Here is a 72,089-nt window from a genome sequence, read left to right as displayed (position 1 = left end):
GAATTTATAGTATACTTTTGAATATGCCCCATTACTTTCCTTGGTGACTACAGATGGAATTGAGCTAGATTTATAACTCAACACACAAGTTATGCAAATAAAACACCAAATAAAATACATGTATTAACAGACGATTTACAATAAGGGACAAAAAAGGTATTGTGCATGCAATTTCTGGACCACAAAATGTTAATGAGAATTCCCCTGGTGTATTGTTGGTCCTCAAATGCTCTATACAGTCAGCCCTTGAAATCCAGAGCTCCCACCCAGACCCTGTACAAGCTGATGTGCAGATGTCCTGAGTCATGACTACTAATTGTTACTTAGCGTTGGAGTGCCCTTCCTATGATGCTCTGAGAGGAAGGGTGGGAAAGGCTATGGCTGAAAATGGAGAACAGTGTTCTGCAGGATATTTTATATTCTGGATTTGGCAACAAGGAACATCGACGTGATCAGTCAAAGGGTTCCAGCATGTCAATATTAGCTTACTTCATGTAAATATTGTCAATATTCTCTCACACCTTACATTATCACCTGTAAAGACATGATTTACATATGTTGAAACCAACTGTGGGTGCAAAATGGTTTTATTACAGTCACTGGTCATTTTCCACAGTCACTGTTAATTTTCCCTTTGCTGTCCAGTAACCTCTTCATACACCCCACAAAGGAGTGATTTGTTATTTGTTCTTATCGGTGGGCACTAAAAGCCAGCCAGGTTGAATTCTTCTCCTGTCTGTTTAGGCTCTAAAGATCTTATCACTCCCCTATCTTAGACACATAGGTTGTGAGAACTGGTTAGAACCTGCTTTTATTTGTTTTAATGCTTTAAGGGAGTAGAGCTAAATACCCCTTATCTCTCATGCAAGCTTGCCTCCCTCTTTGAGTGGTAAGCAGCTCTTTGTGTATGTGGAGTATATAAAGACTGAGTGACTTGTAATTAACCGAGATCCTCTCCGGTATATCCTGAGAGTTCCTTTCTGGTATATCCTGAGAATTCCTTTCCGGTGTGTCGTGAAGGTTACTCTCCGGGTTCATCCTGAAAGAGTGATCTTCCTTGCAATTGCTTGAATAAACCTCTTATTGCTGATAAATGAGTTCTGCCTGATTCCTCAAATGAGTTTTCCTCAACACAATAATAACCAATCAACCAACCATCCAATCAATCAAATAATCAAAGAAAACATAAATGTCCTGTATACATGCAACTTATTGAATTAATTAATTATTTGGATTTTAGAAACAATGCTACATTCCCTTTTCTTTAATCTTACCCCACAAAAAAAAACAATAGAATGTCTGTGCGTGGCCTATAATGAACGGTGGATGAAGCCGGAGGCAGAGGAAGTCTGTCTGTGCCCAGGCCTGCCTGCTGCCTGCCAGCCAGCCAGCCAGCCAGCCTGCCAGCCAGCCAGCCAGCCAGCCACCACAGGAGGTTTCAGGCTCTGATGTTGCCTGGAGAAGACTTTCTGTATGTGAAATTAACCTGGCTCAGGTCTGCAGCTGGTTGCCTTGGAAACCAAGAATGGCCTTGCTGAATCACGTGAGACTTATGTAAAGATGAAAGGGGCCATATGATCTGGCTTTTTTTTTTTTACATTTAACTGTACGACAGTATTTGTGGGCCTACTGATAATGTACCCTTGTTCACCTCTGTTTCCTGCTGTCACTGCAGTCCAGAATGACATAGGGGAAACATCACCAGGCTGTGTTATCATTACATAATCATAGAGGAAGAAGGCTGCTGGATAAGTGTAGTAAGTGTTAACCTACCCAGGTGAAGGTGTGGACTAACTCATATTCAATAGAATTTGAGTTAGTCCACACTTTCACCGGGGTAGGTTTACACTTTAATCTGTTAAAAAGTAGCCTAGATCTAAAGATGGCGCTGATGTTCAACATAGAGCAATAATCATGTAGGTGGTAGGACTATATGGCCCATTAAAAGGCATATATTTTGTCTGAAAATGTTAGCCTATCATTTAAGTGTGGGGGAAAACAGCAGAAAACCAAATCCAGTCTGGTAAAATAGTCCCAACTGTTAGGTATGTTTTACTTTACAAAAAAGGCCTACCTCTGTCTCCAGTGAGTCATTCGACCGAGCCCACAGTGTCGTGGATTGGCTGGTGTTTATGACTTCTTGCAAACGCTGGTGGAGGCATATCAGGTTTCCACTAGCTTCTATATCCACAAAGTCAGATTCCACAGCCACAAAGTCAGATTCCACAGCCACAAAGTCAGATTCCACAGCCACAAAGTCAGATTCCACAGCCACAAAGTCAGATTCCACAGCCACAAAGTCAGATTCCACAGCCACAAAGTCAGATCCCACAGCCACAAAGTCAGATCCCACAGCCACAAAGTCAAAATTGCCCATACGGAAAAGTAATATATGGCAATACATATATACTACGTATATGTTTTATATGGTCATGTATGGTGGAAACATACATGTATCCACGCATATAAGAACATATAAGTATATACAGTGCCTTCAGAAAGTACTCATACTCCTTGACTTATTCCACATTTTGTTGTGTTACAGCCTGAAAACAAAATGGATTAAATATATGTTTTTCTCTCACCCATCTACACACAATACCCTATAATGACAAAGTGAAAACATGTTTTTAGAAAGGTTTGCACATTTATTGAAAATGAAATACAGAAATCACTACATGTTAGAATCACCTTTGGCCGTGATTACAGCTGTGAGTCTTTCTGGATAAGTCTCTAAGAGCTTTCCACACCTGGATTGTACAATATTTGCCCATTATTATTTTCAAAATTCTTCAAGCTCTGTCAAATTGGTTGTTGATCAAATTGGTTGTAGATTTTCAAGCAGATTTAAGTCAAAACTGTAATTTGGCCACTCAGGAACATTCACTGTCTTCTTGGTAAGAAAATCCAGTGTAGATTTTGCCTTGTATTTTAGGTTATTGTGCTGCTGAAAGGTGAATTCATCTCCCAGTGTCTGTTGGAAAGCAGTCTGTACCAAGTGTTCCTCTAGGATTTTGCCTGTGCTTAGCTCCATTCAGTTTCTTTTTTATCCTGAAAAATTCACGATTAAAAGCATACATTTTACATTTACATTTTAGTCATTTAGCAGACGCTCTTATCCAGAGCGACTTACAGTTAGCGCATACATTATTTTATCGAACCCACAACCCTGGCGTTGCAAACGCCATGCTCTACCAACTGAGCTACATCCCCTGCCGGCCATTCCCTCCCCTACCCTGGACGACGCTGGGCCAATTGTGCGCCGCCCCATGGGTCTCCCGGTCGCGGCAGGCTACGACAGAGCTCTAGTGGCACAGCTAGCACTGCGATGCAGTGCCTTAGACCACTGCGCCACTTGGGAGTTAGCATACCATAACATGCAGCCACCACTATGCTTGAAAATATGGAGAGTGGTACTCAGTAATGTGTTGTATTGGATTCGCCACAAACGTAACACTTTGTATTCAGGACAAAATGTTAATGACTTTGCAACATTTTTTGCAGTATTACTTTAGTGCCTTATTGCAAACAGGATGCATGTTTTGGAATATTTTTATTCTGTACAGGCTTCCTTGTTTTCACACTGTCAATTAGGTTAGTATTGTGTGTAACTACAATGTTGTTGATCCATCCTCAGTTTTCTCGTATCACAGCCATTAAACTAACTATTTTAAAATCACCATTGGCCTCATGTTGAAATCCCTAAGTGGTTTCCTTCCTCTCCGGCAACTGAGTTAGGAAGGACGCCTGTATCTTTGTAGTGACTGGGTGTATTGATACACCATCCAAAGTGTAATTTATAACTTCACCATGCTCGAAGGGATATTCAATATCTGCTTTTTTTATTTTTTACCAATCTACCAGTAGGTGCCCTTCTTTGCAAGGCATTGGAAAACCTCCTGGTCTTTGTGGTTGAATCTGTGTTTGAAATTCACTGCTCGACTGAGAGACCTTGCAGATAATTGTATGTGTGGGGTACAGATATGAGGTAGTCATTCAGAAATCATGTAAAACAGAGTGAGTCCATGCAACTTGTGACTTGTTAAGCACATTTTATGACTCCTGAAATTATTTAGGTTTGACATAACAAAGGGATTGAATACTTATTGACTCAAGACATTTCAGCTTTTCATTCTTTATTAATTTGTAAAAGTTTTGAAAAACATTATTCCACTTTGACATTACGGAGTATTGTGTGTAGGCCAGTGACAGAAATTCTCAATTTAATTCATTTTAAAATTCAGACTGTAACACAACAAAATGTGGAAAAAGTCAAGGGTATGAATACCTTCTGAAGGCACTGTATATGTCGCATATATGTTGAAATATACAAGAATTGGCCGTTTTCATATGTGACATATATTTCTGCCTTATACAGTGCCTTGCAAAAGTATTCATCCCCCTTGGCGTCTTTCCTATTTTGTTGCATTACAACCTGTAATTTAAATGGATTTTTATTTGGATTTCATGTAATGGACATATACAAAGTAGTCCAAATTGGTGAAGTGAAATGAAAATAATATATTTTTTTTAAAATTCTAAAAAATAAATAATGGAAAAGTTGTGCGTGCATACAGTCAGGGAAAAAAGTATTTGATCCCCTGCTGATTTTGTACGTTTTCCCACTGACAAAGACATGATCAGTCTATAATTTTAATGGTAGGTTTATTTGAACAGTGAGAGACAGAATAACAACAAAACAAATCCAGAAAACGCATGTCAGAAATGTTATGAATTGATTTGCATTTTAATGAGGGAAATAAGTATTTGACCCCCTCTCAATCAGAAAGATTTCTTGCTCCTATGTGTCGTTTATACAGGTAATGAGCTGAGATTAGGAGCACACTCTTAAAGCGAGTGCTCCTAATCTCAGCTTGTTACCTGTATAGAAGACACCTGTCCACAGAAGCAATCAATCAATCAGATTCCAAACTCTCCACCATGGCCAAGATCAAAGAGCTCTCCAAGGATGTCAGGGACAAGATTGTAGACCTACACAAGGCTGGAATGGGCTACAAGACCATCGCCAAGCAGCTTGGTGAGAAGGTGACAACAGTTGGTGCGATTATTCGCAAATGGAAGAATCACAAAATAACTGTCAATCTCCCTCGGCCTGGGGCTCCATGCAAGATCTCACCTCGTGGAGTTGCAATGAGCAGGGGATAAAATACTTTTTTCCCTCACTGTATTTATTCACCCCCTTTGCTATGAAGCCCCTAAATAAGATCTGGTGCAACCAATTACCTTCAGAAGTCACATAATTAGTTTTAAAAAAGTCCACCTGTGTGCAATCTAAGTGTCACATGATCTCAGTAATATACACCTGTTCTGAAAGGCCCCAGAGTCTGCAACACCACTAAGCAAGGGGCACCACCAAGCAAGCGGCACCATGAAGACCAAGGAGCTCTCCAAACAGGTTAGGGACAAAGTTGTGGAGAAGTACAGATCAAAAACTTCCCACGGAGCACCATTATATCCATTATAAAAAAAATGGAAAGGATATGGCACCACAACAAACCTGCCAAGAGAGGGCCGCCTACCAAAACTCACAGACCAGGCAAGGAGCGCATTAATCAGAGTGGCAACAAAGAGTCGAAAGATAACCCTGAAGGAGCTGCAAAGCTCCACAGCGGAGATTGGAGTATCTGTCCATAGGACCACTTTAAGCCGTACACTCCACAGAGATGGACTTTACGGAAGAGTGGCCAGAAAAAAAGCCATTGCTTAAAGAAATAAATAAGCAAACACGTTTGGTGTTCGCCAAAAGGCATGTGGGAGACTCCCCAAACATATGGAAGAAGGTACTCTGGTCAGATGAGACTAAAATTGAGCTTTTTGGCCATCAAGGAAAACGCTATGTCTGGCGCAAACCCAACACCTCTTATCACCCCGGCAGGGACTGGGAAATTGGTCAGAATTGAAGGAATGATGGATGGCGCTAAATACAGGGAAATTCTTGAGGGAAACCTGTTTCAGTCTTCCAGAGATTTGAGACTGGGACGGAGGTTCACCTTCCAGCAGGACAATGACCCTTAGCATACTACTAAAGAAACACTCGAGTGGTTTAAGGGGAAACATTTAAATGTCTTGGAATGGCCTAGTCAAAGCCCAGACCTGAATCCAATTGAGAATCTGTGGTATGACTTAAAGATTGCTGTACACCAGCGGAACCCATCCAACTTGAAGGAGCTGGAGCAGTTTTGCCTTGAAAATTGGGCAGAAATCCCAGTGGCTAGATGTGCCAAGCTTATAGAGACATACCCCAAGAGACTTGCAGCTGTAATTGCTGCAAAAGGTGGCTCTACAAAGTATTGACTTTGGGGGGGTGAATAGTTATGCACGCTCAAGTTCTGTTTTTTTTTGTCTTATTTCTTGTCTGTTCCACACACAAAAAAATGTGCATCTTCAAAGTGGTAGGCATGTTGTGTAAGTCAAATTATACAACCCCCCCAAAAATCAATTTTAATTCCAGGTTGTAAGGCAACAAAATAGGAAAAATGCCAAGGGGGGTGAAAACTTTCGCAAGCCAATGTATACACATATATGAGCATATATGTGTAATACTTATATGCTCATATATGTGTGACATGTAGTATTAAAATGTTTATTACATATATGTCACAATACATGTTAACAATATGTGTTAACATATACACTATATATAAAAAAGTATGTGGACACCCCTTCATATTAGTGGATTTGGTTATTTCAGCCACACCCATTAATGACAGGTGTCTAAAATCGAGCACACAGCCATGCAATCTCCATAGAGAAACATTGGCAGTAGAATGGCCTTTTTGAAGCGCTCAGTGACTTTCAACGTGGCACCATCATAGGATGCCACCTTTCCAACAAGTCAGTTCGTCAAATTTCTGCCCTGCTAGAGCAGCCCCGGTCAACCGTAACTGCTGTTATTGTGAAGTGGAAACATCTAGGAGCAACAACGGCTCAGCCGTGAAGTGGTAGGCCACACAAGCTCACAGAACGGGACCACCCAGTGCTGAAGCGCGTAGCGCGTAAAAATCATCTGTTACAACACTCACTACCGAGTTCCAAACTGCTTCTGGAAGCAACATCAGCACAATAACTGTTTGTCGGGAGCTTCATGAAATGGGTTTCCATGGCCGAGCAGCCGCACACAAGCCTAAGATCACCATGCTCAATGCCAAGCGTCGGCTGGAGAGGTGTAAAGCTCGCCGCCATTGGACTCTGGAGCAGTGGAAACGCGTTCTCCGGAGTGATGAATCACGCTTCACCATCTGGCAGTCCGACGGCTGAATCTGGGTTAGGCAGATGCCAGGAGAACGCTACCTGCCCGAATGCATAGTGCCAACTGTAAAGTTTGGCGGAGGAGGAATAATGGTCTGGGGCTGTTTTTCATGGATGGGCAAGGCCCCTTAGTTCCAGTGAAGGGAAATCTTAACGCTACAGCATACAATGACATTCTAGATGATTCTGTGCTTCCAACTTTGTGGCAACAGTTTGGGAAAGGCCCTTTCCTGTTTCAGCATGACAATGCCCCCGTGCACAAAGCGAGGTCCATACAGAAATTGTTTGTTGAGATTGGTGTGGAATAACTTGACTGGCCTGCACATAGCCCTGACCGCAACACCATCAAAACACCTTTGGGATGAATTGGAACGCTGACTGCGAGCCAGGCCTAATCGCCCAACATCAGTGCCCGACCTCACGAATGCTCTTGTGGCTGAATGGAAGCAAGTCTCCGCAGCAATGTTCCAACATCTATTGGAATGCCTTCCCAGACGAGTGGGGCTGTTGTATCAGCAAAGGGGGGATCAACTCCATATTAATGCCCATGATTTTGGAATGAGAAGTTCGACGAACATGTGTCCACATACTTTTGGCCATGTAGTGTGTGTCATATATATATATTAATTTTCCGTATTGGTGGCAAAAAAAACTATTGGTCTGCAAGGTTCGGGTTAGTCATAACGTTAGCAATGTGGTTAAGGTTAGGGATAAGTTTAGGTTTAAAATAAAATGTATGAGTAACTTTCATGAAAAACAAAAGTTAATCAAAAAACGTGTTTTAAACTTTGTTATAGTGAAACACGTCAATTCTGGTCTTCATTTTGACAGTTCGTTGCAAAAGTGATATACACTTAGTGTACAAAACATTAGGAACACCTTCCTAATATTGAGTTGCATAGGATGCCACCTATGCACCCCCTTTTGCCTTCAGAACAGCCTAAATTTGTCGGGGCATGGACTCTACAAGGTGTCGAAAGCATTCCACGGGGATGCTGGCCTATGTTGACTCCAATGCTTCCCACAGTTGTGTGAAGTTGGCCGGATGTCCTTTGGGTGGTGGCCCATTCTTGATACACACAGAAAATGTTGAGTGTGCAAAACCCAGCAGCGTTGCAGTTCTTGACACACTCAAATCGGTGCGCCTGGCACCTACTACCATACCTACCCTTTCAAAGGCACTTAAATACACTGCTCAAAAAAATAAAGGGAACACTTAAACAACACAATGTAACTCCAAGTCAATCACACTTCTGTGAAATCAAACTGTCCACTTAGGAAGCAACACTGATTGACAATAAATGTCACATGTTGTTGTGCAAATGGAATAGACAACAGGTGGAAATTATAGGCAATTAGCAAGACACCCCCAATAAAGGACTGGTTTTGCAGGTGGTGACCACAGACCACTACTCAGTTCCTATGCTTCCTGGCTGATGTTTTGGTCACTTTTGAATGCTGGCGGTGCTTTCACTCTAGTGGTAGCATGAGACGGAGTCTACAACCCACACAAGTGGCTCAGGTAGTGCAGCTCATCCAGGATGGCACATCAATGCGAGCTGTGGCAAAAAGGTTTGCTGTGTCTGTCAGCGTAGTGTCCAGAGCATGGAGGCGCTACCAGGAGACAGGCCAGTACATCAGGAGACATGGAGGAGGCCGTAGGAGGGCAACAACCCAGCAGCAGGACTGCTACCTCCGCCTTTGTGCAAGGAGGAGCAGGAGCACTGCCAGAGCCCTGCAAAATGACCTCCAGCAGGCCACAAATGTGCATGTGTCTGCTCAAACGGTCAGAAACAGACTCCATGAGGGTGGTATGAGGGCCCGACGTCCACAGGTGGGGGTTGTGCTTACAGCCCAACACCGTGCAGGACGTTTGGCATTTGCCAGAGAACACCAAGATTGGCAAATTCGCCACTGGCGCCCTGTGCTCTTCACAGATGAAAGCAGGTTCACACTGAGCACGTGACAGACGTGACAGAGTCTGGAGACGCCGTGGAGAACGTTCTGCTGCCTGCAACATCCTCCAGCATGACCGGTTTGGCGGTGGGTCAGTCATGTGTGGGGTGGCATTTCTTTGGGGGGCCGCACAGCCCTCCATGTGCTCGCCAGAGGTAGCCTGACTGCCATTAGGTACCGAGATGAGATCCTCAGACCCCTTGTGAGACCATATGCTGGTGCGGTTGGCCCTGGGTTCCTCCTAATGCAAGACAATGCTAGACCTCATGTGGCTGGAGTGTGTCAGCAGTTCCTGCAAGAGGAAGGCATTGATGCTATGGACTGGCCCGCCCGTTCCCCAGACCTGAATCCAATTGAGCACATCTGGGACATCATGTCTCGCTCCATCCACCAACGCCACGTTGCACCACAGACTGTTCAGGAGTTGGCGGATGCTTTAGTCCAGGTCTGGGAGGAGATCCCTCAGGAGACCATCCGCCACCTCATCAGGAGCATGCCCAGGCGTTGTAGGGAGGTCATACAGGCACGTGGAGGCCACATACACTACTGAGCCTCATTTTGACTTGTTTTAAGGACATTACATCAAAGTTGGATCAGCCTGTAGTGTGGTTTTCCACTTTAATTTTGAGGGTGACTCCAAATCCAGACCTCCATGGGTTGATAAATTTGATTTCCATTGATAATTTTTGTGTGATTTTGTTGTCAGCACATTCAACTATGTAAAGAAAAAAGTATTTAATAAGATTATTTCATTCATTCAGATCTAGGATGTGTTATTTTAGTGTTCCCTTTATTTTTTTGAGCAGTGTATTTTCTTGCACATTCACCGTCTGAATGGCACACATACACAATCTCTGTCTCAAGGATTAAAAATCCTTATTTAACCTGTCTCCTACCTTTCATCTACACTGATTGAAGTGGATTTAACAGGTGACATCAATAAGGGATCATAGCTTTCACCTGGGTAGTTTATGTATGTCATGGAAAGAGCAGGTGTTCCTAATGATTTGTATACTCAGTGTATTTTGGTCTTTTAGTAGTAAATCTAGCTCTTTTTGCCCCTAGTGGTTCAACTCTACCATTGAAATCGTGATGTAGAGACACCTTAAGAAGGTGCCTGTACGTCATCTCAAGGGAGGGGTTCGGTATGAAATACACTCCCTTCTAGATGTGCTGGGTGGTACCACCTCAAGGCCTTCCCACAGAGTTTCTAAACCCAGAGGCGCAACATCGCAAGACTTCCGGGAACGTTTGCGAAACAGACTAAACAAACCAGGCCGGGTTTGAGAAGTCAATGAGAGAAGTGAAAAATGCGTCCCTAGATGTTAATTTTCTCTCAATCTAAAGGCACAACCTAGATTTGAGCGAATGTCTTAAGTAGTTGAACATGTTATTACTTCAACCTCGTGAAAGTGACAAACTGACACGTTTTCATTTTAGTCAAAAACAACGTTATATCGATGGAGTGCCTTTGATTTGACGGCCTGCACGTGCACAGTTTGGCTCGAGACGACCGATAGACCCAAGGACGTGTTTCTACGCATGACCTTAGCTAGCTAACGTCGCCATGACATCACCTACAAGTGTGATCGGGGATTTCTATTGGAGAAGCAGTTTTAGCCTATCTTCATACTGTACAGTCTTTGGTCTTACCACAGATAGAACAGTGAGCCAGATATTTCACCGGATTTATAAATGTGAAGCATCCGGTTGGAGTTTTCACTCACTACCAAATATGGTGATGAGAGGTAGCCCAGTGGCCGGCATGTGGGAGAAGATTGAGCGAGATCGATTTTGGCCGACATTCTGCACATTTTCTCATACATTAAACATTTGATCTCCATAATGTGTTTTGTAGACTTCATCCTTTGCCAAAGTTCCTAAAAATTATGTTGTTTAGAAGGAGTGCAAGTGCGAATTGAGTTATTTCACACCCGCACTTCACAGAGTAGGCGTTCGCTAATGGACATATGCAAATAAATGCTAGAATGCACCAATAGGATCTCACTAGCTCGTGCTTGGCTCTGCCCACCTCCTTGCTTGTTCTGCCCACTATGATTAATTTGCTCCCATTGGAAAGACATGCTCTGGTCTATCTTGGGTTAGTTATAAAAATATTTTTCCTTACTATCCACCTAATTTTCTAACGTTGCTATAGGAACAGCCAAACAACAGAAGTGATGGATTCGACTTCCGCTTTACTTCCTTACTGTAGTGTGCCGGTGGCAAACTTGCCAGAGTAAATTATTTGAAGGAATCAATTTATAGAGTATAAAAGTAAAGTAAACAAGTATAAGTGTAATTTTATATTTAGTTCATTCAAGTTCGCTAACGTTAGCTAGACCTACTAGTAGGCTAGTTCTGTTGTGATAATAATGTTAGTTGTGTTGTGTCAGTGTTAAGGGTCCTCCACCAAGCCAATAACTATAAAACGTTGGTGAACATCCACACTAGAGGGACGTTTATCGTTCTGCAGTCCTACACCTGTCAATGAACTGATCAACAACACATCCTACTGCATGCTGCCTATTAATAAGGTGGTAACACAAGACCATTCATGAGGTCTCTAATGCACAGATACTTGTTCAGACCATTCAGCAGAGGTGGGACCAAGTCACTATTATTCGAGTCACAAGCAAGTCTCAGGTCACAATGTCCGAGTCTCAAGTCGAGTCCCAAGTAGAACGGGTCGAGTCTCGAGTCAAGTCTGCTAAATGACTAAAATGTAAAATGTAACTGTAGTCCAAATCGTGCATTCTAAGAGCAAGTCAAGTCACAAATTTTTTCAAGTCAAGTAAAAAAAAAATCTATACATGCAATGACTTGTTCAACTACAAATCTTGGTTTATTGAGGATACCAGACAGCCCTTTTTATTTTTTACTATAACACATTTTGATTATGTAATAATGAATTTTAACAACAAATTCCAAATGCAAGTTTCATAAATACATTATCAATTTCAAGCAATTTTGACACCAAAAGACCAGTAGCTAGGCCTATGCAAGTAATTGTTGATTGAAGCCCCATTGCTTGTGAGCTTGCAAAGTTAACAGTTAATATTCTTGATCACACTAATTTTTTGGGACCTACATATTTATTTATGGCAATCCTCTCTCCCTACAATTTGACGTTACGCTGCATCAGATCCTATAGCTGTACAGCAAATCAGCAATCTGTTTGCTAGCTCAGTGGTTCTCAAACTTTTTGACCCGCATCCCCCCAAAAGCAGTATTTCAAAGCTCGCGATCCCTGACGCAAGCACATGCACACATGCGCGCACAATCGCTGCGCAAATGTAGCTGTCATTACAGCCATAAACGCTGTAACAGAAATAAACTGCGTTTTACACCTGCATTTGTAGCTGGAAGTCATTCGTGTTAGCTTAGGGATATAATGTCACATCTCTGGACTCCAGAGCAAGCAGATCATACGGCCTACCTGTATGCAGCGGAGATTGCAGGATCGGCTGGAAAGCGTGGTCTGGTGGCACAGCGCTATCACTTTGGAGGGCCACCTGTCCGCAGAATGCTCGTTGGCAACTGAACTGGGTAGCCATTTTCTTCCTCACAAATACCGTAATTAATTCGCCACAATATGTTACATCTTCATGCCATAAGCCTAATATTGAAGGCAGTGCGATGTTACAGCTATCTTTAGACATCTAACCAGTAGCCACCCAAACTAGGCCTATCTGAAATATGAAAATGATCAATGAAATCGCCAGGTATAATTGTTCTGGTAAAGATGCCTCTGTAGCAGGCTAGATTTTTTAACAGTATTTTATATGGATAATTTAAATGTAGGCCTACTCTATTTTCGTCCGGCAAAACCAGAGAAAATGAAGCAAGTCCTTTCTGGTCATTAATCTTTGGATATGCTTGCTTGCCTTTGCGCGCCAATGCTGATGACTGGTCATTGGTCAACAATCTTGCAACTTTTTGGTTCTGAAGCACAGATTAGATGTTTTTGAGACAATGGTATATAGATAAAATACAAATGGTAGGCTATATGTAGCCTATTAAAATATGTACGTTTAGCTATCGTCGCGTTCAAAACAACTGGGAACTCGGAAAGATATGAGGTCAAATCATGACATCAGTGATCTTCAGGTCGGAAAGTCGGAACTCTAGAAAGAGGAAAGAGTTCTTGAGTTGGAATTCCGAGTTGGTTGGCAGTTCAAATCGATTTTTCCCAGTCAGAGCTAGTTTTTTTCCGAGTCCCCAGTTGTTTGAACGCTCGGAAGTCGGAGATTTCAGAGTTCCCAGTTGTTTTGAACATGGCATGTGTCGCAAGCTAGGTGATAAAAACGTTAACAAATTGTTAGGACCAATGAGAGTAGAGCTACTGGGAAGAAACTGGACGTCACACACACAGCTTTTTTTCTTTTTCTTTCCGGTGATGTCCCTGAACCCGGGACCAAGTTATATTTGATTGAACCCACTATGCGACTACCGTCTACTCCCGCCTCCTGTAGTTGATCTAGAAGTGCTGGAGAGACTACAGAAAGATAGGGAGGGTGTTGATCCATCTGATTTCTTTAAGAGACGTCTGGAAACTGTATCAGGATTTTGTGGTTCAAAAGATCCAAGGACAGGACGTACTGGGTCAGCATTTGTAGTGCAGGAATGTGGGGTGGAAGTCAGGAAACGTATTGCAGATCATCTGGCTGTATATACAGCGGAGCTGATGGCCAAACTGTTGGCCTTGCAGTGGGTGGAGGAAGTCAAACAAGACAGAGTAGTTATTTGCTCTGATTCATGTGCAGTGTTATAATAATAATATGCCATTTAGCAGACGCTTTTATCCAAAGCGACTTACAGTCATGCGTGCATACATTTTTGTGTATGGGTGGTCCCGGGGATCGAACCCACTACCTTGGCGTTACAAGCGCCGTGCTCTACCAGCTGAGCTACAGAGGACCACAGAGTGTTAATGAGTCTCCAGTCCTTTAGCTCACGTAGCAGACAAGACCTGCTTTATGAGGTGCTACAAACCCATGGCAGGTTTAAACAGATGGGTATTCCGATAAGATTTACTTGGGTCCCAGCCCATGTGGGGGTGGAGGGGAACGAGGCAGTAGATGAACAGGCTAAACAACCACTTAGTAGTGGGGATGTTGATGTTGAATTTTCAATGAGCAAGGTAGAGGCAAAAATACTGATATATACAGTGATGGTGCAGAGATGGCAGGAGCAGTGGAATAGAGATAATCAGGGAAGGCATGTATTTCAAGTACAGAGGAAAGTCGGGGAGGGGAGGACGGCAGGAAGGGACAGAAGAGGGGAGGCTATTTTTACAAGATTAGGGGTGGGACATAGCCAGTTGAATAATACATTAAATGTGATAGGAAAGCATTGTCAAAGTTGCGTCAATTCAAATCTGGCATTAGGAACAAAAGAGGTCAACACGACTTCTAAGGTATACTAGTTATTTTAATTAATGCAAAAACCTTCAATGGTAAATATGATGTTTCGTATATACGGGCTCTTTGAAATACCTCGCAGGGCACTTCAGAGAACTAAAACATTGTTTCAGATCCAATACTCAAATACTCTGACAGAGAAAGTTTCCCACTTCTCTGCTGGCCAATCAGAGTAAAGGACTGAGTGTGGTTTAAACTTTACTCAGCCAATCCGTTGATGCACCCCTGTTGCCAGCCTCTTCTGTTACCAGGCATACGTTCATCATAACAACCTGTCATAGTGAGAAGAACCAGCTCCCTTAGACACCATTCCTATGTCCAAGGAAGGTTCACAGATCACAAAGAACCAGTATAGTCTAGCATTTGGAGACACAATCCTTATCTCATTTTACCCCCTAAAACAGCTCTTCACATCAATCACAGCCTGCCAGGTGTCACAACCTACATTAGCCCAGTCAAGAATGTATTCTTTCTAAGTTAGTCATCCCATCAATTTAGGAGAATAATAAATCCCCAATAGCATCCATCAGGAAAGTGTGATTATTGTCAGGAAACAGAGACCGTGGAGCATGTATTGCTACAGTGTGGGCAGTATCAGAGGGAAAGAGAGAGGATGAGATCTGGTATGAGGGAGAAGGGGATACAGGAAATTAGTTTAAAGAGAATATTGAGTAGAACGTCATTAGATATAGTCTGGAATATTTTGTTATCTTTTTTAAGAGCAATGGGGCTGGCAGGTTGGATTTAGTTTATCCTGTCTCTGGCCCACACTCCAGTACAGTAGGTGGCGTAAAGCACCATAACGTTGGATGCCAACCGCCGATCAGCCCCACTGAAGAAGAAGAAGATGCAACTACCGTACCGCGAGAGTTTGGACTTCTGCTTTTAAAGAGGATGAGTCTGAGTCGTATTTCACTGTTAGTTTTACACAACTAATTGTACATCTTCAGGTATTTTATTTAAGGTTTTGATGATGGGTGTACGGTTCCTTCATGCGTGTGCTTACTGTGACGCTGATATTGGCTACTTCCCACTCCATTGCTGGACAGCAGTGCTTGTCACGCGGGTTCGAAGGGCACTTTGTCCCGGTGTAGTTGCCGTTCATGCCCTCCCCATTGAGTAGTAGACTGTATGTATGTATCAAGGTTACATCTAGATGGTTATCAATATTTGTTATTTCTTGTGTAGGCTGCTATCCTACTTGAAATAAAATCATGTGTGAGAAAAAAAAAAGCCCATGATACCAAGTAGGATGCACTTCCAAGTCCGCAGGCACAACACCGGAGCACTGGTTTACTATGGACTCATAGTGACGCCCAATCAGTCACGCAAAACGGTATTGAGTGGCAAGAATCCTGCCCAATTAGCTGATTCACTTTCCATACACCCACTCCTTTCGACACACCCACTCGCCCATTATCCGGTCGCCATTGGGCTATAGTTATCCATACTTGAGCTAGCGCGAGCCAAACAACACTAAATTAAAATGGAGCCAGGACTGAACGTGGCCGGTACAAGAACATAACGTCGAGGTTTACAAGTGGGTTGAATTGTACGTTATTATCTACCCAAACGATACTTGTGTAGCATTATTTGTAAATGACTAGCTACATTTCAATACTGTTTCTGTTTGTATTAGCTAGCTAGCTAGGCGAAGCGCATGGTTGTGGCCTAGCTTGTTAGCTAACGTTACGCGTTATGCAATGACATCAGTTGCGGTTGATACAGCACGCTAATAAGCTAACTATGTTCCTAAACGTAAATTATTTAGCTTTAAACGAGTCCTTGTTTGTGCGTGCATTAATAATGCATGTTGTCTTTTGGTGATAGTTAGCTAACGTTAGTTAATCCCAGCAAGCTTCTAGTAACGGTAGTTAGCTAGGTTAATTTGCAGTGTCGTCGGTGTGTGATTCTTATAGAACTTCTGCGCTCAGTGCTGCTAGCTAGCAAGTTTGCTACAGTAAACACCAAGTGTTTAACTAAACTAGTTAGTCGATTTTTTTTCCCAATATTTGATTTATAATAATTAGCCATCAGACATGTCTCGTCGTTAGCTAGCATGGTACAATGCTGTTTAATTTGGCCCCCGCGACCCACCTAGCTAGCACGCAATCTATCGTGTCGGATTTCTCAATGTACGCGGACTTCTTGCGACTTGTATTGGCGCTTTTTCCGTGTGGCAGCCACCTTAATGCGACTGTCGGGATTTGTATGATCCGAATGCAAAGTCGAGCACGTGGTGCGATGTGTAGCTATAAAATCGGTTGTCAAGAGTTAAGTAGTTCGTTGTGTTCTGTGAGGCCTGAAGAGCTACTCGGCATCGAGTTAGCACAGTCAGGGTGAAATTACGTTAGGTATTTGTTTATCCGTATCGTTGCAGCTAATTTAACGCTAGCTAGCTAACAATGTTGCATTGACCACCCCTCCCCCACGCGCCAACTGGGGTGGGTCTGGGAGTGTTTCTCCCCCCCTTCTCACGTGGCTGTGTGCTGTGACCATGGTAAGGGAACAATCCGTGGTGGAGCTCTCATCCCAGCATCGTAGTTCTTAAGTAGTTTCTGTTGAGTCACTGCGTCTTCAAATCCAGACATTTCAAATTCCATCCATTCTGTGGGTGATTTTTTTAAAAGTTTATTACGATATTTCCAAATTATATGGAGGGTAGGAATTATCTATAGGCCTGAAGTTACCACTCTGGCTTTTGTTTGCGCTCCATCTATTGTTGAGTTGTAATAATGTGGTTGGTCATTTTGCATTGCATTTGCTAACTATTAATGTGGTCCTTTGGAGCACAAGATACCGTTTCTATTCTGTGGTGTACCCTCTCCAACATTAAGTCAGATGAGCCACGCATATGAAAATGATCAGACCAATGAATGGGTTATTGAATGTTATGTGAAAGTTAATGTAATGTATGTTTGTCTGTCATTGAAACATGGGTCAGGGTGCACATTTAAAACTGAAGAACGGTTGTGTATCAGGCTACTTCTATTAAACCAAAGCTGTCCCCAGAGTTGTACCAATGTAATCAAGTAGATTTTGACCTGACGTTTTTGGTGTGGACAGAGTTCAGGAGGATTTTACAACCCAGTTCAGTGTGTCATCATGAAGATTATGATGCAGAAGATTTTGACCTGACGTTTTTGGTGTGGACAGAGTTCAGGAGGATTTTACAACCCAGTTCAGTGTGTCATCATGAAGATTATGATGCAGATGTTTGTTAGTTAATGCACGAGATAAATATGACCTACTGTATCCCAGACGAACCCAACAATAACTGCAGAAATGATGATTTATTTGAGTCACTCATGCTGTTGGAGGATAGTACCCATGTTTTTAATATGTTTGTTAAAATCAATTATCTTCTCACCACCATTATACAATTGCAACTTGGTTGGTTCTGTTTATTCTCAGACATGTTTTGAAGTTTGTGGTTGAAATTAGGTCCTCATGCTTGTGGTGGTGTCAGTGGAATTCAGGCCAGACTGATCATCTGAAACTTATTGAACATATCTAGCAAGCTGCTTTGATTGTGGGGAATATGTTCCACTATCATAAACTTTTTTTGTTGACCGACTAGGTCAAAAAAAAATGTAACAATTTAGAATATGTAGTAACAAATGACCAATTAGGAATATTTTATTGAGCAATCTGTGGTTTGTCACTTTAGCTGGTGATATTGTTTATCATGCTACAAAGAGGGAGGGCTCAGGTGCTCAAAATAATAATTGAAATGCTACCTTTACCTGTCCAGTAAGTTAGCTGTTTTCAGTTCAAGGCTAGAATTATCATATTTTTGGGCAACAGTTGTCACAAATACTACATTATGTTACTCAGGGGAAAGAGCAGGCGTTGTTTGTAACATGTAGGGCTACTTGTGTTTTGACAAGTGTGATTTGATCATGTAAACTACAACGTGGGATTTAGGTTTGTTTAGATTAGTCGTTAGTTGGGAATGGGACACACATATTTTGTTAATCTGAATGAAGTAGGGTGGGGCTGATAATGATTATCTAGCCTCTTTCTTGAGTACTCCCAAAATATTTAGTAACAAGTTGACTGTCTGTACCTTACACTGAACTTTATTAGCAGCTGTCACTATTTTGCCAACTTTATATATCTATAGCTCTGGATTAAGTGAACTATCATCATGATGCTATTTAACTAGGCAAGTCAGTTAAGAACAAATTCTTATTTACAATGACGGCCAAACCCGGACAACGCAATGTGTTGTGATGTATTGTGCTTTTCAAGACTGCATACTGTTGTCATTGCCGTACCCTCAAATACTTAAGTTTTATTCTGACTTCTTATCTACAGGTCCAAGATCCCACTACCAGGCCTGTGATGATTACTGATCAGAACCTGCTGTGAGTGGGAACTGAACACTTTCATCATCAGATAAGCCCCCAATCAGTGCCCCACCACTACAGAGCAGCAGGTAGGCTCATGTTTTATTCTGCGAAAGGACAAATGCCATGCACTCATTTGGTGCGTAATTTACGGCAGTTCCATTGCTTTTGTAAACAGTATTATTAGTTGTGTAAATTTAGGCATTTCAACAGAATAGGTTTGTCCCAGTAGTGGTGTTCTATTTTGTTCTTGTAAGAATTTGATGTCATTGCAGTATTTTTCCCAATTAGTGAAGTTCCTCAGATTTTCTGTGCTTCCAATATAATTTCCAATAGCAAATATTTTGTTATTGAGTTAAGAGCTGTCAATGAGCAGCAAGGTGTGATAATATGGCATTGTAAAACCTGTGAATTTACAAATATTGTTCTGTGGGGTGGGGGGTTTAGAATGTTCATAACTTAGTTAAATGAAAATTCTGCTTCTGTAGTTTAGTAATCTTACCATGGTTTGCGGTTTAACAGGATCTAGGCCAGGGGTGGGCAAACTACGGGCCGCATCATGCACGCCAGCCAATTTTTTTTCTTTTTTACTTTTATTTTATAAATGTGTCCTGCAAGGGATATATATACATGTTTTACCCTATTGTGTATAAAACTAAACTAAATAGAAAGTATGTAGAAATTGTAATGGACCCATTTTTTAAGACCTTCCCTATCTCCGACCTGCAAATTGATTTTGACGAACAAATCGGTAAAAAAAATTCTGGCCAACCCTCTGAATTTCAAAATCCCGATTGTGGCCCTCGAGACAAAATGTATTGCCCACCCTGATCTAGGCTAACAACTGTAGAGTTATCATAACTACAGCAGCCAGCCTGCTGTAGCCAGTTTGTGGAAAGGAGGAAAATTGATGGTATCAAAAGACTGCACTCGCTGACACAAACAAATCTGGATATAACATTTTTATCCATAAAAAGAAAGTAGTTGAACATGACAAAGTGCTGCTCCTACCACCCTCCCCAAAACAACCACACACTTCAGTTAAATGGAGTTGAAGAGTAGCTGTCTCACAGTTCGTCTCTTGTGCTCTTCTCTTAACTGTAGATATTCTGTTTGAAAGTAGTGAGTGACTCCATCTATGGAGGAGAATGTGAGTCCTGAGCTCTCTCTAGCTCCTGAGCCAGAGCAGAGCCAGGACCCTGTGGATAGCAGCTCTCAAGGTACCTTGGACTAGCTTCTTTTCCCTTGTCAATGAGGGGGATGTCATGATTGTCTCACTTTAATGGGCACTGCACTGCTGGATCCTCTGCAAATCTTTTGTAGGTTGTTATTTGGGGTGTAGGGTCAGGATTACTAGAATCATGATCAGCACAAGGGATTTCACTATTCCCTCATGCTTTGAATACCTAATCAGCTTACTATTCCATAAGTCTTTTGATTGGCAAAATCTGCTACTGTCCCTTAATGTGTGTCTTCCATCAACAGCTATTCTAGAGGACTATAAAGTTGAGAAGGAGGACGGAGAAGATAAGGAAGACCAAGAGCATGGTGACAATGATACTGAGGAAAATCTAGAGGACACAGAGCAATCTGCTAAAACCACAAGCAAGTTCAAGAAGACCTGGGGATTCCGTCTGACCACCATAGCCAAGAGAGAAATGCCTGGAGACACGGCTGCTGAGAGCCAGGATAGCCATGTAGGGCCTGTACGTCGCAGTGGGAGGCAGGCAAAACGCACTGACAAGCTAGAGGAGTTCCTGCTCACCACCAAGAGAGCGCGCACAGTAGGGAGGAGGAGTGCACCTGGCAGCATAGAGGGTGGGGACCCTCCCTCCCAGACCCCTACAGATGCGGAGACGGCCTCTGAAGCCAGCTTTGACGGCAACGCAGAGGCCAAGTCTGTGGACGATAAACCAGATTCCCCAGTGAGGAAGACGAGGAGCAGGAAGAGGACAACTCAGAAGGCTAAAGGCCGTGGCAGAAGCAGAGTTGGCTCGGTCAGTGATGATGGAAGCTCTGATAATGAGAAGTGTAGTGGAGATGCATCCAAAGAGCCCCGGGAGGAGGAGGAGAAGGGTAGTGGAGATGCACCCAGAGAGCCCCAGGAGGAGGAGGAGAAGGGTAGTGGAGATGCATCCAAAGAGCCCCGGGAGGAGGAGGAGAAGGGTAGTGGAGATGCATCCAAAGAGCCCCGGGAGGAGGAGGAGAAGGGTAGTGGAGATGCATCCAAAGAGCCCCGGGAGGAGGAGGAGAAGGGTAGTGGAGATGCACCCAGAGAGCCCCAGGAGGAGGAGGAGAAGGGTAGTGGAGATGCACCCAGAGAGCCCCAGGAGGAGGAGGAGAAGGGTAGTGAAGATGCTCCCAAAGAGCCCCAGGAGGTAGAGAATGGTAGTGGAGATGCACCCAAAGAGCCCCAGGAGGAGCAGCAGGACAAGAAGACAACCAGCCCTGAGAAGGACGATACAGTGCAGCCAGAGCAGGACTCTGTGAAGAAAGAGGAAGAGCAGGAGGAGAAAGAAAAACAGGGGAGCGTGGAGAAGCCCGTAGAGGACAGTGGCGAGCCTGCCTCCAGGTCCAGGAGTCCTGCCAAGGCAGCCAGTAGGGGGACCACCCCCAACAAGAGAGACACCAAGTCCAGAGGAGGGACAAAGACCCGCAACGACCAGGAGGAAGATGAGTCCTCATCCTCATCATCCAGTGACTCCGGCGATGATGAAGGATACGACCCTAATGCACTGTACTGCATCTGTCGACAGAAACACAACAAAAGGTATGCATTTGGATGTTATGTAATTAAGTTGGAAATCCGATGCCTCTAGTTCTTACAAATGCTCTGTCTGATCCTTCGTGGATTACTGAATGTGACAAAATTAATCTCTATTGTCCACCTACAAGGGGATGAGTGGTTAGTGATTAGTTAGCCTGAGTGATGTGCTTGACTTGTATAATATGCTTTAGCAGCGACTTTGTTCAACGTTGGTAACCCACTTTCTCCGACTGGCTGTTTTTACATATCTGTCTCTTTGTGCACCTAGGTTCATGATCTGCTGTGACCGCTGTGAGGAGTGGTTCCATGGAGACTGTGTGGGCATCACTGAGGCTCGTGGACGTCTGATGGAGAGGAATGGGGAGGACTACGTCTGCCCCAACTGCACCACCAAGAAGAGCCAGACGGCCAAGCCCAACGGCAAACCCAAAGCAGCTGCCCCCGGGGCCCTCAAGGCCGAGCAGAGCCCCTCTGTGGCGGCTCCCTCACCTACAGCCTCAGCTGGGGCGGAAGAAAAGGGTGACGACTTGGGGATCAAAGGGAGGATAGAGAAGACCACCAACCCCAGTGGGAAAAAGAAGATCAAGATCTTTCAGGCGGTAGGTTTCTGTTACTTTTATCACAGCCCTAGTGAATGAACTCAATAAATGACCTATTCAGCCTTATGTCATGCCAATAATAGCTTACCGAAAGACGTCTGAGAGCACCATATTAGGGATGGGCGTGAGTACTCGATTCAAGGTTTGTATTTGGTTACTAATAATTGAAAACAAGCACTCGAAATGTATGAGCACAGATGTGTTTGTTTGTAGAGAATGTCAAATGTAGTGAAAATAGGTTTCCTTTTCAGTTGTTTATCAGAACAACCAGTAATTGGAACAACCGATGGCATACCACAAACTTAAATAATTGAGTATACAAACAGACTTTCTTTCAAATGCCCATCCCTACGCCATATGACAATTTGTATATTATCATCCCTGACACTTTTGCCTGTACAAGAATCCGTCTGTGGCATTGTCTGTGTTGCACTGTGCACCTGTGTGACCTGTTTGAGTTTCAACAGGCGGCGGAGGAGTCTAAACTGCCAAAATGCATCGGGCCAGGCTGTGAGAAGACCGCCCTGAAGGACTCTGTCTACTGCGGCAGCGAGTGCATCCTGAGACACGCCGCCGCAGCCATGGCAGCCAAGTCAATCTCTGAGCCCAAGCAGAAAGATCAAGACAAGGCCAAGGGACAGAAAAAAACACCTGGTGCCAGGGCAACGACCAAGGTAAACAAAGGGTTTATAAGATACCAAAGATGTTTACATTTTCACCTATTGTTCTGGAGAGTTGTGAGAAACCTTTCACTGAGTGTATTGGAACCAGTTCACTGGTTAGTAATACATTGTGTGGAGCACAAATTAAGGGCAATATATATTCCAATGTTTTGAAATACGTTTTCTAAAATGTACACAATTCTTATATTACTCTATGAAATTGAGTGTGAATATCTTATTGCCAATGACTATCGGGCTATACACCAGGCCAGATTTTGTTCTGAAATATCTGAATTATTATAGTGAAATTACATGAAATAATGTTTGTTTACTTGCTAGATTGTTATTTTGTCTGAGTCATTGGTAACAAACATTCATTGCAAGATTGGTGATTGATTGCATCAGCAGGAACTACAGAACAGAATTCTGGTCTGAGGAACATCTGGAGGAGGGACGGGGCGACATTGCCCCAGGAGAAATACAGTGCCTTCAGAAAGTATTCATACCCCTTGACTTGTTCCACATTTTGTTGTTACAGCCTGAATTCAAAATTGATCACAAAAAATGCTCACCCATCTACACAATACCCCATAATGACGAAGTGAAAACATGTTTTTAGAAATTTTAGCAAATTTATTAAATTAAAGTATAGATGTCTCATTTACATAAGTATTCACACCCCTTTGCTATCACACTCCAAATTGAGCTCAGGTTAGGTTCTTGGGTGCAAAAAGTTGCGCCCGTTCCGAAATGGCCCTGGGGCTTTCCCATCCGGACCCGATATGCATAAATAAATAAATTATGTAGAGATCTGCTCCGAACGGACATGAGGACAACTAGACACGTTCCGTATAGACCTGGTTGGGTCTGATCCGAGTCAGGGAAGCAGCAGAAAAGTCCATTTTTGAGCTACTTTATTAACCGGAGCTGATAAAGCACGAGGTAGAAAGTGGTGACACTCTAGCAGGGGCTGTGCTGTGTGTGTAGGCTACTGTGAGAGTGAGCAAGTGACACAGTGCAGGGAAGGAGAGATGGCAACCAACCAAGCAGACTTGCGCTGTAGTAGACGAATAGCTGCCATAGCTAGGATATTTCATTCTATATGATTACGTAGTTACCTGTCTTGACTGCATCAAACCGGAAGAAGCTACTCCATTCAGAATATTAAGTAGTAGCTTACCTGTTGGCTCTTGGTCTTTGTAGCCTATCCTTTAACTTTTAATTCCATCTTCCATTGATTTAGATAGCTCGTAACTTTTGCCATTTTCATGACTTATGATTGGCCAACAACCTATGCTCGCCACACGTGAAAAGCAAGAGCAGCAGCATAAATTATAACATTTCTCTCTCTCTACTGCAGCAGTCACGTTCGGATCTGTACGGGTCCTTCCGGACAAGTCAGTTACACATACCCATGACAATCAGATCAGACCCGTGACATTATTTATAATTCTGGCTCCGGACCCTCTCGGGTATTTGGGCAGAGGTGGATCTGTGCTCTAGCTCAGGTGCATCCAATTTCCTTTGATCAACTTGATTGGAGTCCACCTATGGCCAATTCAATTGTTTGAACATGATTTAGAAAGAAAAGCACCTGTCTATATAAGGTCCCACAATTGACAGTGCATGTCAGAGCAGAAGCTATACCATGAAGTCCAATGAACTGTCCGTAGATCTCCAAGATAGAATTGTGATGCGGCATATATCTGGGGAAGGGTATAAAACAATTTCTAGAGTGTTGAAAAATATGGAACTACCCAGACTCTGCTTAGAGCTGGCAGTCCGACCAAACTGAGCAACCGGGTAAGAATAACCTTGGTCAGGGAGGTGATCAATGACCAATCTGACAGAACTACAGAGTTCTTTGCCTGAGATGGGACAACAGTCTCTGGTGAAGTGCTGTAATCTGGGCTTTATGGGAGAGTGGCCAGACGGAAGGCATTCCTGAGAAATAGAGAACCAGGCACAGCTCATCACCTGTCTAACACATCCCTACCGTGAAGTATGGTGGTATTAGCATCATGCTATGGGGATGCTTTTCAGCAAGACTGGTAAGGATAGAGGGAACAATGAATGGAGCCAAATACAGGCAAATCCTTGATGAAAACTTGTTTCTGAGTGCAAACAACCATGGACTTGGGCGAAGATTTACGTTCCATCAGGACAATGACCCCAAGCATACAGCAAAAGCAATGCTGGAATGGATACAAACATACTCAAAGCTGTAATCACCGCCAAAGGTGTTTCTACGAAGTGTGAATACTTATGTAAATGAGATTCTGTATTTAATTTTCAATTAACTTGCAGAAATGTCTAAAAACATGTTTTCACTTTGTCATTATGGGGTATTGTGTGTAGATGGGCGAGAGGGGGGAAAAATACATATTTAATCCATTTTGAATTCATGCTGTAAATGTGGAATAAGTCGAGGGGTATTAATACTTTCTGAAGGCCCACATTTGATTGTTATTCAATTGCTATTTAATCTATTCAACAGTGTCTAATAAATTACCAACGACTCAAATTATTCACTAAATTGTTTTTTTCCTTCCAATGTAATGAATTAGCAGCAATTTACATTTTGACATTATTGATATGCATATGCTGGGGTTCATTTGCATTTTTTACATGCATACGTGAGTTGAGGTCAATGTCAGACTTTGATCATGAAGTATTTTATTGAGCCTAATATGCACAAACACACCACAGGGGAAATTGATTTAAACTTATGCTCACATAAATAATATGAATAACCTTGTTCCTCAATTCTAATATAAACTTAACAAAAATATAAATGCAACATGCAACAATTTAAAGATTTTACTGAGTTACAGTTCATATAAGGAAATCGGTCAATTTAAATAAATTCATTAGTCCCTAATCTATGGATTTCACATGACTGGAAATACAGATATGCATTGGTTGGTCACAGATACAGTGCATTTGGGAAAGTATTCAGACCCCTTGACCTTTTCCTCATTTTGTTACATTACAGCCTTATTCTAAAATGGATTAAATTGTATTTTTTCCTCAATCTACACACAATACCCCATAATGACAAAGCAAAAACAGGTTTATAGAAATTTTAGCAAATTTATAATACAGAAAAAAAACATATCTCATTTATGTAAGTATTCAGACAGACCCTTTACTCAGTACTTTGTTGAAGCACCTTTTGCAGCGATTACAGCCTCCAGTCTTCTTGGGTATGACTACAAGCTTGGCACACCTGTATTTGGGGGGTTTCTCCCATTCTCTGCAGATCCTCTCAAGCTCTGTCAGGTTGGATGGGGAGCGTCGCTGCACATCTATTTTCAGGTCTTCAGAGATGTTAGATCGGGTTCAAGTCCGGGCTCTGGCTGGGCCACTCAAGGACTTTCAGAGACTTGTCCCGAAGCCACTCCTGCGTTGTCTTGGCTGTGTGCTTAGGGTTATTGTCCTTCTGGAAGGTTCTCCCATCTCCACAGAGGAACTTTGGAGCTCTGTCAGAGTGACCATCGGGTTCTTGGTCACCTCCCTGACCAAGGTCCTTCTCCCCCGATTACTCCGTTTTGGCCGGGCGGCCAGCTCTAGGAGGAGTCTTGGTGGTTCCAAACTTCTTCCATTTAAGAATGATTGAGGCCATTGTGTTCTTGGGGATCTTCAATGCTGCAGACATTTTTTGGTACCCTTCCCCAGATCTGTGCCTCGGCACAATCCTGTCTCTGAGCTCTACGGACAATTTTTACGATCTCATAGCTTGGTTTTTGCTCTGACATGCACTGTCAACTGTGGGACCTTTATATAGACAGGTGTGTGCCTTTCCAAATCATGTCCAATTTACCAAAGGTGGACTCCAATAAAGTTGTAGAAACATCTCAAGGATGATCAATGGAAACAGGATGCACCTGGAGCTCAATTTTGAGTCTCATAGCAGAGGGTCTGAATAATTATGGATTTTCTTTTATTTTTTATAAATGTGCAAAAATGTCTGTTTTCCCTTTGTCATTATGGGGTATTGTGTGTAGATTGATTTTTATTTATTTAATACATTTTAGAATAAGGCTGTAATGTAACAAAATGTGGATAAAGTCAAGGGGTCTGAATACTTTCCGAATGCAATGTACCTCAAAAAGAAGTAGGGGCGTGGATCAGAAAACCAGTCCATCTGGTGTGACCATCATTTTTGTCATGCAGCGCGACACATCTCCTTTGCATTGAATTTTGATCAGGCTGTTGATTGTGGAATGTTTTCCCACTCCTCTTCAATGGCTGTGCAAAGTTGCTGGATATTGGTGGGAGGAACTGGAATACGCTGTCGTACACGTCGATCCAGAGTGTCCCAAACATGCTCAATGGGTGACATGTCTGGTGACTATGCAGGCCATGGAAGAATTGGAACATTTTGTAGATTCCAGGAATTGTGTACAGATTCTTGCGACTGGGGCCGTGCATTATCATGCTGACATATGAGGTGATGGCGATGCATGAATGGCACAACAATGGGCTTCAGGATCCCGTCACGATACATTCAAGTTGCAGTCGATAAAATGCAATTGTGTTCGTTGTCTGTAGCTTATGCCTGCCCATAACATAGCGCCACCGTGGGCCACTCTGTTAACAACGTTGACATCAGCAAACCACTCGCCCTCACGACGCCATGCATGCAGTCTACCATCTGCCCGGTACAGTTGAAACCAGAATTCTTCCATGAAGAGCACACTTCTCCAGCGTGCCAGTGGCCATCAACAGTGAGCATTTGCCTTCTGATGTCAGGTCAAGACCTTGGTGAGGACGACAAGCACGCAGATGAGCTTCCCTGAGATGATTTTTGACAGTTTGTGCAGAAATCCTTCGGTTGTCCAAACCCACAGTTTCATCAGCTCTCCGGGTGGCTGGTCTCCGTCCATTCTGCAGGTGAAGAAGCCGGATGTGGAAGTTCTGGGCTGGCTGGGTTACACGTGGTCTCCTCTTGTGAGGCCGGTTGGACGTACTGCCAAATTCTCTCAAACGATGTCTGAGGCGGCTTATGGTAGAGAAATTGACTTTCAATTCTCTAGCAGCTCTGGTGGACATCCCTGCAGTCAGCATGCTCCCTAAAAACTTGAGACATCTGTGGCATTGTGATGTGTGACAGAACTGCACATTTTAGTGGCCTTTTTTTGTCCCCAGCACAAGGTGCACCTGTGTAATGATCATGCCGTTTAATCAGCTTCTTGATATGCCACACCTGTCAGGTGGATGGATTATCTTCGCAAAGAAGAAATGCTCACTAACAGGGATGTAAACAAATTTGTGCAGAACATTTGAGAAAAGTAAGCTTTTTGTGCATAATGGGACATTTCTGTGATCTCTTGTTTCAGCTGGTGGGACCAACAGTTTAGATGTCTATATTTTTGTTCCCTATACATCCTGCATTACACAAAACAAACATTTTGCTTATGGGACCCTTCCTGTGCCCTGTTACTGATTTTTGATTGAATGTCTGTTCATCCAGAGGAGTTCCACCACCGGAAGGAAGACCAGCAAGAAGTCCACAGAGGAGGAAGAGTCTGACAGTGAGGATGACGAGAAGGATGGTGATGAAGAGCAGCATGCAGAGCAGCAGCCACCGCCACCCACCATGTCGTCCTGGTCCAGCGACCATAATTACAATGCAGTAACGCCAGAAAAGACTACACCCATAGCACCACCAACAGTGTTAAACAAAACGTGTATGTATCTCTTTGAAGGTCTTAATAATCCACTCTTAACCATTTGTCTTCTCACACTGTAGGGGTTGTCAAGTGAGCCATCTGAATGTATATTCATCAATCTATTACGGGTTCTTAGAAAAAAACACATTGTTTTCCCATTTTATAAATGTGGTTATCATGGCAACGTAGTGCCTTAGATCAGGGGTGTCACATTTATTTAATGGATGGCCTAGTGTCTGGGTTTTGGTTTTTCCTTTCAATTAAGACCTAGACAACCAGGTGAGGGGAGTTATTTACTAATCAATCACCTTTAATTCATCAATCAAGTACACTCGGGCCTCCGTGGAATGAGTTTGACACGTGCCTTAGGTTAATGACCCAGATCTATGGGGAAAGCACTAATGACAATGGGTCCCCAAATGTATTTGTAGTATGTTACAAGGTCATGGTTACTTAGTCAGGTATACAGAGCTGCAGAGTGGGTAAGTACACATTGCTGTGAGTGGATACAAACATGACTATTTTAGGATTTATTTTGAAAGCCGTATTGTCAAAAGAAAATCAGTAACCATGAACAAAGCTATGATTTGGGTATTATTTAGGATGTAAATTCATAAATCTTAGGTTACTGTGTGAAAATGTGTGTTGGCACTGATGGTGTGTGTGAAAATCTCCACGTGCTCCTCTCCAAACTGCTGTTCATCTAGAGGCAGTCCCTCATCTCTCGAGCAGGTAGGTCTCCGTGGCTTTTTATCCCTGGATTTATACAGAAATACAGCTCACACTGCTGATGAATTAATCTGTCTATTCAGTGCAGCCAAGGAAGTATTCACGGTTAGCTTTGTGAATAGTGTGCTGTTATTTCAAAATTTTGCATTATTCATATTGAATGTCATGCATCCAAACTCCCTCTGGGGCACTGGCGATAAAATAAAAGGTGTTAAGACAGATTTTTGGATGCCTTGATTGATTATATGAGGGGTCTCGGATTACTAAGGATGTCCTGGCCAGTTGCTCTCAGACAGCATGTGCCACAGATCTACACGCCACGAGAGGAAGTGAAAGTCTGAAGTGGACAGACTCGGAACAGCTGGAACAGGAAAGCTATTGTTTCTTCCACTGAGACAAGACCCGCTGAAGACACTGCACAGAAGTATTAGATGACTGTACGAGAAGAGTGGAACACCGGAGTCATCAACTAAACATAAAGAGCAGCGAGGCAGACCATTATCACCTCAGTTCTACCACACTTCTGTTTTACTGATATAAAATTGTTGAAAGCTATTTAGGGGCAATTGAGAGTATTATTTGCAATGAACTCTGCTTTGGTTCAAAGTTTTATCCAGGTTACTAATTTTGAGGGGAGTAATTAGACAGAGGTTGTGGATATTTTTGAATGTGAGTGCAGAGTCTCTAGGTATTTTAAATGTGGGTATTTGCATTGGTAGTTCATGACCTCAGGAATCAGCTTATCTGCATAATACCAGCTGCCTGTTCCTCATGTATCGGGGGAAATGCCATATGTGATTCACTCATGACCTGCTTGCATGCCTAGTATCCTCTCAGATCTCCAATATATTATTTTGCAGACATACAAGTTCTGATTGACATTTTGATAGTTTGACACGTTTTTTTGTGTGCAAATCAGTCACATTGAAATTGCTATTGCTGCCCGTTTGTCTAAATGGGTCTTGTTTGAAATCTGTGTGTATGAACATGCATATTGGTTATTTAAAAGAATGCAAGTGATCATTATTGTACAGGTAAGAACAGGTTTAGTAGTTTGGGCTAGAGGTGAATTGTCTGTGCCTTTGGCTCAATGAGCAATTGTGTAATTGGCGATGGCAGTATTTTCTGCTGATGGCACTCACAAGTATTTGCTGTTTTGAACGTACAGCCAGATTCCTCATACTTTGGTAATGAGCAACACAAACGAGGCAGAAAATATTTATCCGCTTTAACAAAGCTATGACTAATATTGATGCCCATATTTGGACATAGTAAGTCATACAAAAGCAATTGGTGCTAGTATTGTCATGCACAACCAGTGCCTCTGGGGAAAGATGTTGCATTGATCTTGAATTGTTTTTATTGAATTGTTGAGGTTAATATTCCTTGAATATAAATAGTTTGTCTTATTGAATGCTCATTAGATGTGTGTACACCTGAAGGTAGATGGTATTGTTAGAACATCCCTAGTTCTGTGTGCTGGCCTCACAGCACTATGAATTTTCAGTGGTGAAAATATCAGATTTGGGGTGGGAAGTATGAAGATATGTAGAAGGAGATGAACGTTCAGACATTCTTTGCCCAGACATGGTAAGTTACAAGTTTAGTTGAACTATTGGTTGGGAAGCGTTGGTTGTTTTCTGGCCACTTGATACAGAGGGTCAACTGTTGGGATCTTCAAAGACCAGACAAAGGGAGATTCACATCCTAATGGAATCTAATTTTAGTTTTGTGGAGACCCCTGTACCCAGTGACTTTCCAGGCAGGTTTTTTTGTGTTTTTTTTGTTTTGGCTCATCTATTATCTGTTAATGTCTGATGGGTTGTTGATTGGGGTCCAGTGCTGTAGCTCAGGAGCTAATGTTAAATGGTATGCAGGAACCATTCATACTGTTGCTTTTTTGCTCATTTAGTGCACATGCCTGGGAGCATTTAGTACATCGATCCCTTCTGATAACACTGAAGTGGTGTCTCGCCTACATTCTTCATGAAGAGGATCACCACCATTTGAACTAATGTTGAGAAGATTGTAATTGCAACGCTAACAAATTGGCTCCTTTACACATTAATTTTATATCATTTTTAGCCAGAGAATAAAGATTTCCAAGTTCTGTCTGTTTTATATATGTTTAACCCATTTTATGTGCGTGCTTATGGTTGGCTTTCTCAGTGTGTGTGGAAATATGTATTTTAAGCAGGTTTATTTTGTGTTTCAAATGTCAAGGTATTTATTTCTAGATCCAACAAAGGGAGGAGGTCCCGTCTTCAATATTTTGTGTGCATTGTGGTCATGTCTGGCAGTCAGTCATTAAGTTAATCTAAGATCACATTGCATATGCCTACATGTCCTGAATTCAATTTAATGTACATGTTTTTATGATGGTTCATATACTCTTTCTATTTGTTTTTAATGCAAGTTGTTTTATTCTCCACAGCTCCTTTAGAGGAGAGTGACGAGGACCAGAGTGAGAAGGAACCAACCCCTTCTGAGAAGAAGTCCCCTGCTTCCACAGCGCCACTCAAAGGAGGGAAGAAGTCCCCTGGCCCCAAATTATTAAAGATATACACCAGACGCAATAAACCAGCAACTCCAGGCAGCAGTGCTAAGGCACCAAAGAAACAACCACCCCCCCCTCCTAACAAAACAACCAAATCCAAGAAACCACCTCCACCACCTGCTGTCCTGACCCCTTCTGCCCCTGGTTCTTTAGACGCTCCACGACATCACGTCACAGGAGCCCTGAGGGTCGGCAAGTCCAGCTTTACCATCCCTAAAAAGCAGGCCCAGCCCCAGCAGAGGGACTCCTCAGGCCGTAGTCCGAACAGAGTCGCATCCTCAGCCCCTTCCTCCCGACACCATGAGCCAGGCGCTTCTGGACCTTCCATGATGTGCCCAACGGCTCCGCCAAACAACCAGATGAGACAGAACATCCGCCGCTCGCTCACAGACATCCTCTACAGGAGGTGAGTATCCCAGAAGTCCTAGACCTAGACTGATCCATGTTTCGAGAGAATGGCTTGTATTGTCTCGAACTTCATGCAAGGTCATTAATCTGATTTAGGGATTCAATGTAGAATTTTAAAAAGAGAATGCTAAGACATTGTTGTAGTCCAATGGGAAATACATTGTCCCCACATCTTTACAACTGCATTGTCTTGAAATGTGTATGTGACCAATTAAATGTATTGTCCCACCAGGGTGAGTGACAGTGATGATTTGAACATGTCTGAGAACGAGGTGGGAAAACTGGCGGTCAGCATTGAGAAGGAGATGTTCAACCTGTGCCTTTGCACGGACAGCAAGTACAAGAACAAGTACAGGTCCCTCATGTTTAACCTGAAGGACCCCAAAAACAAGGTGAGTCCACAGGTGTCTGCAGAAGTGACTAGTCAAGCGATAAGTTGTGTAGGCTAAACCAAATATGGTAAATGTTGGAAAGCCATGTACATGTAACTGCCAAAAACCGTAAATACCAACATAAAGTGTCTTAATAGGGCGTTGGGCAACCACAAGCCAGAACAGCTTCAATGTGCCTTGGCATAGATTCTACAAGCATCTGGAACTCTATTGGATGGATGCAACACCATTATTTATTCTACGAGAAATTAAATTTGGTGTTTTGTTGGTGTTGGAAAACACTGGCTCAGGCGCCGCTCCGGAGTCTCCTATAAGTGTTCAATTGGGTTGAGATCTGGTAATTGAGATGGCATATGGTTTACATCGTTTTCATGCTCACCAAACCATTGGGACCACTCGTGCCCTTTGGATGGGGTCATTGTCATTTTATGGGGGCGTAACCATGGTAGCCAAAATAACTGGGCCTGCCCAACATTTTTATACCTAAGCATGATGGCACCTGCTTTCAATATATCCCTCATTTACTCAATTGTTTCCTTTTTTGGCAGTTACCTGTACATTTGAATGACAACTCGTCTTTCTACATTTATAGTATTGCGTTGTTGGTATGTGGGTGAATTGATCGTGAGTCATGTATTCAATTTAAATGAAATTACTGAACACTTAAATTATGTTCACTCCAAGCCAGATGTGCCAGGTGAGTAAACGGTGTGTTGTGCTTGTCTCAGGGCCTGTTCTACCGCGTGGTCTGGGGAGAGGTCAGTCCCTTCAGGCTGGTGAGGCTGAGTGCAGATGAGCTACTCTCCAAAGAGATCTCAGAGTGGAGGAAGCCTGACACCACTGAGGTAAGAAGGACCTTCTCTGTTGACCTATTAGAGATCATGATAATGAAACCAATAATTATATAGACAACAGAGCAATACTAGGAATTGTATTTATTGCGCAACTAAATATCACTACTAAAGAGACCATATCATTAGCCTAATATTCACATACTGTATTATTGTTAGACACTGTAAATGTTCAACAAGGCATGCATCCAAGTTGATGACCTCCATTGTATCCCATAGGCTCCCAGTGCTAGATCCCAGACAGGGCAGTCTAAATCGGGCCATAGGCTTGATGCTGGCCCCCCTGATGTGGACATGGAGGACGCTCCTCCAATGTCTGATGGAGATGTATGTAACTCTGGCACCTCTCCATCTCTTCGCATGGCTTTTGCTGCAGTAAGTGGTGGCTTTCTCACCCTTTCTCTTTCACTTCCACTTGTCTTTCATCTTCATTTTCCTTGCATAAGACGAGAACCATGTTGTGCTGGGTGGTTAACATGTGGGTAACATATTGTGGTTTTACAGTTTAATTCTCTTGCCAACCTGTCCCATACCACTTTAAACTGTCCCTTTGTCCTACTGAAGCTCACTGCCATCCGCCCCGTGCATCACTCAAATCACGATTCACGCCCACTGTGCATCAATGTAGCTATCGTTTTAGAGATTATCTAATGATTCATGTATCAGAATACTTTGTTTCCAAACAAACGGTTGCTCAGAATATTTTTGCCATTCAGGACATCAGCAAATTTGGTTATGGTTTGATGTGCTATTTGAGAATCCATTGTCAGTTTGTAGTTTTGACTGTCTCTCTGTTTTCCTTTTACAATGTGTTCAGGAACAAGAGGAAGCTAGCTCCACTCCCTCTTCTGGCTCTGTTCAGGCTGGGGTGAAAAGTGGCAGTTCCCTGCCAGACATCTTCAGCATGATGCGGGACACCACAGCTGAACACAGGGCCCACCTCTTTGACCTCAACTGCAAAATCTGCACAGGTAAAGATGAATGAAAATAATGAGTTTTGATGGCATGCAAGAAACGGTGGCATAAAAACTTTGCCCGTACCTGAATTCCCCTCAAATATCTTCATTCTTATTACTCCATGCTTAACTTTGATTAGTGGATTTGAAGGTTTAGAAGGTTTAAGTAACCTCTGTCTCCCCTCTTCCAGGCCAGAAGTCTGCAGACGATGAACCAGCAGCCAAGAAGGCCAAACTCTCCAAGAAGCCTGAGGTGAGGCGCTTGTCCAGGTCCTCCTCAGGTGAAGGCGCCCCGGTCTCTTATCCCGGCAGTGAGACGCCAGTCCCTGAGACCCTGCCCTACCAGGAGGACACAAGCATCCTGTTACCCCAGACCCCAGCCCCTGTCACCGCACCAGCCATCTCCTCTGTCAGCATCACCCGCAGAGACCCCCGCATGGCAAGACACAGCTCTGGAGTGACGGTCACCCACTCTGCCCCAGACACATCCATGGTAGCACCTATCTCAACAGATACCTATTCAAGACCCATTCCAACAGAGTCCTATTCAAGACCTATCCCAGCAGATGCCTATTCAAGACCAGCTATCTCAGTAGAGCCTGCTCCGGTTGCAGTGATGGAGGTGGTGCCCAAGGGGCCTCTGCCCATGCCCCCGGCTCCTCCACCCTCCATCCCCAGGCCCGTCATGCAGAAAGCTGCCTTGTCAGAGCCTCCTCCAGAGGGCGAGACCGCCATCTTCCTCCATGGCCAGGAGATGATGTGGAAAGGATTAGTCAACATGCACACTGTGGCCAAGTTTGTCACTAAGGCATACCTGGTCTCAGGATCCTTTGAGCACCTGAAAGAGGTTGGTTATTCATTTGTTAGAAAATATTATGTCACTGGTAGTTGTAGTTTTTTTACGTGAGCTAAGAAAAACCACACATTGTAAAATGAATAACTCGGAGACCGACAACATAACTGTTATATTTGATCATAATGAAACTTTCACAACATTTTGGCCAGAAAACATGGATTACTTACAGTGCCTTCAGAAAGAATTCACACCCCTTGACTTTTCCACATTTTGTTGTGTTACAGCCTCAATTTAAAATTGATTAAATTGAGATTGTGTCTCACTGGCCTACACACAATACCCCATAATGTCAGTAGAAATATGTTTTTAGACATTTTTACAAATTAATTAAAAATGAAAAGCTGAAATGTTTTGAGTCAATACGTAATTCACCCCTTTTGTTATGGGAAGCCTAAATAAGTTCGGGAGTAAACATGTGCTTAAGTCACATAAATTGCATGGACTCACTCTGTGTGCAATAATAGTGTTTAACATGATTTTTGAATGACTACCTCCTCTCTGTATCCCACACATACAATTATCTGTAAGGTCCCTCAGTGAAGCAGTGGAATTTCAAAAACAGATTCAACCACAAAGACCAGGGAGGTTTTCCAATGCCTCACAAAGAAGGGCACCTATTGGTAGACTGGTAAATGTTTTCTAAAAAGCAGACATTTAATACCCCTTTGAGCATGGTGAAGTTACTAATTACACTTTGGATGGTGTATCAATACACCCAGTCACTACAAAGATACAGGTGTCCTTCCTAAGTCAGTTGCCGGAGAGGAAGGAAACCGCTCAGGGATTTCACCATGAGGCCAAGGGTGACTTTAAAACAGTTAGGTTTAATGGCTGTGATAGGAGAACACTGAGGATGGATAAAAATATTAGAAAACATGCCTCCTGTTGGCAATAAGGCACTAAAGTAAAACTGCAAGAAATGTGGCAAAGAAATTAACTTTATGTCCTGAATACAAATCATTATGTTTGGGGCAGGTCCAACACATCACTGAGTACCACCCTTCATATTTTCAAGCATGGTGGTGGCTGCATCATGTTATGGGTATGCTTGTCATCGGCAAGGACTAGGGAGTTTTTTAGGATAAAAAGAAACGGAATAGAGGTAAGCACAGGCAAAATCCTAGAGTAAAACCTGGTTCTGTCTGCTTTCCAACAGACATTGGAAGACAAATTCACCTTTCAGCAGTACAATAAACGGAACACACAAGGCCAAGTATACACTGTTGCTTACCAAGACGACATTGAATGTTCCTGAGTGGCCTAGTTGCAGTTTTGTGTTAAATCGGCTTGAAAATCTATGGCAAGACTTGAAAATGGCTGTCTAGCAATGATCAACAACCAATTTGACAGAGCTTGAATAATTAGCTCATATTGGACAATCCAGGTGTGCAAAGCTCAGACTTATTTTCAATAAATTAGCAACAATTTCTAAATATGTTTTCACTTTGTCATTATGGGGTATTGTGTGTAGAAAATATTGAATCAATTTTGAATTCAGGCTGTAACAACAAAATGTGGAATAAGTCTAGGGTTATGAATACTTTCTGAAGGCACTGTACTTGTTTGAACTGGTTGTAAATATATGGTAATAATGTCATCTGAGTTGAACACAAAGGTGACATTGTTAATCCTGTACAGGATCTGCCTGACACCATCCACATTGGAGGCCGAATCTCCCCCAGCACCGTGTGGGACTACGTGGGGAAACTAAAGACATCTCTGTCCAAGGTAAAGCTTCCACCACAGTCTAATAATGTGAGGTATTTATATACAACCTACTTCCTGGTTGAGGACCCTAAGGTCACACCCCTCTCTTTGTGTTTGCCCTCTCTCCAGGAGCTGTGTCTGATCCGGTTCCATCCAGCCACAGAGGAAGAGGAGGTGGCCTACGTCTCTCTCTTCTCTTATTTCAGCAGCAGGAAGCGCTTTGGAGTGGTCGCCAACAACAACCGCCGCATCAAAGACCTGTACCTCATCCCCCTGAGCTCCAAGGACCCCCTGCCCTCCAAACTGTTACCTTTCGATGGGCCAGGTAAGCATCTGCGGGGAGACGCACAGAGGCCTCTGATAACCCTAACACCCAAACACTGGTTTGAATATTATGTGCCAAATTCTCTATACCTCAAGACAATTAAGTTAGGCATAATGTCAGTCGATTGTTTTGTCCAGAGTGGTCAGTATGTTCAGGATTTAGTTAATTTACTTAGTTTTCCTTTGTGTGAAATGAGAGCTTGTTTCATGAAGTTGATTTATGATATACACTGTAGGGGGTGAGCATGTGCTTCTGCTGTTGCTTGCCTTCCTCCATGAACATCCCTCTGTACTTTATCTATGCCCTCAGTGTACTCTGTGTATATTACCTTGTATCACACGTCTGTCTTAAATAAAGGATGTTGTGCATCACAGGTTGGTGCGGCCTTAGATGTCAGTCTCAGCCTATTGTTTTTAAGGCTTAGCTTTTATTCTGTAGATACTGGTGTGAAATGTTTGGGTAATGATGGTGTTTCTGAAAATGACATCTGCCACAGTGTGTTACATTTAAATTACTCCTCACTGCAACTTGGTGTACTGTGTTAGTGGATCTACCTGCATCTCCAGTACCCACACATCATAACTGAATGGGCAGCACCTGACCTGCACCTAGTCCATCCCAAACCACAAACTGAAAGCCATGGTAAGTTATTATGAGAGAGGTCTAGCTTGGAGAGCCTTGGACAGAGATGGTTCTACTCATGTTGGGGTTTTAAAGAAGATGAAGACGAGAAGAATCTATGGCTCTCAAACACTTACTGAATTTAAGAAACAAGAAACACTTAAGCATCCAGATAATTAGTTGTCAGCAGAGGTTGGATTAGTATGTGTCAATTTAAAAACTTTGCATATAAGATGAGTGGAATGCACTGTACAACACATTGTCCTTTTTGATATAGAATAGTAAAGAATGTGGAAATGTCCACTAATATTGACGAGTGACTTCATGAAAATGCATACTAATGACAATCTAGCAAGATGAGAAGCTTAGTGAAAGTGGCGAATGTGAGTTTTTGTGTACCTGCGAAGTGTGATGTTAGATCAACAGAAACATGCAGTCTAATGCAGTGCACAGACAGTCACACTTCTCAAAGTATCATGGGGAGTTTAAGACTGCTCAGCAGTGTGATGACTAAGCACTCATATAAAGGTTGTCTGTAGCTTACAATTCTTGTTGGTTTTCGTTTGAAACATGAATATGATAATTTAATGGTTATACTTTAAGCTGAATATACAGGTGGCATTTTGTGCTCATATTATTTATTGTTAGAACAATTCAAAATGGAAAGTGAAGACCACAGCTTGTGGCTTTAAATCAACACACCTTTTTGTGATCGGTTTTGGTTTGTTGTGATCTGTGTGATTCCCGGTCTCTGTGAAATCCTCTTGTCTGTTTCTGTCATAGCATCGGGTGTTTGAAACAAGCTCTCATTTCACAGTTTCACTTCAAACAAATTCTATCTCTGGAAATGTTAGTCATTTAGCAGACAAATCTATCTGAGATATACAGTATACAAGTATGTAAGTGGATAAAGGATATGTTCTAGAATGCTTTTTATTCCATTTTCATGTTTTAACTTTGTCTTGTAGGACTTGAACCAGCGCGCCCTAACCTCCTCCTTGGGTTAGTGATTTGCCAGAAGGACAAAAAGCGTGCTGGAGCCTCCTTGGAGACTGAGGAGAAGCGTTCCAAGACCCAAATCAGAGACCTAGATGACACTGGCCTTCCAAAACCGACCACCACCATCAAAGCTGAAGTCAAAGCAGAGAAAGCCTTGCGGTACACCCAGGATCTTCCCTACAGCACAACCCCCCCAGGTACACCTCCCCCTCTCAGCTCCTCAGAGACCTCCACCTCCATGGCAGCCTTATCAGTGCTGTCCTTTCTGTCCTCTGTCAAAGCCCCTGCTACAGGCAAAGAGTCACCTGCCTCAAGCTCTGCTGCCAATGCCACTCCACTTCAGACCATCCTGAAGACTTTGTTTGGGAACAAAAAGCATGACTCTGAGGCCTCCATGTCTCCCTCAGAGCATGGTGCTGTTGACGTCTCAGCCGTCCCTGCTACTCTGCTAGATCCCATTGTTCAGCAATTTGGACAGATTTCTAAGGAGACGCAGGTGGAGGAAGATGAGGATGACAGACCATACGACCCAGAGGAGGAATATGACCCAGGCATGGGCTACGGAGCACCCCAGAAGTCTGTTAAAGAACCTGAGGTCATCAAGCAGTCAGAGGCTACGGATGTGGATGATGTGGCCTATGACCCGGAGGATGACACCATCTTTGAGGAGGTCAGGACTGAGGTCCCTGGAAAAGCCAAGGCCACCGGGGGTCTGACCAAACAGCAGAAAATGGTGGAGGATCTCAACAAACAAATTGAGGAGCAGAAACGGCAGCTGGAGGAGCAGGAGGAATCCATCCGCGAAAAGAAGTCAACCACAGGCACATCAGCTGCCTCGTTCTCAGTCACAGACGGCTTGATCTCACAGCCATCCCAACTGGCTAACAGTTGTCTCCTGCAGCTGGGCAAAAAAGTTGAAGAGTTAGTCAAATCCTCTGCTGCCGCTCCTTTGATTAACCAGAGAAGGGACCCAAGGCAGAGTAGGGATCCCAGGAGGCTAACCTCAGACTCAATAGAAAAAGAGGAGACACCACCTGCCAAAGACACCACGCCACCACCACAGACTGATGTCCAAGAACCAGAAACACCACTGCCGCAAGAAGAGGTTATAACAGATTCTCTTCCCTTTCTGGAATCAGACACAACTGAGGTTTCCATTCCCCTGTTAGGTGAGCATGTAGAACCTGCTATGGAGGTAAATTACATGGAGGAACAAACTGTTGAATCTGAGGAAGTCGACCCAACCAAGAGTGACTTGGACAAATACAGTATTTGGCCAAATGCAGACAGCATTTTAAAAACAGGGGAGATCTCTAATTTTGAGCAGAACCGTCAAGAGTCTACCTCTGGCTACTTCAATATGTCCACAAACAACTCCTCCTTAGCTTCACCTACAATTCCTGTACTGTCTCAGAATGTCACCCAGGATAGCTCCACCCTGGTGGACACTCAATCCTCCCACATGTCACATATGGGAACATCAAGCTACATGGACTATGGAGCTCCTCCTGACATTCTCCCAACAACCACCTTCCCACCCCAACTTGGACCCCTACCAATGCAGGGTCCACCCCCAATGCTCGGGCCACCACCCATGTCAGTTCCCCCACCCATGCAGAGTATTCCTTCCTTGTCAGGCCCTCTACCAATGCAGAGACCACCTCCACCCATGCAGGTTCCTCCACCCATGCAAGTGGAGAGCAACCAGTCTCCGTACTCCCAGTATGGGCCGCCTCCTGCTGCTTATCCTCCATATCAGAACCAATGGGGAGGCTCTCAGCAGCAGTATGACGCATCCCCTGGTCCTCCACCCCAGACCATGATGCCTCCCAGGGGACCCCCTCCATTCCAGCCGATGGGCCCGAGAGCCCCACCTCCCCAGATGTTCAATGTCCCCATGGGCTCCATGCCTCCCCAGCACATGGGGCAGCAAGGCCCCCCTCCAGGCCAGTTCATGGAGGGCCATGGCCTTCCCCCACCTAATTTTGATGGGCAAAACGGTTTAGCTCCACCAAGGATCAGTGGACCCCCTCCTCCATTCAACTTCCCTGGACCCAGAGCCCCTCCTCCCTTCACAGGGCCTCCCCCAGGCCACTTTGACAACAGAGGACCTCCTCCATCCCACTTCCCCGGGCCCAGAGGTCCGCCTTCTCATTTTGTGGATCATGGGTCCCAAGCCCACATGATTGACCCACTAAGAGGCCCTGTAGATCAGTACAACAATGTCAGTGTTGGGTCCTACCAACAGGGCATGGACCATCACCAGGGTCAGACCCCTCCACACATGTACAAAGACAACCAGGCTCCCCCACCAGGCCCCTCTTACAGAGGACCACACAACCAGTATGATGGGCGGAGAGGCCTGCCTCCCAGTGGAGATATGGGTGGACAGCGCTTCCATCCACCTAACCAGTTTCGGGGCTCTATAGCACCCTCCCCACCACCACACAGGGGGTCATATGATGACCAGAGACCCCCTCAGGACCACCGTGGGGCCCCACCACAGCATTTCGGAGGACCTGACCAGTATCGCCTTGACAGTCCAGGGGACTTAAGACCAGTTCGCCACAGTGGGCCTCTGCTCCCGACCCCACCAGAGGGCCCCATACCTCTACCAAACCGCATGGGGGGTCACAGCCCAGAGTCCCACAGGGATGACCACTGGCGACGACACTCGCCTGATATGAGGAGAAGGAGCAGCTCCACCAGAGAGGGCTCAGAACCTTGCGGTGGAGAGCGGCCCAGTCGGTTTGAGGGGGGCCACAGAGACCGAGAGCCAATCCCTGGCTCCTCTCGGTTGTCTGAGGAGAGGCAAAGGGATCTGTCCGAGGACCGCAGGAGGGAGCGGGACAGAGATGGGCCCCATGGAGCCAGGACATGGGACAGGGGCCAGGGCAAGCGCTGGAGCCGGGAGAGAGAGTGGGACAGAGGCAGGGAGAGAGACCGCGGAGAGAGGGAACGAAGCCGTGAGAGGGAGCGCAGCAGAGGGAGGGAGGGAGAGCGACATGGGGAACCAGAGGGTGACAAACGCAGGGTGACGGAGGGAGACAGACATAGGGTTCCAGAAGGAGACAAACACAGGGTGCCGCAGGGAGACAGACATAAGGTGCCGGAGGGAGACAGACATAAGGTGCCGGAGGGAGACAGACATAAGGTGCCGGAGGGAGACAGACATAGGGTGCCGGAGGGAGACAGACATAGGGTGCCGGAGGGAGACCGACATAAGGTGCCGGAGGGAGACCGACATAAGGTGCCGGAGGGAGACCGACATAGGGTGCCGGAGGGAGACCGACATAGGGTGCCAGAGGGAGACAGGCATAGGGTTCCGGAGGGAGACAGACACAGGGTTCCAGAGGGAGACAGGAGGAGGGACAGGGAGAGAGACCGTGACCGAGAAAGGGACAGGGGCAGGGAGAAAGAGCCTGACAGGAGAGACTACGAACGAGACAGAGCCAGGATCAGAGACCGGGAGAGAGACCACGACAGAGACAGGAGAAGGGACAGGTCCAGGAGCAGAGACCGGGACCGAGGCAAGGAAAGAGAATCTGACAGGCGAGACAACGACCGAGACAGAGCACGAGATCGGGACAGGGATAGAGAGAGGGACAAAGATCGAGACCGCCGGGACAGGAGTAAGAGTAAAGAAAAGAGAGAAGACAAAAAAGAAACAAATAAATCTGATGTCCCAAAGGAGAGCGATAAACCTGCAGAGGTGGAAACTGATAAAAACACATCGTAATGTCTTACTTTTGAGGACTTTTCACTGTAGTAAATAAATCACCCTGTAACTTTTACTTTCAGCACCATAACTAAATGTAAATAGACATTATTGGGAAGGTTTTTCTACATGACAAATGATTTGATGGTACAATATTTTTGCCACTTCATATTTTATGAATGTTATCACATTTGAAACTAATATTAAGGTCATTTAAGTTCATCTGACTGTATGATACCATGTCATTTACATACATTTACCTTTCTCATGTCAAAGTACCTTTTCTAAGAATCACATGAAAGTAACTGATTAACTCCCTGACCTTTAATGTAAATATGAATGTATTTGTGTATATACTGGTATGTTTTTAATCACATTTTTCTAAGTAGAGAAATTATAAGCCATACATCTGGAATGGATAATGTGAGAATTTAGGAAACATTGATTGCTATAGTCTGAAGCCATTGGACAGTATGTGCTTGTATATTCAGAAGTTAAGAACTGAATGGATGTATCTATAGTATTGCTAATTACAGTTGACAGTAATTTTGTTTAAACTTGGCCAATTAAACCTACTTTATGGCAATCTTTGTCATTAATGGATTCTGTCTTTCCATTACATCTCAGACTAATAAAATATAATGTTCAGAGACTGTAACAAACACCACATAGACTCTGTTTATCTATTCTTTATTAAAATCACATTTTGTCATATTAATGCAAATCATTAGGCACCCCTGGTGGTACATATGGTTAGGCACTAAAGGCATTTTAACTATTTTAAGCAGTAGAAAGTATTTTGAAATACCTTTTGAGGCAAGCATAATCATTCAAAGCTGAACATTTACCCAAAAATCAAAATAACAAATTCCCAAAACCAAAAATATGCTATTACAAAATAAATCACTAATATTAAAATCATTGTGGGTTTGAAAACAGTAATTAATAGTATAACATTTGTATTGTTTTGAAAAATGTGGATAACAACCCACTGATATATTATACATGTGATTAGAAATCAGATGTAATAAATTGATTAACTTTAAAATGTGTTCATATGAATGGAAATTATAAGAATACATGGCATACTTAAAATGTTCCTTTATTAGTGCAGGACATGGCTGAATACTCTAATCAATCTTCACTATTGCTTCAAACACTCAATGTGGTATCTTAATTTTCCTTTGCTGGGCTCGGCAGTACCTCTTCAGCCCCTCTTCAGTAGGTTTCTTATTCGATGAACTATCACTGAATGTGCTAATATTGCCCTCTGAAACTTTAGTGCATGGTTCGTTTTCTAAATGGTTACCTGCAGCTCCCTTATTCTCCCCATCACCATCATATTTGCTGTCAGTGTTTCCCTCAAACTCCACTGTCCCTCTCTGGTTGCGCATCTGTACTCTCATGACCATTGGCGTTAGTCATTCCCTCTGAAACATCATTGATTGGTTCACTCTCTGCAGCTCCATTATTTTTGCCAGCAGCAGTGTTAGTCTTTCCCACCATAGCGCCACTGCCACTCTCTGCTTTCTTATCTGTAGCTACCACACTCTTATGATCATTGGCATTAGTCTTTCCTTCCAAAACAATACTGCTTGGTTCACTCTCTGCTTTCTTATCTGTAGCTACCACACTCTTATGATCATTGGCATTAGTCTTTCCTTCCAAAACAATACTGCTTGGTTCACTCTCTGCTTTCTTATCTGTAGCTACCACACTCTTATGATCATTGGCATTAGTCTTTCCTTCCAAAACAATACTGCTTGGTTCAATCTCTGCTTTCTTATCTGTAGCTACCACGCTCTTATGATCATTGGCATTAGTCTTTCCTTCCAAAACAATACTGCTTGGTTCACTCTCTGCTTTCTTATCTGTAGCTACCACACTCTTATGATCATTGGCATTAGTCTTTCCTTCCAAAACAATACTGCTTTGTTCAATCTCTGCTTTCTTATCTGTAGCTACCACGCTCTTATGATCATTGGCATTAGTCTTTCCTTCCAAAACAATACTGCTTGGTTCACTCTCTGCTCGCTTATCCGCAGCAACCTTGTTTTTTGTTACATCATGATCAGTATTAGTCTTTCCCTCTGAAACTCTGCTACGTTTGTGAAGTTTATGCTCTGTTGGCTTATCTGCAGCTCTCTTTCTCTGATCATCAGTAATTCTCTCTGAATCTTCACTGCTAGGTCGACAATCTGATCGCTTCGGAGAATCAGTGGTGGGGTGCTGACTAGGGTAGGGCGTAGTTATAGAGCTACCACTTTCAGAAGCTCCATAACTGGATTGAGCAGTATCGTTTTGCCTCATTGGTAGATCCTCATGGGATGAATCAGCATTGGTGTTTTGATTCCTTCCACCAGTAGTCTTTGAGCCCTGACTGGTCCCTTTGTTTCTCTGAGTCAAACGTGCATCGTTTGGCAACCCCAATCGCATTAAGTCACTAACCTCTCCTGCCATTCCACTCCAATCCATTGGCTTATCCTTGTTAACGTCGTGAGAGACAGACTGATAACTGGCAGTGTTGTCATCAATGGCAACCAGTTTCAGATCAATTGGGTTTTTATCATCTGGGAATGTCTCTTCACTAAATATACTCTGGATCGTCTTGGGGCACCACACAAACTCATGTTTCGGCTCATAGTGCGCGTAGGCATACTTAACTAAATTCCTGCGCTTTTGCTTATCAATGACAGCGAATATGAAGTAGTTGAGCGCACTTTCCTTCACATTGTACAGCTTGCCTTTGACAAGAGTCTGCTCTAGGAAGAAGCGGACCAGTGGGGCCTGGTAGTGGGGGAACCCCAGAGTGCCCAGGCACTTCAGGATGCGGGTGATGCGCAGGTTGTTGTGTGTGTTTCTGCCAGGACCAAAAACACAAGGGTACTGTTAACCTCAAAAGCACTGTTATTCTCAGAAGTTTAATTTGAAAACTGAAATCTTAGCTATTATGTATTGCAATCACTATAAAATAATAACTGTTAAATGACCAAATGAAGAAATTGCTAACCTTTCCAGGTTGTCAAATCTCTCACGCCAGTTGTTTGCACGTTTCACTTCCCCTGTTATGTCATTTGACAGCTCTATGCCGTAGAAGTCCAGCATGAGCTTGTAGGACGTGACCAGCCTCTGCTTTGCTGTGCCATCTTCAAGGAAAGCCTGAGGAGGAAGCAGATTGTCATTCAGAACAATTATGAACACATATTTTCATTCATTTCCAGATACTGTATGTGGCGCAGTGGTCTAAGGCACTGCATCGCAGTGCTAACTGTGCCACTAGAGATCCTGGTTCGAATCCAGGCTCTGTCGCAGCCGGCCGCGACCGGGCGGCGCACAATTGGCCCAGGGTAGGGGAGGGAATGGCCGGCAGGGATGTAGCTCAGTTGATAGAGCATGGCGTTTGCAACGCCAGGGTTGTGGGTTCAATTCCCACGGGGGGCCAGTATAAAAAAATATGTATTCACTAACTGTAAGTCGCTCTCGATAAGAGCGTCTGCTAAATGACTAAAATGTAAATGTAAATATGCAAATGCAGTATGCAGAGAACACTTTCCTTGCTCAAAGAAACTACTAGATGTACCTTAATTTCCTTCTTGGTGAGTTCCTTGGCTTGATAATTCATTCCTGGTTCTTGAAGAGGGAACAACCTAAATAAAATGTTTGTGTATTAAACAAACATTTTAAACAATGGTATTATAACACCTAATTATAAAAAATTAAAATAAACGTATAAATGTAAAGGAAACTGACCATTGGATGTATGAGTGAACTTCTTCCAGTTTTGAATATTTCCTGTGCCATTTATTGTGAAAGTCCTCAATGAAGACACCTAATCAGAGCAAAGGTTACAGTTAAAAATGTCCAAGTCTTGTCAAATCAAAACTGCGCTGAAAAAAACAGTAAATAGATTACCATCAGGGGAGGAGGGTATGTGTCCACGGTAGAACTGTAAATTAGGCATATCATCCTGGGGGAAAGCAATGCAAATTCAGAAATGGGGATATTTGAGAGAGCTGTATCAAAACAGTACAATAATTACAGAGGAATTGGCCAGTAAAATCATCATGTTTCTCCATGTATTACATAAAGGGATGAGGACTTGCTTACTTGTTGTTGCCCGCCAAAGTACAAGTTTGATCTTTGCTCCTGTGGAAACAAGAACATAGTGCTAAAGACTATGTACAAGCTATTGACTGATTGATTGTCAGCAGCAGTAACATACTATGATTGAGGTGGATATATTTTATAGCATAAAGTGTGTAATATTGTGTGAAGAGAATAATGACTTACTGGATAATCACGCCTGTACTTTTGCATATCCCTTGCTGCACTTCTGAATCTCTTAAACTTCTTTGACTGAAAACACATTCACTCCATGAGTTCACAAAATGGCAGATACTGGAAACACCTGACCTGAACAATACTGATAGGCCCATGTCTGAGCTATGTAAAGTAAAACAAACTTGGAGGGAAACTTTTACTAGCTGAATAGGCCGGCTAATATTCATCTTGGCTACTGACGGGCCTAGCAGACTTTTTTAGTCATATCCATTTTATGTATCTGGAAGTTATTAGATAACATACACAGACATAATAAAAACATCAGTATTCTTAAACCCCTGACTAAAGCTTTGAATGGTGAGCAATAGCTTTACACTACTCATCAATATGAGACCCAATGTTGTACAACTGCAATAATGGTTAAATAAATATTTAGAAAGGTTGTCCCAAAACACTGTCTCTCAATGTATCAGTACATAAAGTATAAGAACATAGCATTTACATGTTGTGACCAACTGGTGTACCCGCTCCTGAGGAAATACAACAGTGAGCATGTGGTACAAAGGACAGTAGTAATTCATAGGTCTGAAAATTCTCTGCAGATGTGGGCATATACAGTGCCTTCAGAAAGTATTCATACCCCTTGACTAATTCCACATTCTGTTGTGTTACAGCGTGAATTCAAAATGGTTTACATTTATTTTTTTCCACCTATCTACACACAATACCCCATAATGACAAAGTAAAAACATGTTTTTACAAATGTTTGCTAATTTATTGAAAATGAAATACAGACATACAGTGGCTTGTGAAACTATTCACCCCCCTTGGCATTTTTCCTATTTTGTTGCCTTACAACCTCAAATTAAAATTGATTTTTGGGGGGTTTGTATCATTTGATTTACACAACATGCATACCACTTTGAAGATCCAAAATATTTTTTTATTGTGAAACAAGAAATAAGACATAGAGCCACAGCCAGCAATTACAGCTGCAAGTCTCTTGGGGTATGTCTCTATAAGCTTGGCACATCTAGCCACTGGGATTTAATGGTGCTCCGTGGGACGTTCAAAGTTTTGGATATTTTTTTATAACCCAACCCTGATCTGTACTTCTCCACAACTTTGTCCCTGACCTGTTGGAGAGCTCCTTGGTCTTCATGGTGCCGCTTGCTTGGTGGTGCCCCTTGCTTAGTGGTGTTGCAGACTCTGGGGCCTTTCAGAACAGGTGTATATATACACTGAGATCATGTGACAGATCATGTGACACAGATTGCACACAGGTGGACTTTATTTAACTAATTATGTGACTTCTGATTGGTTGCACCAGATCTTATTTAGGGGCTTCATAGCAAAGGGGGTGAATACATATGCACGCACCACTTTTCCGTTATTTATTTTTTTGAATTTTTTGAAACAAGTAATTTTTTGAATTTCACTTCACCAATTTGGACTATTTTGTGTATGACCATAACATGAAATCCAAATAAAAATCAATTTAAATTACAGGTTGTAATGCAACAAAATAGGAAAAACGCCAAGGGGGATTAATAATTTTGCAAGGCACTGTATCTCATTTACATAAGTATTCACACCCCTGAGTCAATACATGTTAGAATCTCCTTTGGCAGCAATTACAGCTGTGTCTTTCTGGGTAAGTCTCCAAGAGCTTTGCACACCTGGATTGATCAATATTTGGACATTGTTCTTTAAAGATTTTCAAGACGATATAAGTCAAAACTGTAACTAGGTCACTCAGGAACATTCAATGTCGTCTTGGTAAGCAACTCCAGTGTATAGTTGGCCTTGTGTTTTAGGTTATTGTCCTGCTGAAAGATTAATTTGTCTCCCAATGTCTGTTGGAAAGCAGAGTGAACCAGGTTTTCCTCTAGGATTTTGCCTGTGCTTAGCTCTATTCCGTTTCTTTTCATCCAAAATAAAAACTCCCTAGTCCTTGCCGATGACAAGCATACCCATAACATGATGCAGCCACCACCATGCTTGAAAATATGAAGAGTGGTACTCAGTGATGTGTTGGATTTGCCCCAAACATAAAGCTTTGTTTTCAAAACTTAGTTAATTTCTTTGCCACATTTTTTTTCCCAGCTTTACTTTCATGCAAACAGGATGCATATTTTGGAATATTTTTATTCTGTACAGGTTTCCTTCTTTTCACTATGTGTCATTTAGGTTAGTTTTGTGGAGTAACTGCAATGTTGATCCATCCTCAATTTTCTTCTTTCACACCCATTAAACTCTGTAACTGTTTTAAATTCACCATTGGCCTCAGTGTGAAATCCCTGAGCAGTTTCCTTCCTCTCCAGAAACTGAGTTAGGAAGGATGCCCGTATCTTTGTAGTGGCTGGGTGTATTGATACACCATCCAAAGTGTAATTAATAACTTCACCATGCTCAAAGGGATTTTCAATATCTGTTATTATTTCACTTTTTTTACCCATCTACCAATATGTGCCCCTCTTTGCAAGGCATTGGAAAACCTCCCTGGTTGTTTTGGTCCAATCTGTGTTTGAAATTCACTGCTCGACTGAGGGACTTTACAGGTAATTGTATGTGTGGGATACAGAGATGAACTAGTCATTCAAAAATCATGTTAAACACCATGCAATTTGTAACTTTTTAAGCAAATGTTTACTCCTGAATTTATTTAGGCTTGGTATAACAAAGGGATTGAATACTTAATGACAAGACATTTCAGCTTTTCATTTTTCATTAATTTGTAAAACTGTCTAAAAACATAATTCCACTTTGACATTATGTGGTATTGTGTGTAGCCCAGTGACACAAAATCTACATTTAATCTATTTTAACTTCAGGCTGTAACACAACAAAATGTGGAAAAAGACAAGGGGTGTGAATACTTTCTGAATACGCTGTATGAGCGAGCACATGTATGAGCCATTGAAGCATTTTATATAATAGATTTTTATCTGAACATTCTGAAAGATTGAGTTATCAACATTCTGTTAACATTATTTTACATTGGGGAATTTTGTTTTGAATTTAAATTAAATATGCCAGTTGTATTTTATGGTGCCGATAAGATACTTTTGATGATAGGCTACAGCAGGGTTCTTCAATTCCGGTCATGGAGGGCCGAAACACTTCTGTTTTTTATTTCTACCTGGTAGTTAATTGCACTCACCTGGTGTCCCAGGTCTGAATTAGCCCCTGATTTAGAAGGAGAGGATGAAAAACAGAGGTGTTTCGGCCCTTCAGGACCGGAATTGAAGAACCCCTGGGCTACAGTATTATGAAACTCATCTGCTGAGAGACCTCACAAAAAACATTATCAGGGCCCAAGGGCCTGCACAGTGCATACGTACATGTTGGGTCCTTCTTTCGCTTGTTTCTTCGTTTGGATGATCCTCCCATGTCGAGTCGTACATGCAGTAGTACTCATCGGTGTCTTCAACATCAAATGACCTGAGAACCGGAACCTCCACTTTAACACTTAAAATAGATTCTGGACTCTCCACTTCACCTCTGGGAAGGGAATCTGGACTAGGATCACTTGGCATGATTAATCTCCAGAGGCGTTTCAGCCAAACCCAACAATTTGGTATGAACAACTTCCAGCGTAGGCCCATGTAGGCGAGAACTGGAACCAGTAATAAAGTGCATTTGTGCCTAAAGCGTTCAATCCCTGGAAACATCCTAGACGTGTCGTCTCAATTTAGTAGACAATTTTAGTGCTGCTCGCAGCCCTGTTCCTATTATCATTAGAAGCCCACTAATTGCGGAGCGGCACACAATATAATGATGTAGGCCTATACAAAATGTTTCAAGGTAACAAAGATTCGTTTTATGATGAACTAAATGACGAGAGCCACCACTATCTTGCATTCGGATTCGAATAATATTTTCACTTTCGTTTCTTCCTTTTTCACTAGTTTCTATACCCATCGTAACACAGTTTGTAAACCCAGAGGCGCAACATCGCGAGAGTTCCGGGAACGCTTGCGAAACAGACCAAGCAGACCAGGCCGGGGTTTGAATGAGAAGTCAATGAGAATCGAAAAATGATTCCTTAGTTGTTAATTTTCTCGAAATCTAAAGGCATAACGTAGATTTGAGCTAATGGGTCCGTCTAATTTTTGTCCAATTCATATTTCCATTCAGATGACAAGATAAAAAACGAGTAGAAAAGGTCATTCCTCCTTTATTTTATTTGAATCTGAAATTAAACACATATACGGTTTTGTTTTTATTGTCTAAAGGAAATATTAAATAACGAGAAACTGAATAATTATTTGATTATTCAAATGTTGTGATTTTAATTAACGGTTCTGGTTCGACCCGTGCACTATATGTTTTGGTCAATGAATAATCATGGTATCTTGACAACACAGAAAACAATAAATGGGTCTTTCTTCATGTTTTTGACCTGCATATGTAATCGAATAAACAGATAAATGTTATTTATTAAAAAAATTAAAGTATCATTCCAATGATTTGATGATTGACAGTCCACTGTAGTGGGTCATGTGACCAGTCCTGAGTCCAAATTGGTCTAGGTCAGTGAGACAGTCACTTTTACAACCTTAACGACTAACCTGTAGCCTACATAATTGTGGATAGGCTCTATAACCCTCAAACTCAACTCTGGACCTCGAAGCCAGTTCCACTGCATTTTTTCATTGTTCCGCTGTAATGAGGGACTGATTTAGACCTGAGACACCAGGTGTGTGCAATCAATTATCAGGTAGAACAGAAAACCAGCAGGCTCCGGACCTCGTAGGTTAAGAGTTAAGTACCCCTGCTCTATAACATGCCACCGATCACGACAAGCTTCAGTGCCTATGAGAATAGACAAAATAACCACTTGGAGAGTCAGCCTTAACCACATGGGCAGTCAGTCCGGTGAAATTCCCGCATCATGACCAATGATCTATACAGTGGTCATGACCAATGGAGAACAGTTTTTAGTTTTGCCTATGTCAGGATCTGTAAGGGTTGGTGTGACCCAGGAGCGGTGTAGATAGACAGTAGGCAGAGATGGTGAAACCAGGATCTTTACTGGTGGTCCCAAAACCAGGATACAAAATAACGGACTTGTCGCGATAAAATAGAAGAGCAAATTGGTCTCCAAAAACAGGCTGACAGCAAACATACAAAATACTACTGAAAACAACAATGAAACAGGGAGAACACTTCTCAAGTACCTGAACATACGTCTCACGATCAGACACTGATTGGTACTGTTTGGCATCGAGAAACTAGCAGAGAAAAACAGAGCAAGGGAAGTGAGGGCATACAGACACAGGTGACACCAATAGGGTAATGATTCGTCCAGACTGTGAGTGAGGAGGTGCCTAAGGTTGTTGGAGGATGACACCTAGTGGGTCGCTCCGGAACTGCGACCCCCTTCTGTAACAAGGATCTGGCCGTTTGTGATGAGCCTATAAGGTACATCAATAATAAGGTATGATATTTTTTTTTTAAGAGCTCTGTCCACGGACCTATATCATATGACACGTCCTTTGAAACTCTCTGATTCGCAACCGTGGGTAAAGACCAGGGCCCGGTTTCCCAAAAACATTTTGGTTCATCATTAGAACCATAGGATCGTTATTAACGTGGCTCTTGAAACCCTTGCACATCTACGACTGATACAGACCACTCATAGAGCAGCCAAAGTGCACCATTGGGCTTATTTTCTGCCTTACCTCACAATATATAATTCTAAACCCATTTATAAGAGTTTTGTGTAAATGGGCATGATCATACAATGATACATGTTTCATTTGGGTAATGTATAGGACCAAATGTAATATTTTAAATATGTATTTGTAAAATATATATATATATATTTTGTACCGGATAAGATTCAATAAGATTCAAGCTGAATCTTATCCGGTACAAATTGGAAACACCTGGATCACCAGAAACGCCAAGCCATTGTCCGATGTCAGCAGAACAACAATAATACAGTGGGGAGAACAAGTATTTGATACACTGCCGATTTTGCAGGTTTTCCTACTTACAAAGCATGTAGAGGTCTGTCATTTTTATCATAGGTACACTTCAACTGTGAGAGACGGAATCTGAAACAAAAATCCAGAAAATCACATTGAATGATTTTTAAGTAATTAATTTGCATTTTATTGCATGACATAAGTATTTGATACATCAGAAAACCAGAACTTAATATTTGGTACAGAAACCTTTGTTTGCAATTACAGAGATCATACGTTTCCTGTAGGTCTTGACCAGGTTTGCACTCACTGCAGCAGGGATTTTGGCCCACTCCTCCATACAGACCTTCTCCACATCCTTCAGGTTTCGGGGCTGTCGCTGGGCAATACGGACTTTCAGCTCCCTCCAAAGATTTTCTATTGGGTTCAGGTCTGGAGACTGGCTAGGCCACTCCAGGACCTTGAGATGCTTCTTACGGAGCCACTCCTTAGTTGCCCTGGCTGTGTGTTTCGGGTCGTTGTCATGCTGGAAGACCCAGCCACGACCCATCTTCAATGCTCTTACTGAGGGAAGGAGGTTGTTGGCCAAGATCTCGCGATACATGGCCCCATCCATCCTCCCCTCAATACGGTGTAGTCGTCCTGTCCCCTTTGCAGAAAAGCATCCCCAAAGAATGATGTTTCCACCTCCATGCTTCACGGTTGGGATGGTGTTCTTGGGGTTGTACTCATCCTTCTTCTTCCTCCAAACACGGCGAGTGGAGTTTAGACCAAAAAGCTCTATCAGACCACATGACCTTCTCCCATTCCTCCTCTGGATCATCCAGATGGTCATTGGCAAACTTCAGACGGGCCTGGACATGTGCTGGCTTGAGCAGGGGGACCTTGCGTGCGCTGCAGGATTTTAATCCATGATGGCGTAGTGTGTTACTAATGGTTTTCTTTGAGACTGTGGTCCCAGCTCTCTTCAGGTCATTGACCAGGTCCTGCCGTGTAGTTCTGGGCTGATCCCTCACCTTCCTCATGATCATTGATGCCCCACGAGGTGAGATCTTGCATGGAGCCCCAGACCGAGGGTGATTGACCGTCATCTTGAACTTCTTCCATTTTCTAATAATTGCGCCAACAATTGTTGCCTTCTCACCAAGCTGCTTGCCTATTGTCCTGTAGCCCATCCCAGCCTTGTGCATGTCTACATTTTTATCCCTGATGTCCTTACACAGCTCTCTGGTCTTGGCCATTGTGGAGAGGTTGGAGTCTGTTTGATTGAGTGTGTGGACAGGTGTCTTTTATACAGGTAACGAGTTCAAACAGGTGCAGTTAATACAGGTAATGAGTGGAGAACAGGAGGGCTTCTTAAAGAAAAACTAACAGGTCTGTGAGAGCCGGAATTCTTACTGGTTGGTAGGTGGTCAAATACTTATGTCATGCAATAAAATGCTAATTAATTACTTTAAAATCATACAATGTGATTTTCTGGATTTTTGTTTTAGATTCCGACTCTCACAGTTGAAGTGTACCTATGATAAAAATTACAGACCTCTACATGCTTTGTAAGTAGGAAAACCTGCAAAATCGGCAGTGTATCAAATACTTGTTCTCCTCACTGTATAGCATATGGCTGCTATTCAGCAGATTGTTGCTCTGTAACATAACCGGCGGCCCCGGCCACGAGAGGAGCTACTCAGACTGCTCGACCTTGTCTCGCTCAATCAGCGGACCAACCCTCTGCAACTTTGCGCTGCGTTGCAGCTTCTAACAGCCTTGTGCTTTTATGCAGTGGGGAGTTTTCTCCAGGTCCTTGGGGATGGACACGTCCTCAGATTTGTTTTAATTTTTATGAAAAAACAAAATGTGTGCAGTGGAGGGTCAGGTAGGCTACTGTATATAGCTGTGGGCTAATATCTGAGACAGATATATATTTTATTAATTTATTTGTCAGGGACAATGCACAACAGAAACAAAGGCTACGTCTCAGAGCACTGAGAAAACATGTGTCGCAACAGATTTAGCTAATAGCTAATTTCCATCTGTAATCCCTAAAACATCTAGACATGGAAACATTATATACAAAACAGAAACACATTATACAGTAAAACAAAACAAAAAAACAGAGATCAGGACATAACACAGAAATCAAAACATTGTCGTGCAGTGTGCTAAATCACTGTGGAGGAAAGAAGACAACCGGGGTTCAAATCTTGAAATCAAATCAACATTACATGACGAAAATGGTTAGTTTGTAGATTATGGTGTTATTTATTTTCATTCATAAAAATTTGTCAGCGAAATGTATAGGCCTAGCCTACATTTCACATAAAACGTGGGCTATTAAAGGATCTGCAGTGGCAGAGCAGAGCTGTTGTGAAGGAAGTTGTCAAGGAAGTGAGTTTGTGTTTATACAGGACCTCCCGCTCCTACCTACCGTCAACAAATCATGTTAATGGGGAGCTATACTGAGTATCCACATTGTTGGAAAATTTGGGCGGCGCACGGCGATGTGGTGCAGAGCTCAATTTGGCCTCTGCATGCCTCCAGAGGCTCCGCGATTGCGTCACACCATCCATAAGGCCCATCCGACCACATATTCGGATCAAGCATAAATTGGCTTTTAATGGTGTTTGGTTATGACGCAGGCTGCATCGATTTCAGCACCAGGGAACTGGACAGCTCCCCCAACGGAATCGTGAAAAAACGAACATGGCCCAAACGACAACGCTCTTACAGGTTCACTCAACATGCTTGTTTGGGAAACACTTAAAAAGTTTAATCATAAATAACGATGCATCTGGTACGACCATAAAATGCTTAAAGCGGCAATCAGCAGTAGCAACAATAACAAAGCGGGCTCCCCACCCCATGTTCGGTAAAAAGCTGAGGGATGGGGCTGGATAAATGATATCACTCTCAAATTAATAAACAGAGCTATGGATGCCAGGACCATCCATTATATAAAACATTTGGTTTTAACCATGTTTTGAGGCTATATGTGTTTGTAAAAAAAAAATTGTTTACAAACGTTGGAGTAAAACAAGCTTATATTTTCGGTTCTGATGGGGTATGACAGTTGAACTAAGCTCATGATGCATTTATAAGTTATATTCTTCAAGAATCAATGGGTACATATCATTCATTTATAAGTCCCCAACAATTGATGTAGTAACTGCTGATTGCCCCTTGAAGTTACATCGCAAGTGGGAAACTAGGCCCTGATCTGTCGGTCTCTCTTGGACTGTCACGTTCAGTGTTCTCCACAGTCCCGGGGAAAAGTGCCTCACACTTCGAAAACCAAATTGGCAATGAAGTAGGACAGGCTATGGTTTACAATGTTTATTTGTCCAATTATGTAGGCTAGTATGCCGTGGCTCGCCATATGAGATGGATAAAAGTTGCCTATGCCTACAAGTGGATATCGATCAACTTAAAACCGACTTTACTCTGCATCTCTCTGAGCTGCTCTTTCACTGACGACCAGCAGCGGTTTTCTAGAATTCCTAGCTTCCGGGATTTCCAGCGATTTTGCTATAGTCCCGCATCTGTGACGCAGATGGGGCCAGATAGCCTATTAGGATAAATTACTTCCCAACGATTTCACAAATTATGGTATTTTTGCAGTAGCCTATTGTGAGGGAAATGTTTAATAGATTGGACAATAGCCTACGATTCGATTAAGCTACAAATTAATAGGCCTACGGTAGCCTATAGCCTATAATTGAGGACGTGGTTTATGCAGTATTCCATGGTGTCCGTCTCTATAACCTACCAGTAGTGTCGGTCAATCTGTAGACCTAGACACTGTGCATCTGTCCCGCTACATAAACTCACTCACGCCAAAGTTTGACGTAGGCCTAATTGGAACATCGTCCCTTTTAGCAGGGCTAGAGAGCGTTGTCTGCAAGGCTGTTGTCACGGATTGTAGTGGAATTCTGAGATTCGAGGTGAAGATCTGTGTCTGGGTGTTGGAGAGGCAGCCTGTTCGTAGGTCGACATCCTCGACAATAGGCTAGCAGGCAATGCGGCGGCTGGAGGGACAGCGAAAAGTCGCGTATACGAGTCAAAATGATGATGTGGTACCTAAATAATTATGGTAATTATGCTGTGAGAACAAGGAATCCGCTGACACTGTCCTCGATTATAATAGTTTATTTACATTGAAGATTTCAGCGCCAATTTACAGACTTCTGCAGACATCTGGAGAACAACCGGCCCAATCTTTTAATATGTTGTTACCACCCTCCTATGTCCCAACCATAGTATTTATAATCTGTGACATGATATGGGTGGTTTCCCCTACAGACCAATCCCAGGACGCCACATAACAGACTTCCTCTGTTTTAGGGTGCCCCTATAGAAATGCTCTCCAGATGCTTCCTCAAGCTGAGTCAACTTCCTCTAACACACCATTTGCAAACGTCAGCAAAGTCATAAATTGTCTAGATACTACAATGACATAGCCTAAATAACTCACGCTGTATTAGTAGGTAGGTTCGGAAATGACTATGTCTCAACTGCAGAGCTGGAGAGCGTTGTATCCTGTAGCCTTCCATCTCTCGTCCTGGGCTCAGAGCAGCGGTCATGTTTCTCCTCCCCAGAGTTGGGCGCCTCTGTTTCGTAAAGCCGCCTTTTAATGCTGCAGGTAACCAGCCAATGTAGAAACGCCAGGTGGAGGTCTGCTGACAATACTTCCTTGTCGAGACCTGCCGAGGGGACAAGCTCTCCAAAACAATAGCACACACAGTGGCAAGCACTGCCTATCTCAATTACTATAAAAGAGACTCTATAACCTAATAGTCTCGCCCGTTGCCTCTCATCCAGAAGTCTCAGCACCCTGCGTCTTTTATCAACGCTGTCCAGGATCCTGAACCTGACAGAATACAGGTAAAACAGCTCAGTGCCAATTAGAGGCAGTGCCTGAGATGATAAACAAATCTGTTATAAGAAACCTTAAAGCGCGCACGTTTTGTTCAGGCAACACCTCCACATATAAGTATTATAAATGTCATCATGAGCGGACATATAGGAGTTTAGTATAGGCCTAAATATATGAGCTGAGGCTGTTCCGACTTAACAAGGCATTATCGTGTATCAGTGGGGAAGCCTTGAATCCCGCGAAGATGCATCAAACCATATAGCGGCACACTGTCCTATAGTTTACCGACGGTAAATAATTGGATCTATGAATTTGTTTCAAGTATAGGCCTATAGCAATTTGCAAAAAAAATACATTGTCACAAAATAGCTTGACATTATTTAGCCCATACAAAGATGACATAGCCTATAGGCCTATGTAACCCGTCTGTGGCGGGTATAGGCCCTAAATCAAAGTAGCATTTGAGTCCAGCCTCGAGCGGGCCAGATGCTCAGTTGTCAATATGCCTATATGGACGCATTACCGCTTGAACGACATCACTGGTATAGAGATGGACACCATGGAATACTGCATAAAACCCGTCCTCAATCATACATTTTTACTATGGATAGGCTATAGGCTACTTTTGTCCTATTTGATAGGAGTCAAAGTAGCCTATATTTCTACGAAACATTTCCCTGACATTCAAGGCTGGGCTCAATAGCTTGGAAGTAATTTATCTGACACCCACTATCCGGCGAGCAGCTGTGCGCCTCTGCATTGTAACGGTATATTAGCCTGCATATTTTGATAAATAAAGATTGTAAACCATAGCATTGCCAACTTGGTTGTTGAACTGTGAGGCACTTTTCCCCGGGACTGTCACTGAAGGTGACACAGTCCAGGAGAGACCGGACGGATCTTAAACGTTCGGTTGCGCACCGGAGAATTTCAAAGGACAAGTCATATGCTCATAGGTCCGTGGACAGAGCTCAATTTTCATATCATACCTAATTATTGATGTAGTTTATAGGCTCATCAGAAATGTCCAGATCCTGAAATAGGCAAAACTAGAAACTGTTCTCCATGGGTCATGACCACTGTAGATCAATCTGAGATATGGCTTTTTCTTTGCAACTCTGCCTAGAAGGTCAGCATCCCGGAGTCGCCTCTTCACTGTTGATGTTGAGACTGATGTTTTGCGGGTACTATTTAATGAAGCTGCCAGTTGAGGACCTGTGAGGCGCCTGTTTCTCAAACTAGACACTCTAATGTATTTGTCCTCTTGCTCAGTTGTGCACCCGGGCCTCCCACTCCTCTTTCTATTCTGGTTAGAGCCAGTTTGCGCTATTCTGTGAAGGGAGTAGTACATAGCGTTGTACGAGATCTTCAGTTTCTTGGCAATTTCTCGCATGGAATAGCCTTCATTTCTCATAACAAGAATAGACTGACGAGTTTCAGAAGAAAGTTATTTGTTTCTGGCCATTTTGAGCCTGTAATCGAACCCACAATTGCTGATGCTCCAGATACTCAACTAGTCTCAAGAAGGCCAGTTTTATTGCTTCTTTAATCAGCACAACAGTTTTCAGCTGTGCTAACATAATTGCAAAAGGGTTTTCTAATGATCAATTAGCCTTTTAAAATGATAAACTTGGATTAGCAAACACAACGTGCCATTGGAACACAGGACTGATGGTTGCTGATAATGGGCCTCTCTACGCCTACAGTGGGGAAAAAAAAGTATTTAGTCAGCCACCAATTGTGCAAGTTCTCCCACTTAAAAAGATGAGGGAGGCCTGTAATTTTCATCATAGGTACACGTCAACTATGACAGACAAAATTAGAAAAAAATTCCAGAAAATCACATTGTAGGATTTTTTATGAATATATTTGCTAATTATGGTGGAAAGTAAGTATTTGGTTAATAACAAAAGTTTCTCAATACTTTGTTATATACCCTTTTGTTGGCAATGACACAGGTCAAACATTTTCTGTAAGTCTTCACAAGGTTTTCACACACTGTTGCTGGTATTTTGGCCCATTCCTCCATGCAGATCTCCTCTAGAGCAGTGATGTTTTTGGGCTGTCGCTGGGCAACCCGGACTTTCAACTCCCTCCAAAGATTTTCTATGGGGTTGAGATCTGGAGACTGGCTAGGCCACTCCAGGACCTTGAAATGCTTCTTACGAAGCCACTCCTTCGTTGCCCGGGCGGTGTGTTTGGGATCATTGTCATGCTGAAAGACCCAGCCACGTTTCCTCTTCAATGCCCTTGCTGATGGAAGGAGGTTTTCACTCAAAATCTCATGATACATGGCCCAATTCATTCTTTCCTTTACACGGATCAGTCGTCCTGGTCCCTTTGCAGAAAAACAGCCCCAAAGCATGATGTTTCCACCCCCATGCTTCACAGTAGGTATGGTGTTCTTTGGATGCAACTCAGCATTCTTTGTCCTCCAAACACGACGAGTTGAGTTTTTACCAAAAAGTTATATTTTGGTTTCATCTGACCATATGACATTCTCCCAATCCTCTTCTGGATCATCCAAATGCACTCTAGCAAACTTCAGACGGGCCTGGACATGTACTGGCTTAAGCAGGGGGACACGTCTGGCACTGCAGGATTTGAGTCCCTGGCGGCGTAGTGTGTTACTGATGGTAGGCTTTGTTAATTTGGTCCCAGCTCTCTGCAGGTCATTCACTAGGTCCCCCCGTGTGGTTCTGGGATTTTTGCTCACCGTTCTTGGGATCATTTTGACCGCACGGGGTGAGATCTTGCGTGGAGCCCCAGATCGAGGGAGATTATCAGTGGTCTTGTTTGTCTTCCATTTCCTAATAATTGCTCCCACAGTTGATTTCTTCAAACCAAGCTGCTTACCTATTGCAGATTCAGTCTTCCCAGCCTGGTGCAGGTCTACAATTTTGTTTCTGGTGTCCTTTGACAGCTCTTTGGTCTTGGCCATAGTGGAGTTTGGAGTGTGACTGTTTGAGGTTGTGGACAGGTGTCTTTTATACTGATAACAAGTTCAAACAGGTGCCATTAATACAGGTAACGAGTGGAGGACAGAGGAGCCTCTTAAAGAAGAAGTTACAGGTCTGTGAGAGCCAGAAATCTTGCTTGTTTGTAGGTGACCAAATACTTATTTTCCACCATAATTTGCAAATAAATTCATAAAAAATCCTACAATGTGATTTTCTGGATTTTCCTTTCTCATTTTGTCTGTCATAGTTGACGTGTACCTATGATGAAAATTACAGGCCTCTCTCATCTTTTTAAGTGGGAGAACTTGCACAATTGGTGGCTGACTAAATACTTTTTTCCCCCACTGTATGGTAGTGGATGCACCAAAGCCTGTAGTAAATGTTTTCTGCCAGTCAAAAGATACCCTGTGTGTTAAAAAGGTGGATTTTGTGGTGTTCATTGCCACAGTTATAATCTGTACGGCTCAAGTCTCAAAGAAGTCTAAGAAACTGGACATTATTGTGGCTGCGGCAGAAAGGTTTTTGGGACTTAAGGATTTTACATCCGAAGACTTGCAAGGGGTACTGGTGCTGGAAGACCTGCACTCCCAGGTTCCCCTTGAGCCTGTGTAGGGATCAGATCTGTTTAATGTTTTTAACAGAAAAGTTGTTTGATTTATATGATTTTATTTCTTTTTAGTAGTTTGGTAGTTTTTTGGTAGTTTGTTCCGTTTTTGGGGAATCCTATTTCCATCCAGCACAGTAGGTGGTGGGATGCACATTAAATTATGCGATCGCCAATATACCAAAGAAGAAGAAGAAGATATCATGGATGAGATCAATGGATCGCCCATCAGTATGGGTATAGATAGATAGATAGATAGATATCTACTTAGTCCGTTTGCAACAAATAATATATTATAAAAAATAAAAGCACATTTGAATGTGATGCTCACGAGTTCTGCTCACAAAACGATCAGTTAGCTAGCTAGATAGATGGGTAATGTCGCATATTTAAGGTGTTAAACAGGGTGAAGAGTATTAGAAGTGGTTTTATATTATATATACTGTACCTCCATTGTCCATACATTCACACAAACACACCAAAGGATTGGGATAACCTGGTTTGGTTATCTATTGTTCAATGTAGGTGTAGTCGCTCACCTGTCTGTCATTGTAAAGTGTGTGTGTGTGCCCTGGCTGTGTTCAGTAGAGCACAACATTGTCGAAAGTTCAGATAGAAATGAATTGTCTAGATATTATCTTATGTGTCTCTCTGCCAAGTAGGTCTAGCAATGAATCATATCATCTCTATTCATTACATTAGGCTTACTAATATCTTCAACGTGTACATTGTCATCCACCTGAACTCAACCAGGTTGATTCTGTCCTGTGTTCATTAAACAAGCAAGTTCAGATAGTATTCTACCTCCTGTTTAACTGTATTTTCTTACGTGTTGTGCCTTTTGAACATTACCCTGTCCTTTATTGACTTATTCTCTGTTCATCTCTATAGTGGCCTGTTGTTATTGTTGTATTGACGATGTTGTCTTCTGTTCTTATTTCCCCAGTGGCCTGGCTGCGTTGGGCCGGGCTGTGAGGTGGTGGTGGTGTTCTCTGGGTGATGTGTGGCTATGGGTGTTGAGGTGGTGCCCATGCCAGGCCATGCCCCGGAGCTGGAGAGGACTTAGATAGCAGCTGAACCGCTCTGCTCTGCCCTCCCCTCCCTGACAGACACTGGTAGGAGGCAGCCTCAGCAATGGCAACGGACCCAGGAACAGGTGAGGAATGGATGAGGGGAGACGACACACAGAGAGGTGCCCACACACGGACGTGGTACAGTATTTGTATTTGTATTTATTATGGATCCCCATTAGCTAATGCCAAGGCAGCAGCTACTCTTCATGGGATCCAGCAAAATTACTGCAGTTAAACAATTTTAAAAACATAACAATACATTCACAACAGATTTCACAACACATTAAGTGTGTGCCCTCAGGCCCCTACTCTACTACCACATATCTACAATACAAAATCCACGTGTACTTGTGTGTATAGAGCGTATGTTATTGTGTGTGTATGCATGTGTTTGTGCCTATGTTTGTGTTGCTTCACAGACCCGCTGTTCCATAAGATGTATTCTTATCTGTTTTCTAAATCAAATTTTACTGCTTGCATGAGTTACTTGATGTGGAATAGAGTTCCATGAGGTCATGGTTCTATGTAGTACTGTGCACCTCCCATAGTCTGTTCTGAACTTGGGGACTGTGAAGAGACCTCTGGTGGCATGTCTTGTACTGTACTACTGTACTACAACAAGCAGTCTTAACATCCCCTCCCCAAACACACATACTTTACTTATTTACACAAAGCACCATGGGAAATGAAATGTGTAGTCCTATTTGATCCGACCCCCTTTTGAGAACATTTTTGAAGTTGACTATCAGTCTGCAACTACCATAAGACGGTCATATCTTCTTCCTTCCCATCCTGACTGTGATTTACATTTGAGTCATTTAGCAGACGCTATTATCCAGAACAACTTACAGGAGCAATTAAGGTTAAGTGCCTTGCTCAAGATTTTTCACCTTGGGATTCGAACCAGAGACCTTTCGGTTACTGGCCCTACGCTCTAACTTGTGATGTAAGATACCTGCTTTTTAATATTCTCTCCCATCTTGTCTAACATAGTAGAGGTTAGGTTAGTCAGATAAATAATTGATGTGACTGAGGGGGGAGTAGAGATTATTTACCTTGTCTGAAATATTTCCCCTGAGGTGCAAGAAAGTATGGCAACAGATAGGAGGAGAGATATCATCCACTGTTCTGTTCTCTCCACAACATGCTCTTCCGCACACTCTCTCACACACACACTCACACACATTCCTCGCTGTTGCAGACCTTAGCCTGAGTCCCAGTCTGTTTGTGCCATCATGCCAATTCCCTGTCACTCATGGTGATGCCAAATGTTTGGCTTGACAATGACAGCAATGGAATTGGCAAGAGCACATATCTATGACCATACTACAGACACCTAAGCTTATTCCTGTAGCCAACTCACACTGCACCACAAACACACACACACACTAACCCCACTACCTGTATGTCCCACTCCGTCTAGGAGCAGTAACTGTGTGAGTCTCTCGGCCCTGCCCCTCTCGGCCCTCATCACGCCGGAACCTATCCATCACTCCCGGATCCCTGACCCCTGACCCTCCATTGGACAGCAGCCTGCTGTTCAAGTTCCTGCTCTTCCTCTACCTGCTGGTGGCGCTGTTCATTCAGTACATCAACATCTAAAGGACCGTGTGGTGGTACCCTTACAGTCATCCTGCCGCTTCTACGTCTCTGGTGGGTTGTAGTACACACACACACACACACGCAGTACATTAACATCTACAGGACCGTGTGGTGGGAACTCTATAGTTATCCAGCGGCCTCAACGTCTCTGTTTAGTAGTAATATAGAAACACACACGTGCACACAGTCACAAACAGACATACACAGCCACCTGCTGCCTCTACCTCTCTGGTGAGCAAACGTGCGCACACAGAGCCTTGCCCTGATTTCTCCCTCCCACCCTCAGGGTTGCTGGAGACACAGCCCTGGTTAAGAACATCCATAAGTCTGTCAGCACCCAGATCAAGAATAACTTTTCCAAGAGCAAATGCAGGGTTGGTTACTCTTACTGCACTTTTCTACTATCAACTATTACAACTTAATTTTGTGAGCTTTAAGGTGCAAGGGGTTTATAACTAGTTCAGTAATGGTTCATTAATCATTCATAAATGGATACGTCTCTGATGGGAATGTGTTTGGTCCTGCAGCAAGCGTTTAATACCATTGCGGTGGTCTGTCACATGAGGCGTCTCCAGCTAGGGACCAGTCAGGAGGCTCCCAGCCAGACCACCCTGCCCAGCCCCTGTAGAAGACACCTGTTGCTGGAAGAGGAGGAACACACAGGCCAGTGGCTCACAGCCAGACCCATTAGGATGACATGTAGTGGAACAGCAAAACAAGTGTCTCACTCACTAAAACTATGATAGTTCTCACTCACTAAAACTAGTCAAGTTTTAGTAAAGAGCCTTGATTTGCAAGATCACAGTGTGTCTAGTCCTGAACTCTCACTGTCTCTCTGTTTCAGAGTCGCCAGTTGAGGGGGGCTGTCACAGAGTTGGGACCGGCGGGGCAGAACTGTACCTACCGCTGCTATCCATCCAGCTGCATCTGATCCCCCGGCACCTGGAATGTGGCCAACCAGTCCAGAGAAACTCCCCAGTCTGGCCCGGAACACAGAGCTGTTGTTCCAGCGCCCTGCCACCAGATGGGGCAGGCATGTTAAGAACCTAGGGTGGGGAGGAGGGAAGAGGGACTCAATGATGCCATTGCCAATGGATAAGGTCACCTGACATAGAATGGAGGATGAGGAGAAGAGAGGAAAGGAGAGGGGAGCTGAATGAGCGGTGTCATACGTACCCAGTGTATTCCTGGATTATATTATTATGGGAGTGGGACAGAGCTTGGACAGCATATGTACTCATGCTTTTAAAAAATTGTTGTCTGCTTTTTTTCATTTCTGTATCTCTGTATGTTTCTTTTTTTTTTGTCGTTATCCTTCCCCCTTGACAACATATAGAGGATTGATCCCCTGATGTTACCTGCATGATCAGAGGACAGGCAGACTATATTAGATTAGACAGGTCCTCATGCATGTTGACTGACAACAGGTGTTTTTATAACATGAGGAGTCTACCGCAGAACTATGTGTATGTGGTACCACCCATTGTGGAAAAGTTTCTGTACAGCAGATATTGTAGCTAATACCTCACGAGAGATGGACTTACATGCAGAGCCGTTCCTCTAAAAATGAAGAACAGGTCTCAGTTAACCCACACTGGTCTCAGTTAACCCACACAGGTCTCAGTTAACTCACAGTTTTACTCCTTGATGTTTATACCACATTCTAACCTGAAAGGTCAATATGATCCTGTTGATAAATACTATTTTCAGGGACAGTTTCAGCCTGGCTTTGAACTGGTCAAAACTTAATCAATTTTAGTTATTAAGACCATGGAGGATGTAATGAGCTCAGCCCTCTTGCTTAAGAGCAGGGAATAGATGTGTGTGCGAATACAAAGCTAAATGTGGATATGTTTTTCACCGTGTAAATACAACCAACTAACATTCCCCTTTGGATCAGCCTTCCATGGATCTTTTCTTCGTTCATATTGGGGTTGTCTTTTCAAGCCATTGTATGTGCACAGAGAGAACTTGAATTAAATAATGTAAATAATAGTCCAATTGTCTCGTCTCACTTCATCATTACATCTGTCACTCTCACCATAAGGTCACGTTAAATTGTTTATACTTTTCATAACCTATTGCACATAGAAAAGTGGCATTTTATGTTATTCACTCGACTACTCATTTTTAAAGGTTTTTGCACCACCCTATTTTAACCATTACTCTGTTTAAATGTCCATCATTTTAATGTATGTACGAGAAATAGCTTGACCTGGCAACCTTTGGGGTCTAATGTTGAGATAAGTGGCATTGAAAAGTCTGACATGGGATATATACGTGATCTGTGTAAGAGGTGATATTTAGTGAGAAATTGTCCGCTGCCCTCTATCAAAATATTACAAGTCATATGAGCATAAAAAGGGTTAATAACAACCTTTGGGGTCAAAGATGTTGAGAAAAGCAGAAGTTCAGAGTCTGACACATCATGTCTAACCCTAACCTCTGAAAAATGCATGTACTACCACAATATCCTGCCTACCCCCAATTCTGTAGTGGTCTTCAGTGAGGTGCAGAGCTGCATGTTTTTGTCCACCAAGACTGGGAAAGGCCTAGATGATCCTACATCCATCTCATTAGATCAGAACAGTATGGATCAACAGTGATTCATATTTCTGGTTTACATCCCCAAATATATTGTGTTCATTGTTTTCACAGCCCTTTATGTAATGAGATTAAGGACAGCTGTCACATGATGGATTAAACATGTTTGGAGAATTTGACATAGTGGTTCCCAACTTTACTTCTTTGTCACATGCTATACATCATAAGACAATTGCAGTTTGAAGTAATTCACCTTTGGATAAAAGTGTCCTATGTCAGTCTATAAGGTTTTAGGGAGTCACATGATGACTGTGACCCTATGAATAAACCTGCTATTCAACATGTTTGGCTTGCAGTATTCTTGGCTTGGAGTCTTGCATCGGCAGTCTGGCTCCTGTGGTGATGGCAGTAATACTGGAGGAGGTCCTTGGTAAACCCCAGGATGTAGACCACAGGATATAGAGTTAGTATGTTGTCAGGCCTTATCTATTCAGATTCGCCAATGTCCCCCATTCTGAGAATATGGAAACACCAACAAAAGGTGAGGTTGAACCTCACAAAGCAGTCAGTCTATGAAGGAACAAGATATTTTTCTCATGCTATTTTGAATATCAGGGATTCAACAGTCTTAGTCAAGGGTTTCATAAAATTGGTTTTATTTAATAAGGTACTTTTGCATACAGTATATGAACTGTTCTCACACACACACACATATGCACACACATAATGCACACACATAATGCTCGCACACACACTTACTTGTTTATTTGTTTATGAGGTCAATCAGTTTATAACATGGTTTATGGGGACCAACCTTTCCCATGGTCCTATCAATGTAATGTCATGTTTTTTGTAGATGACACATCTGACTTCAGATTTGTTGAAAGGATCATATTGAAATAACATGCGCATAAACAAACACACACACACACACACACCAGTGGAGGCTGCTGAGGGGAGGACAGCTCATAATAATGGCTAGAACAGAGCAAATGGAATGGCATCAAACGCATGGAAACTATGTGCTAGATGTATTGGATACCATTTCACTGATTCCGCTCCAGCCATTACCACGAGCCCGTCCTCCCCAATTAAGATGCCACCAACCTCCTGTGACACACACAGACACTTTATATCATTCTCCTCACCCCTCCTCTTGAGGAGGGCTGGATGGAGGGCAACTTCAACATGAAAACAAACACATATTGTCCACATACAGTTGAAGTCGGAAGTTTACATACACTTAAGTTGGAGTCATTAAAACTCGTTTTTCAACCTCTTCACAAATTTCTTGTTAACAAACTATAGTTCTGGCAAGTCGGTTAGGACATCTACTTTGTGCATGACACAAGTGATTTTTCCAACATTTGTTTACAGACAGATTATTTCACTTATAATTCACTGTATCACAATTCCAGTGGGTCAGAAGTTTACATACACTAAGTTGACTGTGCCTTTAAACAGCTTGGAAAATTCCAGAAAATGATGTCATGGCTTTAGAAGCTTCTGATAGGCTAATTGACATAATTTGAGTCATTTGGAGGTATACCTGTGGATGTATTTTAAGGCCTACCTTCAAACTCAGTGCCTCTACTTGAAATCATGGGAAAATCAAAAGAAATCAGCTAAGACCTCAGAAGAAAAAAAATTGTAGACCTCCACAAGTTGGGTTCATCCTTGGGAGCAATTTCCAAACGCCTGAAGGTACCACGTTCATCTGTACAAACAATAGTACGCAAGTATAAACACCATGGGACCACGCAGCCATCATACCGCTCAGGAAGGAGACACGTTCTGTCTCCTAGAGATGAACGTACTTTGGTGCGAAAAGTGCAAATCAATCCCAGAACAACAGCAAAGGACCTTGTGAAGATGCTGGAGGAAACAGGTACAAAAGTATCTATATCCACAGTAAAACAAGTCCTATTTCGACATAACCTGAAAGGCCGCTCAGCAAGGAAGTAGCCACTACTCCAAAACCACCATAAAAAAGCCAGACTACGCTTTGCAACTGCACATGGGGACAAAGATCTTACTTTTTGGAGAAATGTCCTCTGGTCTGATGAAACATAAATAGAACGGTTTGGCCATAATGACCATCGTTATGTTTGGAGGAAAAAGGGGGTTGCTTGCAAGCCGAAGAACAGCATCCCAACCGTGAGGCACGGGGGTGGCAGCATCATGCTGTGGGGGTGCTTTGCTGCAGGAGGGACTGGTGCACTTCACAAAATAGATGGCATCATGAGGAAGGAAAATTATGTGGATATATTGAACCAACATCTCAAGACATCAGTCAGGAAGTTAAAGCTTGGTCGCAAATGGGTCTTCCAAATGGACAATGACCCCAAGCATACTTCCAAAGTTGTGGCAAAATGGCTTAAGGACAACAAAGTCAAGGTATTGGAGTGGCCATCACAAAGCCCTGACCTCAATCCTATAGAACATGTGTGGGCAGAACTGAAAAAGCGTGTGCGAGCAAGGAGGCCTACAAACCTGACTCCGTTACACCAGCTCTGTCAGGAGGAATGGGCCAAAATTCACCCAATTTATTGTGGGAAGCTTGTGGAAGGCTACCTGAAACGTTTGACCCATGTTAAACAACTTAAAGGCAATATTACCAAATACTAATTGAGTGTATGTAAACTTCTGACCCACTGGGAATGTGATGAAAGAAATAACAGCTGAAAGAAATACTTCGCTCTACTATTATTCTGACATTTCACATTCTTAAAATAAAGTGGTGATCCTAACTGACCTAAGACAGGAAATTTGACTAGGATGTCAGGAATTGTGAAAAACTGAGTTTAAATGTATTTGGCTAAGGTTTATATAAACTTCCAACTTCAACTGTACATGCTCAGGTTGTACAACACATTTAACACAACAGTTGTTTGGCACAAAATATTTACACAACTGTTGTGTCAAATGCTTTGTATATCAGTTGTACAACCTGAGTGTGTTAAGGGGAAAAACACACTGAGTATTCAAGAAGTAATTTCAATAAGCTTGAGATTTGTAAAGTAATGTATTGGTTGGTGGTGAGATATTTCTTATCTTTTAGCTCCTAGTGGAGCATAGGGCCTTAGCAGCATTGAGGGTTCATCCCACAGGGTCATGGAGACACGTGATGCATGCTGCCCCACCATGACAGCGGACAGTCAGGTCCAAAATGATTGGCACCCTTGATAAAGATGTGCTCAACGGCATCATGAACTTTACCCAGCACTAGGACACATTTTAGCCAAAAATCTGGTTGCCTCTGCCAGGAGGCTGAAACTTGGCCGCAAGTGGATCTTCCAGCAAGAAAATAACCCCACATCAAAATCCACAAAGAAATGGTTAATTGACTACAAAATCAACATTTTGCAATGGCCATCTCAGTCTCCGGACTTGAAACCCATTGAAAACATGTGGTATGAATCGAAGAGGGCAGTCCATAAGCGCAGATGAAGGATATCAAGGATCTGAAATGATTCTGTATGGAGGAATGGTCTAAGATCTCTCCCAATGTAGAGATTGTTGAGCTTGGATGAGGCAATCATAGCAGATAAGCACAGTCTTTTCTGGTTGCAGAACACCCTTATCAGGTCGCTCTTCCTCTTGCAAGTACTGAAAGATTGCAGGCATTCTGTACCTGGCAAGATGGTTTGGGGTAGAAAGCAAAATCATAACGTTTTGCAGAAAAGGTTGTGGAATGAGAACAGGGGTAACAAAGAGAGGTAGCTGAACTTAAGGCAAAATGTCATGCAAATGTTGTAGTATATTATTCATTATTACACCATAAAGCCCAACATTATCACCCCAACAATGATCATGCCTAAATTAGGACAATTGTAGAAATGTGTGAATTCTATTCCTTTCTACATTACCAAAAGGGGTCACATTTTGACTTCATACCTCTCCTCACAAATACACATATAAAGTCACAGATATAGACTATATTCTATTTGAACATACAAAAGTATGTGGACACCTGCTCATCAAACATCTCATACCAAAATCATGGCCATTAATATGGAGTTGGTCCAACTTTTGCTGCTATAACAGCCTCCACTCTTCTGGGAAGGCTTTCCACTAGACATTGGAACAATGCTGCAGGGGGCTTGCTTCCATTCAGCCACAAGAGCATTAGTGAGGTCTGGCATTGATGTTGGGCGATTAGGCCTGGCTTGCAGTCAGCGTTCCAATTCATCCCAAAGGCGTTCGATGGGGTTGAGGTCAGGGCTCTGTGCAGGCCAGCTAGTTCTTCCACACCGATCTCGACAAACCATTACTGTATGGACCTCGATTTGTGCACGGGGGCATTGTCATGCTGAAACAGGAAAGGGCCTTCCCCAAACTGTTGCCACAAAGTTGGAAGCACAGAATCATCTGGAATGTCATTGTATGCTGTAGCTTTAAGATTTCCCTTCACTGGAACTAAGGGGCCTAGCCCGAACCATGAAAAACAGCCCCAGACCATTATTCCTCCTCCACCAAACTTTACAGTTGGCACTATGCATTCGGGCAAGTAGTGTTCTCCTGGCATCCGCCAAACCCAGATTCGTCCGTCGGACTGCCAGATGGTGAAGCATGATTCATCACTCCAGAGAAAGCGTTTCCACTGCTCCAGAGTTTGGAACTCAGTAGTGAGTGTTGCAACTGAGGACAAATGATTTTTACGCGCTATGCAATTCAGCACTCAGCGGTCCCGTTCTGTGAGCTTGTGTGGCCTACCACTTTGCGGCTGAGCCGTTGTTGTTCCTAGACGTTTCCACTTCACAAAAACAGCACTTACAGTTGTCCGGGGTAGCTCTAGCAGGGCAGGACAGGAATTTGACAAACTGACTTGTTGGAAAGGTGGCATCCTATGATGGTGCCACATTGAAAGTCACTGAGCTCTTCAGTAAGGCCATTCTACGGTCAATGTTTGTCTATGGAGATTGCATGGCGGTGTGCTCGATTTTATACACCTGTCAGCAACGGGTGTGGCTGAAATAGCGGAATCCACATACTTTTGTATATATAGTGTATGTTCCTTTTTATTTTATTTTGATCATGCATATCAGAGTTCATATCAGAGTTCAATTGTATTCTGCCATGTGAATGAATTAAATTAATTTGAACTGAAAAATAAGGACAAAGCATTAGTCATGTCTAATAGATATGTCACTGTGTAATTTTAGCCATGAATTTGCCACGAGCCACAGCATCCCGTAAAGTTTTGTAGATTTGTAGATCAGCCCCCCTCAACTGGAGACTGAAATTGTACTTAACATACATCGTCCTCTCCACGGCCCTCCTCTCCATGCGCATCCTCTCTCCTTGGCTCCTGAACTAGAGAGATAAATATTATTAGATACATGCGTAATTGATCAGATACATCTTGCAACATATTTACAAAAGCATTTCAGGTTT

At 43.0% G+C, this 72,089-nt stretch overlaps 2 protein-coding genes across 2 annotated transcripts; one reads left to right on the top strand and one right to left on the bottom strand.

Annotated features, from left to right (window-relative positions):
* The first annotated feature begins 16,079 nt into the window (after window positions 1-16,079).
* On the top strand, window positions 16,080-43,408 carry LOC311133932 (death-inducer obliterator 1-like). Its single transcript, XM_084167554.1, has 16 exons — window positions 16,080-16,200; window positions 18,969-19,089; window positions 20,105-20,220; window positions 20,486-21,770; window positions 22,036-22,366; window positions 22,834-23,040; window positions 28,505-28,721; window positions 31,867-32,395; window positions 32,630-32,789; window positions 33,518-33,634; window positions 33,860-34,015; window positions 34,458-34,611; window positions 34,788-35,443; window positions 37,091-37,180; window positions 37,289-37,484; window positions 39,074-43,408. Exons 3-16 carry the CDS (start codon window positions 20,139-20,141, stop codon window positions 42,841-42,843), a joined length of 7,950 nt encoding a protein of 2,649 aa, XP_084023680.1. The 5' UTR covers window positions 16,080-16,200; window positions 18,969-19,089; window positions 20,105-20,138; the 3' UTR covers window positions 42,844-43,408.
* A 776-nt stretch (window positions 43,409-44,184) lies between these two features.
* Window positions 44,185-50,989, bottom strand: LOC311133960 (uncharacterized protein; the record flags this gene model as incomplete). The annotated part of the gene is made up of 8 exons (XM_084167589.1): window positions 50,448-50,989; window positions 47,113-47,178; window positions 46,930-46,968; window positions 46,735-46,789; window positions 46,573-46,651; window positions 46,403-46,469; window positions 45,833-45,981; window positions 44,185-45,682 (listed from the first exon to the last, which is right to left on the bottom strand). Exons 1-8 carry the CDS (start codon window positions 50,775-50,777, stop codon window positions 44,185-44,187), a joined length of 2,283 nt encoding a protein of 760 aa, XP_084023715.1. The 5' UTR covers window positions 50,778-50,989.
* Between the last annotated feature and the right edge of the window lie 21,100 nt (window positions 50,990-72,089).

The sequence above is a fragment of the Coregonus lavaretus genome, assembly GCF_964263955.1.
Source record: "Coregonus lavaretus genome assembly, chromosome: 8".
NCBI lineage: Eukaryota > Metazoa > Chordata > Actinopteri > Salmoniformes > Salmonidae > Coregonus > Coregonus lavaretus.
This window is presented reverse-complemented; position numbering and strand designations above follow the sequence as displayed.

Coding starts and splice junctions, on each gene's coding strand:
- LOC311133932 (XM_084167554.1), top strand. CDS start 20,139: ATGGAGGAGAATGTGAGTCCTGAGCTCTCTCTAGCTCCTGAGCCAGAG. Junction 21,771..22,035: donor CGACAGAAACACAACAAAAG/GTATGCATTTGG, acceptor TTGTGCACCTAG/GTTCATGATCTGCTGTGACC. Junction 34,016..34,457: donor TTCGCATGGCTTTTGCTGCA/GTAAGTGGTGGC, acceptor CAATGTGTTCAG/GAACAAGAGGAAGCTAGCTC.